This window comes from Hyaena hyaena, unplaced genomic scaffold (assembly GCF_003009895.1).
Source record: "Hyaena hyaena isolate Hyena2069 unplaced genomic scaffold, ASM300989v1 scaffold_1167, whole genome shotgun sequence".
Lineage (NCBI taxonomy): Eukaryota > Metazoa > Chordata > Mammalia > Carnivora > Hyaenidae > Hyaena > Hyaena hyaena.
This window is the reverse complement of record NW_024081799.1, coordinates 444298-515003: the sequence shown is the minus strand read 5'-3', so window position 1 is coordinate 515003 and position 70706 is coordinate 444298. Positions and strand designations below refer to the sequence as shown.

The 70706-nt window shown below is 42.1% G+C and overlaps 4 protein-coding genes across 8 annotated transcripts in view; 3 read left to right on the top strand and 1 right to left on the bottom strand.

Moving 5' to 3' along the window:
• The first annotated feature begins 3008 nt into the window (after positions 1 to 3008).
• On the top strand, positions 3009 to 9449 carry CCL5 (C-C motif chemokine ligand 5). Its single transcript, XM_039222637.1, has 3 exons — positions 3009 to 3133; positions 4334 to 4445; positions 8950 to 9449. Exons 1-3 carry the CDS (start codon positions 3058 to 3060, stop codon positions 9035 to 9037), a joined length of 276 nt encoding a protein of 91 aa, XP_039078568.1. The 5' UTR covers positions 3009 to 3057; the 3' UTR covers positions 9038 to 9449.
• Positions 9450 to 10568: 1119 nt separating this feature from the next.
• Positions 10569 to 23143, top strand: HEATR9 (HEAT repeat containing 9). 3 transcript variants are annotated; one of them, XM_039222633.1, is made up of 15 exons: positions 10569 to 10743; positions 11911 to 11960; positions 13666 to 13847; positions 14098 to 14224; positions 14424 to 14480; positions 14673 to 14729; positions 15360 to 15417; positions 15792 to 15922; positions 19328 to 19510; positions 19914 to 20006; positions 20118 to 20237; positions 21318 to 21391; positions 21850 to 21901; positions 22343 to 22429; positions 22672 to 23143. In XM_039222633.1, the coding sequence occupies exons 1-15, from the start codon at positions 10656 to 10658 to the stop codon at positions 22999 to 23001; spliced, it is 1689 nt and encodes a 562-aa protein (XP_039078564.1). In that variant the 5' UTR covers positions 10569 to 10655; the 3' UTR covers positions 23002 to 23143. The 3 variants fall into 3 exon arrangements, with proteins under 3 accessions (XP_039078564.1, XP_039078562.1, XP_039078565.1); XM_039222631.1 differs by having other exon boundaries at positions 15330 to 15417; XM_039222634.1 differs by lacking the exon at positions 19914 to 20006 and having other exon boundaries at positions 15330 to 15417.
• Positions 23144 to 28219: 5076 nt separating this feature from the next.
• Positions 28220 to 56913, bottom strand: TAF15 (TATA-box binding protein associated factor 15). 2 transcript variants are annotated; one of them, XM_039222620.1, is made up of 16 exons: positions 56810 to 56913; positions 50687 to 50726; positions 49214 to 49265; positions 49042 to 49126; positions 48856 to 48958; positions 46294 to 46487; positions 44766 to 44886; positions 37729 to 37763; positions 37076 to 37108; positions 35763 to 35872; positions 34621 to 34750; positions 31698 to 31790; positions 30504 to 30585; positions 30299 to 30387; positions 29677 to 30190; positions 28220 to 28358 (listed from the first exon to the last, which is right to left on the bottom strand). In XM_039222620.1, exons 1-16 carry the CDS (start codon positions 56814 to 56816, stop codon positions 28319 to 28321), a joined length of 1728 nt encoding a protein of 575 aa, XP_039078551.1. In that variant the 5' UTR covers positions 56817 to 56913; the 3' UTR covers positions 28220 to 28318. The 2 variants fall into 2 exon arrangements, with proteins under 2 accessions (XP_039078551.1, XP_039078552.1); XM_039222621.1 differs by having other exon boundaries at positions 44865 to 44886.
• Positions 56914 to 69211: 12298 nt separating this feature from the next.
• Positions 69212 to 70706, top strand: part of MMP28 (matrix metallopeptidase 28) — a 24691-nt gene continuing 23196 nt past the window's right edge. For both annotated transcript variants that reach the window (XM_039222618.1, XM_039222617.1), the window contains exon 1: positions 69212 to 69547. In XM_039222618.1, coding sequence (XP_039078549.1) covers positions 69437 to 69547 — 111 coding nt within the window. In that variant the 5' untranslated portion in view covers positions 69212 to 69436. The remainder of the gene's footprint in view (positions 69548 to 70706) is intronic.

The window sequence follows — 70706 nt, the reverse complement described above, 5'->3', positions numbered from 1 at the left end:
ACCACCCAGAACAGGTTGGAACCAATCTTTCACTTCACACATGAAGAATCTCAGGCCCAGAGAAGGTAAGCAACCTGCTCAAGATCAGCACTGATCAGCAATAGCACTGCATGTGAATCTAGCCGTTTGACTCTAAAGAGTGCAGGCACTCACTAGAGTACCTTCTAATTCTAGAAGACTAAGCCATCATGAATTTAGCATCTATCACATCCTAAAGTTTGGTGGAAAGCAAGAGGAGAATTTAAAAAATGACTAGAAATGAAAAATCATAAATCTTGTTACTGTGTTCAGGGAGTTAAGAAAAGACCAGTGCAAAGGTGACTTACAATAGAGGAGGATTTTTCTTACTTGCTATTGTCCAGTACACACACACACAGCAGAAAGGATCACCAGGATTTATTTATTTATTTATTTATTTATTTATTTATTTATTTATGTTTTCAATGTTTTATTTATTTCTAGGAGAGAGAGAGAGAGAGACAGCGTGAGCAGGGCAGGGTCAGAGAGAGACGGAGTCACAGACTGAAACAGGCTCCAGGCTCTGAGCTGGCAGTCAGGACACAGCCCGACGCAGGGCTCGAACCCACGAACCGCGAGATCATGACCCAAGCAAAAGTCGGACGCTTAACCGACTAAGCCACCCAGGCGCCCCAGGATCACCAGGATTTAAAGAGGAAGATCATGTTGTTCCATCTCTGATTTCCCCTCACTTATCTCAGCTAGTGTCCCAACTCAGCATATTTGGTATCCAGGAAAATACTCTGCTTTCTTCCTCAAAGAGGGAAACTGACTGAGATCAGAAAAAGGAAACAGAAATGGAGCTCACATGGAAAAGCTGAACCTTAGCAGAAGTTTCAGGATTTCTCTAGAAATAGTGCAGTGTAACAGAAAGTCTATGAACCCAGACAGACTTGGGTTCAATGTTGAGTTCTACTTCAGACCTTAAGCAAGTCACTTAACCTCTCTAAGCCTCCATTGACCCATCTGCTTCAAAACACACTTGCTGTGAGAAAGCTCACTAATTATATTAATTGGAAGTCTGATCTATACTGCTAAAAAGCCTAAAGTATAGAATATCCCAAAGGGACTGCCATTTTCTTACTCTTGATAATAACCTGATAATAATAGCTAATGTTATTAAGTACTTAACATGTGTCAGACATTGTACTAAGAGCATTACAAGCACGAACACATTTATAGGAACTTAATTGTCTTAACAGTTGTGGAAGGGACCATAATTATTATCCCTGGTTTATAGACAAGGAAACTAAAACCAGAGAGATGATATAACTTGCCAAAGACTGTCTTAAAAATGGGAAAAATACCAAAGCCCCAGCTCTTGGCCACCAGGCTACACAGCTCCCCATATGTTTGGTAACTAAGGGGACTATGTGAGGGGAACAATTAAAAGAGGCAGGCCATTTGTGTGTGGATAGATGAATGTTTCCAAAGTACTTGCAATGAGTACTTTAAATGAGATGACCAAGTTTTTCAAAACTGCGTTTCTATTGTAACCTGTTTCATGAGTCATGAGGAAGGAAGGAGAGGCTTCCTATGACAAGCTTAGGAGTAGCATGTGGCACCAAGTCTGGGATGCAGTAACTCTTAGTGGAAAAGGCTGGAGCCTGATAAGAGTCAGTGGAAAAAGCTGGCCCTGGCCATCAGAAGCATCTTAGTTCAGTCCCACTAATCAGCCATGTGACTCTGAGGACCTTAATGACCTCTTCTATACAATGAGAAAAACCACCCTTCCTCAAAGTCACTGTGAGGAAGAAATGAGATGAGGCCTTTCCATTTTGGATGATTCAGTCACCTTCAGATACCAAGTTACATATGTCACAAGAGATAGCTAGAAAACGTTCTTGGTAGAAGATTGCATTTCTTACGCTACACTTTTTAAAAATGTGTTTGCTATTGTTACTGTCAATAGACAGTTTTCTCTTAGATAATTCAGAGGTCAACCTCAGTCCAGTCCAGGTCTGTCACTACTATGAATTATCCAAATCAGGAATTGATGAAGATTTATTGTACCCAGGTCTTCGGAATGGAGTAAGGACTCTGTCTGTAATCAAGACCACTGCATGGGTTCAGTTCAAGGATGCCCCCCAACCATGAAGATATTCACAGTAAGCAGTACTGAGTGGGCAGAGCACTGAAGCAAGAACAACAGCACCCAGGTTCTGATCCCATCGTTCATCGGCTATGTGTTCTTAGCAAATCACTTCTCCCTGGACCTCAATTTCCTCCCCTGCAATTGAAGAACATGGAAGAAATAATCCCTAGGGTCCTCTGCAGCTTTCAAATCTGTAACTTTTGTACCCATGAAGACCTTAGGAATGAGATGGGATCCCATCATTTACAGATGAATGTTTTCATCTGTAAAATGGGGAAAATGAGCATAAGGACAGTAAAGGAGTTGACACCTGTAAAGCCATTAGAATAATGACTGGAACCATAGGATGAGTGTCCTCACCTCCTTTGGGGGCTATATGTCACAGAACCCTCCCTTTCCCAATCAAGCATTTTATGAATAACACTCTTCCATGAATGAGAGGGGAAATACAGATTTGTAATGCATAAGCAATAACTTTGAAAGCAACCAAATAAACACCCAGTTGTTTCAAATCCATCCTAACTGCGTCCTTCTGACCCCAAGGAAGCAGCATCCTGACCTCTGATGAGGATCTCTGCCCTAGAAGAGGAAGCTGAGGATGCCATCAGAGAAAGATTTTTCCACCACAAATGCCTATACTAGCTCTTCTGGAGGGCAAAGGAGGAACTGATGGATGAGCTCACTCTGGATCAGAGGCGGTGAGGAGGAGAGAGAGTGAGTCTAAAATTTCTGGAGCCTATTGTAGTTTTCTTTTTCGTTTTGTGGAACTTCACTTATGATATCAACCGGTGCGTGGCTGCTGTTTTGGAAACTCCCCTTGGGGGGTGGGTGGGAGGCTCCCTCTACTGGCCTGACTATAAAGGGCCAGCCTGAGCTGCAGAGAATCCCTGCAGAGGATTCTGAGACAGCAAGTGGATCTCCCACAGCCTCCACCCACAGGTACCATGAAGGTCTCCGCAGCTCCCTTTGCAGTCCTCCTCGCTGCTGCCGCCTTCTGTGCTCCTGCCTCTGCCTCTCCATGTAAGTCAAGTCCTGAACCCTGCAGCCCCTGGGGCCAGACCCTCAGATTGGCCCAGGCTTTGTCCTCTTTTCAACTGCAGTATTTATGCTGTCTGACCCTATCATTTACATTCCTATATACTGCTTTACTCAGACGTTCAGTCATCCCTGTTGGATCTCTAAGCCACTTCATGACAGGGACCCTCTGCTCAACTTTTCTGTCCTCAGGTCTACATGTAAGCCCTTCAGGTGCTGAGTGTGGACTGACGCCGGAGGTATATATAAGCAGTCATAGGCAGCCTAAACTGACCTTGAAACACAGCTAACTCATGCCTATCACCAGCAGGATTTCTAAGAAACGTGTAAGCATTAGTTAGTAAAACCCTCCTGGGACAGTCATACTGTCCCCATTTCATAGATGGAAAAAGTGGGACTTGGGAGAGGATTGTTAAAAAGCCTGGTATGGATCAAGTATTATGCTGATTGCTCTACATACCACATCATTTAATATTTGCAGCTACTATTTGACTTACAGATGGGGAAACAGAGGCCCAGAGGAGTTAAGTAATTTGCCTGAGGTCACACAGCTAGGAAGTGGGGGGAAACTGGTGTTCAAATTCAGTTCTATCTGGCTCTTATACATTCCTACTCTACTGGGAAATGGCAACTGACACTTTCCAGGGTCATCCTGAATTAAGAGACCAAGAAACAGTCCTCCTCCTCTGTTCAGATCCTTCTTACCATGCCTCAGCCAGAAGCTCCCAGGATGCAATACATATCTTCAGGCCCCTCTTATGGGTTGATGCTGAGCCATGAAGTGTGAGTTTTAGAAGCCTCTCCCCACCCTGCTGTAGCTCTCAAAGAAACCATGCTCTGAATCCATTGAGGATCCCAGGAAGGCAAGAATAAGGGCAATGGGCTCAAGACAAGCCAGGAGGAAACCCAGCATGTCAGTAGGACTGAAGGCAGAGAGAGGGTTATGGTGTTGAGGGAAGGATCCAAGCAAGACTCAAGGATTAGATCAGGGGTTGTAGAGATCCTCTCAGTCCTCTGTCAGAGTCTCCACTCTGCTACTGTGTGTCCATGGACAAGTGACTCTACCTCTCTGAGCCTCAGTTTCAGCCAAAGGAGGATAATAGTCTATCCAAGATGACATACTCATCACAATACCCCATGTGCAATGGCAATAAATACAGGGGTCTCCTTTCTTTCTCCTACCAGATGCCTCGGACACCACCCCCTGCTGCTTTGCCTACCTCTCCCACCCACTTCCCCTCAGGCACCTCCAGGAGTATTTCTACACCAGCAGCAAGTGCTCCATGCCAGCAGTCGTGTGAGTCTCAGCCCTGTGGACCCTCTGGGAAGAGAGGGGGGTGAGGAAGGGACACCTTTTGTCCCAGAGCATCCCCCACAGAAGCCCTCTAAGAAGGTGCCCTATCAATAAAAAAGGGGCACAGAGGAAGACCAAAAAAAAAAAAAAAAAAAAAGGTGCCCTATCTGCTCCCAACCATCCTCCAGCTGTCCAAGAGCCATAGCTCCTCCCTCTGAGGCTTCAGATCTCCCCTGCTCTCACACAGGATTAGACAGGGGTCCCTAGGGGGTCCTCTCCACTCTGATGTCCTGGGTCAGGTCTCTGATCTTTACGGAAGTGACTTTTATTTTACTGTGATCTACAGCACTCCTGTGTGGAGAAAAAACAATGTGGTCATACCTCTTCAATTAAGAACCCCACATTCCCCCATGTCCCACACCCAATCAAATCCACCTACAACCTCAGAGGATCTAGGGAGGACAGGCCCTAGTTAGAGTCAAGTTGTTAAAAAAAACATTATCCATTGGTGAGGAAGTAATAACATGAGATTTTCTTTTAAATATGCAAACTAATACATTTCAAAAAATTAACACTTCCTACTACCTAGAAGTGCCTGCTGTGTATCAAATGTCTTCTGTATGTTATCTCTAAATTTCATGGTAACAACCCTGTTAGGTATGCATAATTTTCTCCATTTTTCAGACAATGAAACTGAGACCCAGAGAGGTCTGGGGACTTGCACAAGGTTGCAAAGTGAGGGATAGAGATTCTCTTTAGAGCCTCCTCTTTCTACTATAGAAAGGTTAATAGTGACAGTTGCTTTAGAAATTTAAGATGAGGGGTGCCTGGGATTTTCTCTCTCTCTCCCCCCACCCCCAACTTGCACTTACTATCTCTCTCTCTCTTTCAAAATAAATACATAAAGTTTAAAAATTTTTTAAAAGGATTTAAGATGATAGAGACTTAAAGAACACAAATGGGCAATCATGAAGTTTCCTATATAATGGTTAAGTTTTTAAATCCAAAAACTCCTGGGACACTTACAAAGCTATAAGTATTCAGCATTGCCTTTAGTTCTGGTGCATCCTTTGAAGTCAGTGGTAATATTTAGCACTACTAATTTTATCTCTGACAGCAAATATTTTTAAAAGAAAACAATCCTTTAAGCACCTGTTATAGGCAGCTAGAGATTAATAAAGCACCCTCCCTACCCTCATGGAACTCAGTCTAATCTGAAGTAAAGACAGATGCAGAATGACTAGAGCAACCCTGAATAAAAACATTACAAAAGGAGAGCAGGAGCATATCTAACCTCAGGGTTGGAAGAAGGGACTCAGGGGAAGTTTGCTGCAGAAGGTGCTGTTTGAGAAAAGCCTGAGGGACTGGGTACACTAGGCAGAGCGAATGTTGCCAGGACTCTCCTTTGGTTGACACAGCATCCCCATGTAGAAGAGCACTTGGGCCTTGAGTGTCAACACAATGATGCTAAAGCATCAGGGTGAGTGTTAAATGAATTGGAAAGTCAGGTCCAGATAAGAGGCTGTTATGCTTATCCACACGAGCGGTATTGAGGCTGAACAGGACACAAAGGGAAGGAGACAATGGCAGAATTGGCCAGCCCTGGCAAGGTGATGTAAGGTCGGGAGAAAAGATGACAGGGGGGTTAAGGATGACACAAAGGTTTTGACCCAGACAGCTGGAGAAGTGTGGAGCCACCTGAAGTCTCAAGGAAGAGTTGTTTAAAGAGGAAAGAGCTAAGGTGCCAGCACGAAAACTCTGTGGCAACGTCCAGCACGGAGTGTGAGAGGAGGGGGTGGTAGCTAGGAAACAGTGGTGGGGCTAAAGATAGGGCTTTTAAAAAAAAGTTTTTAAAAATGTTTATTTATTTTTGAGAGAGACAGAGTGCAAGTGGGGGAGGAGCAGAGAAAGATGAGACACAGAACCCAAAGCAGGCTCCAAGCTCTGAGCTGTCAGCACAGAGCATGATGTGGGACCGAACCCACGAACCTTGAAATCATGACCTGAGCTGAAGTCAGATGCTCAACAGACTGAGCCACCCAGGTGCCCCAGATTTTTCATAGAGGAGGAAAGGGTCCCCTAATATGAGGGTGGAAAACTATAGCACAGTGTTGGTGAGCACTGGCTCCAGAGCTAGTAGCCTTTGTTAGAATCCCAGCTCTGCCCCTAGGCATTTGCAGGAGTGTGGACCATCAGTTAACCTCACTGAGCCTCCATTTCTTCATCTGCAAAGTGGAGTGAAGTAGGAGTTCTTCCCTCGCTGGGTCAAAGTGAGAATAATGAAATGAAAAATGAAATTAGAATGTTTCCTGGTACACAGTTGGTGCCTGATATGTGTTAACTGCTCTTCCTCCTCCAAGTGTATGATTATATACATAGAGGTGACAAGTAAAACTTGATGATTGAATGCATTTCGTTCACTAACTCATTCAATAAACATCCATGAAGTCCTAGGGCCAGAGACTTGGGGGAAAAAAAAAAAGAAACACAGAGGTGTGCCTGGGTGGCTCAGTAGGTTAAGGATCCAACTCTTGACTTCGACTGTGGTCATGATCTTGAGGTTCATGGAGTTCAGGCCCCTCATTGGACTCTGTGCTGATGGTGCAAAGCTTGCTTGGGATTCTCTCTCTCCTTCCCTCTCTGCCCCACCCCTCATGCTTTCTCTCTCTCTCTCTCTCTCTCAAAATAAATAAACATTAAAAAAAAAATACAGGGGCACCTGGGTGGCTCAGTCAGTTAGGTGTCTAATGTCAGCTCAGGTCATGAGCTCACACTTTGTGAGTTTGAGCCCCGCAATGGGCTCTCCAGTGTCAGCACAGAGCCTGCTTCAGATCCTCTGTCTCCCTCTCTGTGTCCTTCCCCCATCTCTCTCAATAATAAATAAAAACATTAAACTCACACACACAAAAAAAAGGGCAGCAATTGTGAGAACCCCTGCTCTCAAGGAGCAGGTGAAGGTGGTTGTTCCCAAGAGAGCAAGCAGTAAGGCAGGAGGGAAGTCAGGCAAGTAGGGGGTCCCCAAAATGGGGGCAGGGAAAGAAGCTTGGCCAGGAGAGGTTATTCTTCAGTCTTGCATTCTTTAGGAGGAAATGGAGGCCTGAGAAACCCTTACTCCAGATACTCATTTCCTGCCCTTTTGATTTCCTGGCCACAGGCTACAGGGGCTGAAGTGAGAGGATAGCAAGTCTACAGGATTTCCTGTCTGACTTCTGGCTGAACAACGGCAGGGTTGTGGTTTGAAGCTCTCTCACCACCCCAAATCAGAAAACAAACACTAGGAGGCACGAGAGCCCACAATATTCTACTCCCTCCCTCTTCTCTGCACACTAGAGTGGAAGAGAGATGGTCAAGTGGCTCTGACTCTCAGAAAAGAAGAGGCAGCTTCCTTGAGCACAAACACTATCCAGGACAGAGCCTAAAAAGAAACCAAGAAATTCTCGTTCTCACTAGACAACCTAAGCCTTCACTTTGAAAACATTTGGGCTCATAATGCTTGGAGAAAGATCCAAGTAGACAGGCTTTGATAACGCATGCCGTCAACACCTGTAGAAATAAGGCCTCTCACTCTCAGAGGCCTCTGCATTCTAGTTGGTTAATTGGTAGAAGTGCTTTGACACTGGCAATATCTCATGGCCTTCATCCTCTCTGAGCAAGACGCCCAGTACGAGGACCTTTGGTGTCATGTTGGTCTGATCTGTCTTAAAGATGAGGTCCCAACATTCCAATATTAATACATGTGTGGTATTCCAAAACACACATGCTTAGTTTCACAACAACAGGGCAAAGTAGGAATTATTTCTATCTATATTTTATTAAGTTTATTTATTTATTGGGGGTGGGACAGAGAGAGAGAATCCCAAGAAGGCTCTGCATTATCAGCATGGAACCCAACTCAGGGTTCAGTCTCATGAACCATGAGATCATGACCTGAGCCAATATCAAGAGTCTGACATTTAACCAGCCATGCCACCCAGGTGCCCCTCTCTCTATATTTTAGAGGTAAACAAATAGAATCAGAGGCCCTAAGTTATTTGCCAAGTTTAGTAAAATCAAGACTCAGGTTTATGTCCTGTCATTCACCAATGCACACGTAGATGTACTCATTTGTTGAGTATCTACCCTGTGCCAGACACTATGTTACCTAAAGCCAAATCACATGGTTACCACTTCTTATGTCTCACTTAATCAACCATCACTCAGTTCCTAGAAGACACCTCTTTTGCTCTGCATCTAGAGCACCCAGCACAGGGTCTGAAACAAAGAAGTTCAGATAAAAGGTTGACCAGCTCAACACTGGAGTCCTCAGTGTTTGTGTGGGGGTTAAATTGCACACAGATCTGCTTCTGGCTCAGAGCATATGACCCAAGAGAATAGGAAACATCCTTTCCTTAAAAGCTACAAATCCAATCTTAATGGAGCTCCAAGAATGCCCCAGCCCAGTGCCATCATCCCCAAACGTGGCTGTGCAGGTGCTGACCAGGTTTCATCCTATTCTCTTCTCCCACAGCTTTGTCACCCGAAGGAAGCGCCAGGTGTGTGCCAACCCACAGAAGAAATGGGTGCGGGACCACATCAACTCTCTGGAGATGAACTAGGATGGAGGGCGCCTCGAACCTGAACTTGTGCAGTTTCCTGCTGCTTCTTCCTCATGTCCTAACCAGCATGGGAGACTCCCCACCAATGCCCTACTCCCACTCCCTCCTGGGAGGGTGAAGATTCTACCACCAATCAGCAGTTATAAAAGCCTCCTCCATCTAAAGCTTCCAAGAGCTCCTAAGGCTCTGCCTTATATACAGAAAGTCTCTTGGCTCTGAGCTTCAGGCCCCTCAGCTTGGCTGCAGCTCTGCCATCAGAAAGGAAGTTAGCACGTCTCTGGAGGTGAAGATGGGAGGAAGACTGGGCTTCCTGTGGCCAAAGCTAGCTCCCCTTTCAGTCCTTCACTGTGAAGGGCTGACTGGCAAATGTGAGAAATCAGCTTTCCATTAAAATTCTCAGTGCAGTTACCAAGCGGGCTCCTGGTTTGATTTTGGATATTTGATATTGAATTTAGCTGTCATATCTTTTAGTGTCTTCTAACAGACTTTTTTGTTTTCAAGTGTTTTTTTTTGTTTTTGTTTTTTTTTTTTTAGGAGTTCAGATAAAATCTTTGTAGAATATTTCATACTTTGGATCTACCTGATTGTTTCTTCGTAATTAGATCCAGGTCAAACATTTTTAGCAGGGATACCATATGGGTGACACCATCTTTCTCAGTGCAGCACATCAGGGTACATGTCAGCCTACTGGTGGTGATGTTGAGTCTGATGGCCTGGTGGCCCATGTTTTCTTGCCACAGCCAGCTCCCTGCTGCGTGCCAGGCACTATGCCAGGCATGGAGGTTGGGGGTGGGGAGGGTTGGAGAGGTGAATGTGCCACAAGCCACAATCTTTACCTTTAGGCAGATTAAACATAGGATATACACCTAAAAGGAAGCAACTGTTCAAAAGGCTGCAGTCACACTGGGGTGGAGGTGGCAGAGGGGAAGGATACCACTGAAGGAAGTGAGGAGGGGTGCCAGGCAGGCAAAAGAGACTTCAGAGATGAGATAACATTTAGATGAAGTTGGAAAGATTGGAGAAACCATTTAGCAGGTAGGAAAGGAAAGGAATTTCATATAGAGGGAACAACATATGCAAAAGTAGGAGGTCTGGAAGGCAGCTCCTCACCACACAGACAAGAGCCCTGTCTATTGCTGCCAAGGAGAGAGGTGTGTATATAAAAGGGGCTTTCCCATTCTGCCATTTTCCTGATGACTAATCCTAAGAACCACCTGCCCCTTACATGGGCTGATGTGAGCTTGACAGTTCACCAAATGCTTTGACTTTCTTTCATATTTATGCCTTACCACAGCCCCTCTGACTCCCAGATGGACATGCCTTTCCAGATTTTCAGATGAGGAAACTGAAGCTCCTAAAGGTAAAGTGACTGGTTCAAGGCAACGGGCCAGTAGATGCCAGGGGTTGGGGGCGGGGCTTGAGAATGGAACCAGAATCTTCCATTTGCCTAGGAGACCTGGTTGCTCAAAACATTCAGAAGCTTCTACCCACAGAAGCCCCAACTCCTTACCAATCCCTCTTGTGCCACAGAGGAGAGGTCTCCCCTAGCTGTGCCCCCACATTTCCCAACAGCCCTGTATTGCCCTCCCTGGGCTTCCTCTGGCCCCACGAGAAGAGAATGGCCTACGAAAAACCAGCTGATATCCTTGACATCTCCAGGTCAATGTTCAAGTACCCATGGCTGGAATACCCAGAGAGGACCAAAGGTGAGATTGGAATAGACAGGAACAGAGTCAAGGTGGGGCTTGAAAAGAAAAGCTCTCTGGCTCTCTGAGACACAGATCTAGTGAGTTCTACAAGTCCACAGGAAGGGTTGGGGCAGGCCACTGGACACTTTGATGGCTCCCCACAGCCTTCAAAGTAAGTCTCCAGGGCCTCAGAATATGGGACATCGAATCCCCCCAGCTTCTGCTCCCATATCTGCACCCTGCTCTCTACCCAACTACCCACCTCTCAGTCTTTGAAAGAATTTGTTCCCTGAGCCTAACACTCTTCTCCCTTATCTATCTGGCTAACCCCTACATGGATTAAAGACTGAGCCTGTCTATGATCACCTCTGGAAAGCCCTCCCTCATCCCCTGAGCCAGGGTAGGGGGTCTCCATCTATACCATCTGTGCCTGTATCTTCACATTTGTCTCCCTTTGTTAATCACTAATAAACAGTTCTGTCTCACCAGGTGGACCAATGGTTCTTAAAGTGTGGTCCCAGGACAAACAGCATCTGTATCTTGTTAGAAAATGCAAATTCCCAGGCCCCACTCCAGATCTACTGAATTTATACTCAGACTAAGTGCCAGAAATCAATTTTAACAAGCTCCCCAGATGATTCTATGGCACACTCAAGTTTGAGAACCACGAGAACCATGAGAAACATGTTTCTCAAGTGTTGAGAAACAAGACCACTGTTTTTCACTGTCATCTGCATGTTAGAATCATCTAGGGAGGGGTGCCTGGGTGGCTCAGTCAGTTAAGTGTCCAACTCTTGGGTTTGGCTCAGTTCATGATCTCATGGTTCATGAGTTTGAGCCCTGCATCAGGCTCTGTACTATTGGGATTCTCTGTCCATCTCTGTCCATCTCTCTCTCTCTCCCTCCCTCCCTGTCTCTCCCCATCCCTCTCTCTATGCCCCTCTCCAACTTGTGCTCTCTCTCTCAAAATAAATAAATAAAAACTTAAGGGGGAAAAAAAAGAATCCTCTGGGGAACTCTCTGAAATATCTAAGCCCTATCCCCAGAGAATTGGATTCAATTAGCCTATCATAGGGCCAAGGCAGGTTAAAAGTTCCCCCCAATAATTCTAATACACAGTGTTCACTAAATGCTGAATAAGTGAATGCCTAAAAGGTGATTCTTAGCCCACCCTTTGTACCACAGAACTCAGAAAAGCCATGGCTCCTGTTCACCTGCCCTTGTCCTGCTACCAGGTAAGACCCTTAACTTTTGCCACCCTGGGAACTTTGTTGAAGTAGGAGGGTCAGCAGATGGTCCCTTTTCATTAAGACCAGTTCACAGAACCCCTACATTCACCCCTGGGGCTTCCACTAACTGTGTGGCCTTGGACAAGTCACTTTCCCTCCCTGAGCCTCAGGAGTTTCCTCTGTCATAGGCTCCCTGTGCTGCTCCATTTGTAGAGTTGCTACGACATATTATCCGTAAAGCCTGGGCTATGCAGGTAGTGTTTAATAATGCATCATTTTTATTCACTACCACAGGGATCCTCATAGTTAGAGTGGCCAGATAAAATACAGGATGCCCAACTAAATTTGAATTTCAGATAAATAATGAATTTTTTAGTATAAATATGTGCCAAATAGGGTATCCAATACCTAAAATCTAAATTTAACTGGACGACCTGTTTTATATTTGCTTGGTTTTTACTAAATCTGACAACACTGCTCATTGTGAGTAAATACCACACTTTCTGAAATCATGGTAATCATTTGACAATCTTTACTATGATCTTCTCAATCACCAAATTGAAAACCACTGGCTGAAGCCCCTCTTCTTTGTTGCTCAGAGAACTGACTCTGAGGAAGACTGGAGAAGAAATAGGAATGAATTCAAGCTGAATCTGCAGAGAAAGCCACTGACTCATCCACAACCCTCCACTACAATCAGAGCTACAGTTTCACAACTGTTTAAGAAATAATTTTTTTTAAGTTTATTTATTTTGTGAGAGAGCATGCACAAGAGCGGGTGAAGGGCAGAGAAAGAGAGAAGAGAGAGAGAGAGAGAGAGAGAGAGAGAGAATAAATCCCAGGCAGGCTCCATGCTGACACAGGGCTCAATCTCCTGAACCTGAGATCATGACCTGAGCCAAAATCAAGAGTCAGGCATTTAACTGAGCCACCCAGGTGCCCCTAAGAGATAAATTATTTAAAGAAATTCTGCTTTTCCAACCAAACTGTTAAATTCCATGACAGCAGGGATAAAAACTGCCTCCCCAGCACCTAGCACAGAGCTTGACACTCAGTGGGTGCTCAGTAACTACCTGCTGCATGCCTGAATGAAGGAGCAGTAGCCTGTCTTTTCCCCTCTTTACTCCATATCTGTCTCACCCCTTGCCTTTCCCATCTCCTTGCCCAGATGGCCTTCTCAAAGTGCTCTGAGATTCTCAAATAACCAAACTGTGTACTAAGATTAACAATGGCTTCACAATCTTTATCCCATTTGTCCTTCACAACAATGGGTACAGAAAGAACAAGGATTATTAGCTCCACTCTGCAGATGAGAAGACTGAGATCTTGGTGGATGAAGTAACTTACCCAAGTCACACAATTGGTAGGACATCCCAGACTTTAGCTCAGATGAGAGACTGAAGGACATCTCTCTTACCTAGTCCCCCATCTCCTTTTTTTAATGTTTATTTATTTTAAGAGAGAGAGAGAGCAGGGGAGGGGCAGAAAGAGAGGGAGAGAATCCCAAGCAGACCCCTAGCTGTAAGCACAGAGCCCTACATGAGACTTGATCCCATGAACCACGAGATCATGACCTGAACCAAAATCAAGAGTCAGGATACTTAACTGACTGAGCCACCCAGACGTCCCACCTAGTCCCTTCTTACCCTGGTCCTTTTCCTGGCGGAGGAAGACCCCCTGCCACTACTGTGCCACTCACACCCCCTCGCAGATGCCAAAGGAGGAGTTTCCCCCTAGCCCAGAGTGTTGGAGGGAGCACCCAAGCAAGCCACATTCAGTGCCTTACTGCTACTTCAAGAAGCCTGAGGTCTACACACACTGGCACACCCTATATGATAAGCGACAAGAAAGGGAGGCCCAGAAGATGCTGCGGAAAATGAGAGACCACTGTAGGTGTGCTTTGCCCCTTCTTATTCGCCACACCTTCCACACCTTCTGGGAAAGAAAGGGAGGAGAAGGTACGAGTGGGAGAGGGGGTAGGGCAAGCCCAGCTTACAGATCTGAGAGGACCCTGGGGTAGAAGGAGGTTCATCCATCTTCCTCTGGTCCCATCTCTAAGCTAGGCTGAGGACCAAGGGCAGAGGACCAAGTAGGAGGGAGGGAACAAGGGGACCAAGACTGGCCTATGCAATTTCTCACACAGGCAAATCAAAGAAGGCACCCCCATCCAAAAATCCCATCTCCCTATGAGCAAGCTGACTATAAAATCTCAGATGGGATCCAAGCCTTCAGACCTTACTGGGGACCCCCTGAAGTGGCAAAGATTAAAGGTCAGGGACCATGGTGGGAGGGAGAATGGAGAGACTCCCTTTCTGTGGGTGCCCTTCTTACCTTCAGCCCTCAGTCCCTGCCTGGAAAATGGAGGGAGGAAAGGAAAAGGGATTGGACTGGATGAGCTCCTTTCTGTTTGAAGTGCTACATCTATATTTACCCCTTTCTTCCTTTCCACTGGCTCCCTTGGATGGGCAGGAACTCACAAAAAGCCTGGAATCTCCCAGAGAGTCTGAGCAATTCTATGCAGCACAGGTGAGAGGTGGCAAGGGTGGTGGAGCATGGTCACAGGAGCTAGCTGGGCTAGGGAGGAGAAAACTACTTGGGGGAAGAAGCAGGGGAGGGAGATGGTATTCAAAGGCAAAACTCCAGCTGTGTCCAGAGGACAGTAACTCTTTGGGGTGGTGCTCAAGGGCTCTTCCCTTTCCTCCACCCCTGTTCCTGCAGGCTCTGGGGTGCCTGGGCATCAGTGAGCAGTTTGTCATGGAGGCACTATGGCAGGTGGTGAGTCTGGGGCCGCATGAAGCTCATGAGAGGAGGAAACGGGGTCTGAGGTGTGTAGAACATGGGCACAGACAAGGCTTGCCAGGGTGCAACGACGCTGGGTCAGATGCAGTGAGGAGAGAGCTGCCAGTGTGTGGGATGCAATCTCATGCCCTTGGCTTCTCTGAAGGACAGCTTGATGGGGATGGGGGAATGTGAAGGTCCCCTTTGTCTAACAGAAAAGACCGTCAACTGAAAAGCCAGGAAAGAAGTGGGACTGAGTTCATTCTCTACCTTAACTGATTTAATGCCCCATGCTAAAATGCCAATTTATAATGGGGAACATGCTTTCTTGCCCATAGTCTCATTTAAATCTTACAAATTAGGAATAGGTAGTAGTATCTGCATTTTTCTAAAAGATAAAATGGAAGCTCCAAGAGGCCAAGCGACTTGCCCAAGGTCACATGGCTACTAGATACCGGTTCCCAAGTGGTGTTTCTTCCATTGCATCACCCTGCCTGTACTGTTTGAGCATAGGTCACTCTCTAGACCTTGGTCTCCTCATTTGTAAATGAAAAGTTGAGATGATTCTTAAAGCTCTGACATTCCATCACCTTATAGCATGTTTCCACCACCTGCCTCTTAAATCAGGCCAAAACTGGTCCAGAGAAAGTGAAGTCTGAGGCCTGTCGAAGCCTGGCCCTCCTGGGTGAGTATGTCTTCTCCCTGGGAGGGGAATAGGGAAAGGTGAGAAAGAAAGCAGTGGAGCTCCTTTCCCCTTTGGGTGAGGACACCCACTTCAGCCTAGCATTTGACAGGATCTAGGAACTAGCCTAGATACTGTGTGCAGAGAGAGAAAAGTGGGGTGAAAAGGGAGAAGAGACTGGAGGGAGGGAGAGGGCCCCTGGAACTGCAGCCATGCTCAGCCAGCCAGCTGCATGAGTGTCCTGAGAAGATGCGTAAAACCTCAGGACCTAGTACTTAGAACCTCTGTCTTGAGGGCACAGTGGAATCAAATGGATTCTGGCAGAGAAGAACAGTCCCTGAGGCTCTGCCCTGACCTGAGGACCCTCCTTGTCCAAGGTTGCCTGAATAAGCACGTGATCCAGGGTCTCATCACACAGTTGAAGGGCCCAAATGAGGAGCAAAGGATGGATTCTCTGACACGGCTACGAATGGCTCTCGACTCCCAGGCTGCTGTCCCCAGAGACAAGGTGACTAGGAGGCATCAGTAACTGGGGCAAGGTAGGACAAGGTAATTGATGGTGTTGACTGGGGTTAGGTCAGAGAGAAGGTAACCCCAGCTCCTAGTCTTGATGGGAGAAGACACTGTCTTTGTGGAGTTCTCTGTGGAGTAGCTTCCCTGCACAGAAGCACTGGCATAGCCACTTTGTGGTCACACAAACTCTAACAAGCCAGCTTTCAGAGCCACAGTTTGTCCATTTCCAAACTCTTGGCAGTAACTACACTCATCATGGTAAGCACTGAGTAATGTACATAATTGCTGAATCACTATATTGTACACCTGAAACCAACATAAAACTTAATGGATTAGGGGCCCCTGGGTGGCTCAGTCAGTTGAGCATCTGGCTCTTCATTTCAGCTCAGGTCATGATCCCAGGGTTGTGGAATCAAGCCCTGAGTTGGGCTCCATGCTGAGTGTGGGGCCTGCTTGGGATTCTCTCTCTCTCCTGCCCCTCTCCCTAGCTTGCACACTCACTCTCTTTCTAAAATTAAAAAACTAACAATGGATTAAAATAATAAATAAAATGGAGATAGTAATTATAGCATTGTTGAAATTATATGCAATAATATAGGTAAAGCACCTAGTTCAATGCCTGTGCTTTTTAAGTGGTAACCATTATCATCCTTAAAAACTTAAAGAAAAAACCTCTCTAAAGAAGGGAAAGGGATCAAAGGAGGCTGCTGGCACTACTCAAATTTTTTCCCTTTTAGGATCCTCTTACTTTGATCCTATCACTGTTCCACGTGAAATAGAATTCATCATTCGCCCATTTACTCAACAAACATATATTAAACAGCTATCACATGCCAGGCACTGTCCTCGGCCCTTGAGATACATCAATGAACTAAACAGGCTAAGATCTCCTGCTCTTGTGAAGCTTACCTTCTAGTTGGGGAGATATTTAATAACCAAAAAACTTAATTATATAGTATGTTAGAGGTAACCAGTGCAGTGGAAAAACTACATAGCAGGGTGAGGATGATCAGGAATGTCAGTAGGGATAGGAATAGGTTGCAGTTTTAAACCCAGAAGGGAGGGAAGTCTCATATAGAAGGGGTCATCTGAGCAAAGACATGAAGAAGGTGAAGGCGTTAGCCTTGCAGATTATCTGAGAAGGCATTCCTGGCAGAAAGAACAACCAATGCAAAGGCCCTCAGGCAGGAGCATGTTTGGACAGCAAGGAGGCCAGTGTGGCTGAAGTGGAGTGGGAATAGAGAAAGCAGTAGGAAATGAAGATACACCAAAGTAGTAGACAGGAGACTCAATTATACTAGATCTAGGTCTACTAGATCTACTAGATTGGATCATACTAGGTCATTGCTTTCTGGATGACTTCAATATTTGGGCTTTTACACAGTGACATGATCTAACTTACATTTCAAAATGTTCACTATGGCTGTCCTGAGAAACAATGGGAGATGGGAGTGGGGTGTCAGGTGGAAGCAGAAAGACCAATTGGGGGCTACTAAAGCAATCCTGGTGAGATATAATGGTGGTTGCGCGGTGGACCATGATGGTTGCAGTGGGGTTAGTAAAAACCCGACAGGTCAAATGTGAGCTATAAAAGACAGTGAGGAAACAAGGACGAAGCCAAGGTTTTGGATCTAGTGGCTGAAGGATAGGAGTTGTTATCAACTCAGATGGAGAAAGCTGTAGGTGAACAGGTTTGAAGGTAGTATCAGAAGTCCTGTTTTGGACAAGTTATGTTTGAGATGTCTGTTGGACCTCCAAGGGAGACAACAGGTAAACAGTTGTATGTACAATCTGGAGTTTAGAAATCTGAGCTACAGAAAGGAATTTATAAATTGCTGGCATATAGAGAGCATTTAATGTCATTCAATTAGATGAAATCAGTAGGAACCAAGAATCAAGTTTAGGGACATCCCAACATTAAGAGCTCAGGGAGAAGAGGAGGAACTGTTAAATAATGATAAGTGGCCAATAGGTAGGAAGACAACTCAAGAGTGTGATATTCTGAAAACCAAGTGAAAAACATATATCAAGGAAACAAATCAACTGTATCAAATTATAGAAGGACTGAGAATCGATATACAGACTAACAATAAGGAATCCTTGATTATCTTAACAAGAACAATTTTCGTGGGATGGTGGGGGTGTAGGTCTAACAGAATGAGTTTTTAAAAGTGAATGGGAGGAAAGAAATTAGAGATGCCAAGAATGGACAATTTTCCAAGTGTTGTTGGAAAGGGATGTAGTTGGTACCAGGGGTGGACTTTAGAAAAAAAGAAAAATAACAGCATGTTTCTATTCTGAGGGATAATGATCCAGTAGTTCAGAAAAATGGTAAATATTGAAGGGAGAAGAAAGTATTGTGCACAAATGTTCTTGATTCAGTGAGAAGAGTTGAGATTTAACACACAAGTAGAGAGATTGACTTTAGATAGATGGTCAGAGTGCCCAGCAATAAGAGGAAGGGAAGAACATATGGGTGCGGGTGAAGGTTGGATAGAAATGGTGGTTAGGTGTCTCTGGAACTTCTTTTCTAGTTAATTTTATTTGCTCAGTAAAGTAAGAAGCAAGGTCATCAGCTGAGAGTAAGAACAGAGGAAGAAGTGTTGGAGATTCCAGAGGACAGGGTGTGAATCAGGAGAGGGGGGGGAAAGACTTGTCCAAGGAAAAACAGTATGAATGCTAGGTAGCACTAAGGGTCTACATGAGGTTTGTGTTCATACATTTAAAGCAAGATCAGTCACTGTGACTGTGTGCTTTTCTCCAGAAAGTACAGGCACAAAGTGGGGAGCTGACTACAATGAAGCAAGAGAGGTAAAGGAGTTGAGTAAGACAAGGAAGTGACTATAGTAGGATCATGAAGTTTAAGCTGGGTAGAGAGCAAAGAAAATGAGGAGTGATAAAAAGGTGGTTGATGAATTGTTAATCCTTGTGGAGTCCAACGATTACTGGCGTCGGGAAGTTAGCTGGAAAGATAAGAGATGATGGTCAGAGAGTAGGATCCATAAAATGGAGATCATGGAGAAGTCATAGTAATGGGTAATGATAAAAACCTCTCTGAGAATTAGGGCCTGACATAGAATGAAGGTCAAGGTTAATGGAGAACAGGAGTAGGATCAGTGGCATGTATATTTTTTAAATGCCAGGAATTAAGACAGCAGAAGTGTTAAAGAGAATGTCATTCATCCACTCACAAGGTAGTCCTAGAGAAATGAGGGGATATGATCCAGGAGCATGTGGATGACAGCAAAAGTAAGGGGAAGTGGGTAAATAAATCTGATGACATGAGATTCATTTTAGGGAGGAAGAAGAATGCTCTGGAAGTAAGAGTGAAATGCCCTCTTAACAATGCCTGGATGAAGACATAGTCCTCCTTGCCTATTTCACTTCTTGTCTCTCTCAGAGAACTCAAGTTGGGGATGAAGAGAAGTTGCTGTCTGTGCTGCAGATGCTGATAAAAACATCACCGAATGAAGTAGCCGTGGAGGCAGCCTTGTGCTTGGGTTTCCTGAGGCCCTGCAGCAACACAGCCCAAGAGTTCTTGCTGCAATGCCTAAGCCGAGGGTCCAAAACCCAGAGGATGAAGGTGTGAGGGGCAGGAGGCTGCACTCCCTGGGGAGCACTGGGGAACCAGAGGCCAGTGCTGACTTTGGTAGTTTGGACCCCATCATACTCAACCAAAGAAGCTTCAACAAGGAGCACTGTGAGGTCCTCTATGTGTCTGTGAATATGTATATGCATGAGTAGGGGGTCATGTAGACATAAGCATACATGCATATGTCTGTATATATTTGATTTGAATGAGTGTTCATTTACAAATGTGCACATATGTGCACACATGAACTCATGCTCTCACTCAAGAGGCCAAGAGGCAGGCGAATGGACCCTAAATGTTCCCCATGAGTTTTAGGCTCAGGCTTCAACTACCTGGCCATCCAGATGCCTCTTGGCCCTGTACACCCAACCACACCCTGCCTGGCCCCCCTCAGGCACTTAGGATGCTGGTCAAGATGATGCATGTTCATTCAGCCACAGTCATCAGGGCCATCCTAGACCAGCTGTGCTCTTCTAGTGTCCTGGAGGTAAGGTCTAAGGCTACCTAGTACCCTTCCTTCTCCAGCACTAGGACAGGGTTGAGGACAGGGTTGAGGGATGATGGTCTATCCTTCATACCTCCCCACCTCTGCCCTCAGCACCGCTTTGAAGCCACCCAGATGCTCAAGACCATTGGACTGGAACAGATCCAGGCACAAGGGCTAGAGGGACTCACATTTGACCTGCTCTGGAGGAAGACTTACAATGAACCTTTCTTTGTGAGACCAAAGCTCCCAAGCCCAGGCAGCCCAAACCCGCCTCTTCCCCCTTCTCTGAAGACCTCCTTGACTTGGCTCCCACCACACTGCCCCAAAAACTATCAAATTCACTCTAATGCACTCCCTGTTCCCCTAATGCAGCCCATGTTTTCAAGTCACCTTGCCTTTGCGAGGGAGGCAGTTCTCTCAGCAAAAATGCCAAGTCATCCCTCCCTCCCTCTGCAAGGCGAAAAACCGCCTCCTGCTATTATTCACTCCTCCCTCCTTCTGCCTGTTATAATACTGTTGCTGCTTCAAGGCCAGTCCAAACACCTCCTATGGAAAGCTTTCCCAAATCACCTCCACCAGAATCTACCCTGCCTTCCTCTGTGTTCCTCTGCTTTTATCTCTACTGTAGCTTGTTACCGAACCAGCCACAGACAGAACTTCCAAAGATATTTTTCTGAAATGTAAATCAGATTGCATCTCACCTTTGCATAAAACTTTTCAGTAGCTCCCCAGTGTCCTCAGAATGGCTTACACTGCCCTTCACCATCCACGACCTGCTCACCTCTCTAGCTTCAGCTCTCCCCACTCCCACTCACAGCCACACACCAGCTATGCTTAAGATCACCCTGTCCTGGTTTATAACTGTTACTTCAGGGTAATTCCTCAGAGTGCCCCACTCTGAAGATTCCTGGTGTGGTCATTTAGCTACACTGAACTATTTTCTGTTTCCTAACCTCTCTGTGCTCTCTTGCCTCTAAGCATTTGTACATGCCCTCCTCTCTGCCCCCACCCCCCACCCCCAGCTCTCTGGTTAACTCCCATCCACCTTTTAGGCTGCAGCTGAGGTATTTCTTCCTCCAGGACATCTTGCTAGTACCCAGACTGAGGAGACCCTATGTTCACCCTATACTTAGCTCATTTGTAACACTTACCACGGTAGTGTACATGTCTACTCATACAGGTGCTTCCCCTACCAGACCACGAGCTCCTCAAGGCAAGGACCATACACAGCACAAGGTAAAGGTTAGTGAGCACTTAAAGACACACTCCTGCATTCCTTGTCTCTATTGTCCCACCTTAATCCTTCTTCAGGCTATGAGGCAGGCTGTGGCTGAAACTGTGGAAGAGCTGAAGATGAAGCCTAAGATGATGAACCTGGTGGAGGCGTGAGTGGCTCAGGCTGGGGGGAAGGGGCATAGGGTCAAAGGGAGCTGAGAATCTGATCCCAGTTCTCAGTTCTCACTTGCCCATGCCCCTGGCCCAGTTACTCTTTGACCCCTGGGATTTTCTTCATCTGCAAAAGGGGGCTGATAATGCCTACCACTCAGGGTTGCTATAAAATATAAAAGCTCGAATTAAGATGAGGACATGAAAGGGACGTGCAAAAGGTAGAGTTCTGGGCAGATGCAACCCTAATTGTCATTTGGTACCTCTTGGCAAATTGTAGTACCTGCCTTTCCCTTCCCAGCCTCTTTCCTGGCCCAAGAAACAAGAGGGAGAAATTGATGAAATCAGCATCACTCTCTGGCCTTATGCCTGACTCACTCTGGACTGTCAGAAGAAACAACCAGACTTCCTCCCTCTACCCTCTAACTGGATAACACATTCACTCCCTTCTTTGCAGGCAACTGTTGAACTTAAATGCCACTATGCGCCAGGAAGCAGTCATCTCTTTGGTAAGGCCAGCCCTGCTTCTCTGACCAGATGTATTGATGGCAGGGGGAGTAGGCAATTGAGGACAATTACTTAGGGGAAGAAAGGACTGTAAAATTTGAGGAGGTTTGCTGGTTTATATCAGAATTCCAGCCCTACCACGAATTCAGGAACAACCTTTTCTTCAGGATTGGAGGTAGGTGGGATAAGGGACAGGAGATGGGTATGAGAGATGTTGCTTAGGTATTGCAGAAATTGTCTTGATTCTTCCTGGTGAACATTATGCAGTGGAACCCAATGCAGTGGCCCCAGAAGGGAAGGAAAGGGATACACCTCAGCTGGGAAGCCATAGCTCCCCCTCTCTCCAGGCCACAGGGTCATCATGAAGACTAGAATGGAAAAGAGCCCAGATGGAGCATCTTCATAGGCTGACTACTTAGGCACTGTCATTCTGCCTCTGCCAGGGTGTCCTGGGGATCCGCAGCCCACAAGTGTTCCACTTGCTGTTGGACATGCTAGATGCGGAAAAGAGCCAGGCTGTGAAGAACAGTGTAAGACATTCCTACCCACCTCTTCCTCTTCTCTACCCCTCCTCCAGGCCTCTCCTACCCATCCTCACCACTTGCTATTTGTCAGGAGGGAGGAAAGGGAATAAGCCCTCACACACTATCCCTTGACTTCATTCCATGGGGCCCTGGTGGCCTGTGGCCACAGCACCCCCTCAAAGAGACAACCCTTCCCACACAGGCTTAGCCTGAAGTAAATCAGCCATAGGATCTTTGTTTCAATGCAGCTACAAGAAACATTAATTCTCTTGGCCTCAGTTGATCCTTGGATCCAAAACAAGCTAAACAACAAGGTTCTCTTTGTATATGAAGCACCTAAGATCAATGAGGAGGCAGAACCTACAAGGTTCCGGAAAGAGCCTGAGAACCCAGAAGAGTTAAATATCCAAGACTTTAAACTAGCACAGCTGAACCCCTTGTTTATTGCAAAGTCCGGAGCCACATCAGATGATCAGAAAAAGCTGAGTGCCCAGAGAGGGTCTGCCTTCCACCTCACTTCTACCTTCCCAACCTGTTTCTCTAAACCAAAACACAAGGCACAGACCATAGGGCCCTGAGTGTCAGGGATCAGGAAGCAGCTCCAGATCCTTGCTAAAACCTCTAAATAGGTCAGTTCTTTGGGCCTAGCCCCCATCCTCTCCCTGAGGTTACTTCTCAGGCTCCCCTGAGAAAACAATCTATACTTACCTTCCATGAATAAATAAGTGTCACTCTACCTACCACTGCTGTTCCCTTTGTCAGAGGCTGCACTGAGGTCTTCACACTCTTGGTTGGGTGTTATTTTTATTTTTTTTTTCAATGTTTATTTATTTTTGAGAGACAGTATGAGCCAGGGAGAGGCAGAAAGAGGAGGAGACACAGAATCCAAAGCAGGCTCCAGGTTCCAAGCTGTCAGCACAGAGCCCAACAAAAGGCTCTAACCCACAAACCATGAGATCATGACATAAGCCAAAGTCAGAGGCTCAACTGACTGAGCTACCCAGACGCCTCGAGTGTTGATTCACTCCATCACATGTCCTTTTCATAAAGGGAAAGAACCAAAGCTCTTCCAATGGCCAGCCTGCCTCCCTAAATCAAGCCCTTGTCTATACCCAGAATTTGATGAGCTTCTGCCCAGAATGGGCTACAAATAGGAAAATAGGAGAAAATCCTGGAAACCTGGACTCTTGGACCATTTCCTCTTACTCCTCTTACTAAAATTGCCCCCCCAACCACTACCAGTTCCCAGTGGTTAGGAGATAATGAGGCTGTAATCAACACCAACCATCTTCTCTGCTGTCTTTTCTCCTACACTTGCTTGCTGTCTTCCTCAGGGCGATTCCAGTGACAGGCCCTCTTTACTCTTGAAAACTGCTTCAGTTCCTCCCTTATTTGTACTAAAGCCTTGTTTCCCTTTACCAATAGGACATGCCACACCAATCCCAACAACCTACATCCTCCATCAAAAAGGAAAAGCCCAGGAGCAACTGGGTGGCTCAGTTGGTTGAGCATCCGATTCCTGATTTTGGCTCACATCATGATCCCAGGGTTATGGGATCTCTCATCACAGAGCCTGCTTGGGATTCTCTTTCTCCCTCTCCCTCAAAATAAGCTTTTTAAAAATGTTAAAAAAAAAAGGAAAATCCAGACTTTGGAGTCTGATCAGTCCAGAGAACTGATACTGGGGATGAGTAGCACTACACTCTTGACGGTCTCTACATTCTCCATTAACTTATGTTTTTATTTCCTACTCAGCATGGACTCCATCAATCACTATCTCCACTCTTCTCATACCTCCAATAGGTATGAGACAAATCTGAAATTTTTATTCAGATTACTAGTATCTGACTAGTAAAATCTCTAACCCTGAATCAAACTGCCTCTGTTCCTATAACCAGGTTGCTGATTAAATATGGAGAAAAATCTGGGGCATCTGAGTCAGTTAAGCACCTGACTTTGGCTCAGGTTTGTGAGTTCGAGCCCGCTGTTGGCTTCAAATCCTGTCTTCCTCTCTCTCTCTCTGCCTGTCCGCTCCTATGCTCTCTCTCTCTCTCCCTCTTTCTCTCTCTCTCCCATCCAAGTACTACGCCCAACCCTGCTTAGCTTCCGAGATCAGATGAGAGCAGGCACATTCAGGGTGGTATGGTTATAGACACGCTCTCTCTCAAAAATAAATAGAAACACCTTAAACTAAATAAAATGAATTTAAAAAATTTTAAAGATGGAGAAAAATCACACATCTATACAGACTGTACCCATAAAACACTTGCCTCCTATGTTACCTGGGCTCTTCTTGTTGTCTGGCAACTTTATGGGTTCCTAGTCACAATACTTACCTATTTCCTACAATGGTTATTTCGTCTTCTCTGCTATCTCTGCTATCCTCACACTTACTACAGTCTCTTCAAACTAAACATCCTCCAATGTAAAGCGCCACCCCCCAAGGCAAAGACTTATCCAACCCAAATGTCAGCAGTACCAAGGTTGAGAAACCCTGTGCTAAGATCATTTAGAACCTCTACATTGTTAAATACGAATGCTTTCCATATGCACTCTGTATGACTTGGCCTGGCTTGAGCACTTGACACCACTAGTTTCTCCTTCCTTAAAATCCATTCTTCCCTTAGGTTCCACGAACACCTCACTGGCCATTTCTAGTCTCTATCTCAGGATGCTCTTCTATTATCTCTTGAAGATTAGTATTTCTCAGGGTCCTGTCCTAGGCTCGTCTCTATATACTGTCTCCCCAAACCATTAAAATCAACTGAGGCTCCTTTTTTTAAAATGGCCAGGCCTAATGGATTTCATTGTTTTGGAGTGGAAACCAGCATCCTTGTGTTTTTAAAAAAATCCTTGCTAGTTCTAACATACAGCTTAGATGGTGAAGAATTATTCCAGACAGTCTTATTATATCCATTCAGCACTTTAATTACCATTTATATATTAGTGGCTCATTAATCTCAAATCTGTACCTATAATAGATTCATTCATTCGGCCAATATTCATTGATGAGTTACCTACTCTGTGCCTGACACTGTTTGTTCTAAGCACTGAGGTAGAAAGTGAACAACAGACAAGGTTCCCTACTTTCCTGGAGCTTACATTCTAAGAGAAACTGACAACCACAAAAAGATCATTTCAAATAATGATAGGTACTATGATGACATTCTAAGAGGTCACAGGAGTCACTGGGCAGAGGCAGTATTTTAGATAGAAGGCCAGGGAGGAGGGTGGAATCTGACCCAACATGGCAATGAAAAGGAGTCAGCCATGAGAATATTTGAGGAAGGTGAATCTGAGACAAAGCATATGCAAAAATACTACAGCAGAAGCATATCAGACCATGAAGAATTACGACCAATGTGGTTAAAGCAAGTTAAGTACGGATAAGTGTTACACCATAAGGCTGGAGATGGAGACAAAGTTCAGTTCATAAGCACTCTGCAAGCCAGGGTAAGGAATTTATAGCCTGCATGTAACAAAAGTGAATGGGGGCGCCTGGCTGGCTCAGTCGTTAGAGCACATGACTCTCAATCTGAGGGTTCTAAGTTTAAGCCCCAAGTTGGGTGTGGAGCTTCTCTAAAATAAAATTAAAAAGTTATTGAAAGGCTTTAAAAAGGCATGACATAGCCTGACTCACATCTTTACAATATCATTTGGTTACTGTGGGAAAAACAGATTTTAAAGGAACAATATTGTATAGGGGGACCTTTTAACAGGCTTTGCAATTGTACAGAAGACAGATCTACAGTTCATCCAGGATTGTAACCAAGAACATAAAGATGGTTTGGGGATAATCTTGGAGACAGAATTAAAAGGACCTGCAGGTACAAGATGAATGAAAGAGAAATCAAGTATAAGCTCTTTAAGTTTTCTATCTGGTTTGGGGGGACAATGGAGACTTTTACAGAGATAAAGAAGCCTAGGAGGAGAGAAACAGATTTGGAAAGGGAGTCAAAAGTTCTGTTTAGTCCTATCAAGTTACGAAAACAGGGAAAAAAAAAAAAAAGAAAGAAAAAGATAAAAGGTTCTGATGAGTACATCTTATTGAAAAGGTCAAGTAGGAAACTGAATATAATCCAGAGTTAAGGGGAGAGGTTAAGGCTGAGACTTAAATTTGGTAGTTCTCAATGTATTAGATGGTATTTAAAACCACAGCCTGAATAGCCTGAATGAGTTTTTCCAGGATGAAAGTGGATGTAAACTGAAAAGGGGAAAGTGATCAGAACAAGCCCTGAGAAACTTCCTACATCTGAAGGTCAAGCAGAGAAGCTAGCAAAGGGAGCATAAGTCAGTACAGAAAAAAAAAAAAAAAATCAGCATGCATAATGTTGAATGTCAACTTTCTAAACTGTAGATTTGCACAACCCAGCCGCCTACTCATTTCACTCTCCTCATCTTGCTCCCAAACCTGTTCCTTTTCCAGTGTTTTCTATTTAAATGAATAGCACATCTACCCAACCACCAGGCTAGAAGCCTGACTTCTCTCCCCATATTTTGACATCCAGCCAAATCCTGTCCAGTGTCCTTCCCTCATTTCTCACATCAATTTAGTTATCTCCTCCTTGTCCAGTCACTATGTGAGCTCAGACCAGTATCACCTCTCACCTGGTTTACCATTCTGTCTCCAGTCCAGCCTCTCCATAAGGGAGCCATCATCTTTCAGTTGATGTCACTCAGGTCAGGCCTCTCCCCTGGTTAAAATCTTTTAATGACTCCTATTTGGAGGCAGGGGAAAAATGAAATGTAAGAAGGATCTTCTCACCAAGCTTGCTTACCTCTCTAGTCTTACCTTTTGCAGGGCCATCCTTGAACTCCTCGCTCTAGTCACAATGCACTATATAGAATTCTCAAATGCAGAGCATGTTCTTCACTCTAGCTCCTGATTTGTTCATCTCATTTTCTGCTGGGAACACCATTTCCTGACACAGCCTTTTCTTACTTAGCCAACTCCAACTCTTCCCTCAAGACTTACCAAGCCTTCTAGACTGTATGTGACTAGATTATATCCTTCCAATCACCCTTCAAAGTACCTCGTACTCATTCTTACTGGAGTACTTGTCAGACTGTGTATTGTCTGTTTGTTTGAGAGGCAACATATCTAGCATCTGGTGCAATGCCTTACCCCTGCTAAGAAGAGAAATAGTTCCTTAATGAATGCCAAGTAACATACCCAGCACATTGGTATCTTCACTTCAGCTTGTCAAATCCTTACTCTTCCTACCTACGCTTATACCCCCACATTCCCAGCATCTAGAATGCTGCCATAAATAAATGGTTCACAACTGTACAGTGCCATTACACTGACTGTATCAAAACCATCTGCTGAGCCCCATATAGACTCCTAGGTCTAGCTCTCCACACTTAAGAAGTTTTGACCAAGTAGACCTAGGTGAAGCCTAAGAATCTGTAATTTTGACAACCTCCTTAGGTAATTCTGACATGTACTCATTCTTGCAAACTACTACTCTAAACAGAGTAGGCACTCAGTATTATTGAAAGTAATGTTTTAAGTTAATGAAACAGAATGCATTTCCTAATTCTTTAGGGTTAGACTCTGCTATAAGTAACTCCTGAGTGTGACAGAACAATGCACTAATGTACAAAAGTCCACAAAACAAGCAGCCTTTATTGCAGTAATACAAAACACTTTCCATTTTGGCAATATTTTACAACGCACTTAGCTTCAAGGGTTGGAAAGGAGAGGTTGGAAACTAAACGGGGAAATTTCAATGGATGTTTCTAAAAGAAAAACTGTCCCAGCCCTCCCACCCAAATAAAAATCCAAATGTCAATTTCACTACCCAAGAAGAGGCCACGAGGAAAGCAGCAGGCAAAACTCTGGCAATTTCACTATGGATCATGTCAGAGACAAAGGAACATTCAAAACAGTCATCAGTATGGTCGGTTGCGCTGATCATTTCTGTAGTCGTTTCTAGGAATGAAAAATAAAGAGCCAGACTAAATTGATTTTCTACCAATGGGGAACATCAGACACTTTCTCAGGGTGCTGGTGACTAGGTCAGCTCGACAATTTCTGTAAGAATGACACCATACCTTATTTATTTCTCTGCGCCTAGAAGGTGCTTAATATCTAATTTATCAGCTTTAAGACCCATGAAGTTCCTGGAAGATTTCTGCTATCACTAACACTTCAAAACTTTCCATCTAGCGTAAGGACTCTAAACCACTGTGGCATTTCGGGAGGTCAGAGAGTGTGCCAATTCCAGCACTCTAAACAGAAGAGTGTCATAATAGAAAAAGAAAAGCACACATTTTCATGTAAGAATTCTGGGTCTGTCACTACTATGTGAAAGTTACACAATTGTTTCTTACTCCATAAAATGGGAGATAAATCTACCTCATGAAGTTGAGAGGAAGACTAGAACTAAAGAACAGAAAGACACTTTCACAGGATTTGCTATACAGTTAAGACATGTTCAATAGATAATTACTAATATCTAACAATTATATAGCACTTACTGCGGGCCAGGAACTATCATTATATAATCTAATACAACTCCATGAAGGAGGTACTATTGGCCCTGTTTTATAGATGGGGATGTTGACGCTCCAAATAAATGGTTACGTAACTTGCCTAACATCACACAGCTAGTAAGTGGTGGAGCCAGAATTCGAACCCAGAGATGTCTGATCTCTGAACTCCATGCTCTTAACCATATGCTATACTAAGTCTCACTACCCTATACTGCATCTGGCATATTGATGCTTAGTATAATAATCGAAGTTATTTTCCATCACTGGTTATTCGACTTTTTCTGCCTCTACACCATTCATGTGCACAACACACTCCCATCAGTACCATCATGAATTTTCATCTGGAAAAGGATTACCAGACTATCGAGAGAAACAACTAGAGGGTGGCATGTGTCACATGTGATCTCAGAAATGCCCCTACGACAACTGTGCTCCCCTTCACTTAGATTAAGAACCTGTGATTTACATACAGTTTCAAATTATCTCTCAATCTCAATTAAGTTTAGCCATGAGAAAGAATAACAGAGTCATATAATCATACAAATATAAAGATTTATGAAACAATTTCCAAAACAAAAGGAGTTTTAGAAATTTCTAAGCAGGAAACTAAATGAATCATCATCTTGATTGACAGTTTCCAATGAAGTTCAAATTCCAAAAAACTGGACATTAAGAAAATGTGACACAAAGGGCTTGAATCCTAAACTCTAGGAGCAGTGAAATAAAAAGATTAACAAGTACATTCCAATACTCACCTTCCTCCCATTTTGCCTCCATAGCCACCTCGGTCTCCTCCATAGCCACCACCACTCCTGTCTCCTCCATAGCCTCCACTTCGGTCTCCACCATAGCCACCGCCGCCACGGTCTCCTCCATAGCCCCCCCCACTTCGATCTCCTCCATAGCCGCCTCGGTCTCCACCATAGCCGCCTCGGTCTCCACCATAGCCGCCTCGGTCTCCACCGTAGCCACCTCCTCGGTCTCCTCCATAGCCTCCGCCTCGGTCTCCCCCATAGCCGCCACCTCGGTCTCCTCCGTAGCCGCCTCCTCGGTCCCCACCATAACCGCCTCCTCGGTCCCCACCATAACCGCCTCCTCGGTCCCCACCATAGCCACCCCCACTTCTATCTCCTCCATAGCCGCCGCCACCACTTCTGTCTCCTCCATAGCCACCTCCACTTCGATCTCCTCCATAGCCGCCTCGGTCTCCACCTCTGCCCCCACGACCTCTATAGCCCCTCTCTCCACCATAGCCTCTTCCTCGGAAATCTGCAAGGTAAAAATGCAAGTCAGTGAGACCAGCAGAATAATGTAAAGCACCCTTAATGCTAGTCAGAAGATAAATGCCATGTAATTGCTGTTAAAAAGCTGACCCACCTCCTCCTGAGGGACGAGAGTCCTCTGGTCTGGGCTCATTACACTGGTTGCAGGAATTCCTTCGAGCAAAGTTCATATTTCCACATGACCTGAGAAAGGAGGAAAATAAAAATGTTCAATAGTTTCCAATTGATTCAGAACCCTCTCTTGCATCCTCTGACCCCAATCTCAACCCTATTACCAACAAAATAAATGGGATGCTTACGGATTAGGGCAAACCCAGTCCCCACTTTTGGGGTCTCCACCTCTCCCCTGAAAGCCTCCACGACCTCTGTATCCTCCACGGCCTGGGGGAAAGGAGGGTAGGGGAGAAAAATCAGCAACAGACATTAACAAAACAGAGGAAAAGCCAGAGTAAGTACCCATCAATAACTGGGCAGCCACCCCCAAAATTAACCCCTTATGGTAGGACTATGATTCTTTTCATTTGAGACTTTACTTAGTAAATTCAAGAAACATATGAAAAGACCTTAAGCACATAATACAGTACAAATAACGCACTAAAAAACTTCAAAGTCCACTTTCTATAATACCTTACCCTCTGAGAATCTCAGTGATAAAGGCAGAGAAAACATATTCCAAATTTAAGGAATTAAACACAATAGAAATGAATTAAGGTGAAGGCAACTGTATCAGGGAACTTAAAAACTGGTCAGATTACCTAATTAGGCATCATTTAAACAACTGTATCCTGATCTCCAGGTCAATAACAATCTGCTACACAGTTTTCCAAACGGATTTCTAGAACCTTCTTTCAACTACTTTTTTAGCTATTATGACACTTTATTTACCCAATCTCCTTTCAGTACCTACTCTCACTTCAAGATATAAGGAAAATAGATGGAGCACCTGAGTGGCTCCATTGGTTGGAGTGTCCAATTCTTGATTTCAGCTCAGGTCATGATCCCAAGGTTGTGGGATCAAGCTCATGCTGAGCATGGAGCCTGTTTGGGATTCTTTCCCTCTCCTTTTCTCCCCTGTGTACCTGCGCCTTCTTTCTCTCTCAAATAAATAAAAATTTCTTTAAAAAAAAAATTAGAAAATAAAGGGCACCTGGATGGCTCATTTGGTTAAGTGTCCAACTTAGGCTCAGGTTAGGCCCATGGGTTCGACCCCCAAGACAGGCTCTGTGCTGGCAGCTTGGAGCCTGGAGCCCGTTTGGGATTCTGTGTGTGCCCCTCCCCTGCCCCTCCCCTGCTTGTGCTCTGTCTCTTTCTCTCAAAAATAAACATTAAAAACAATTATAATTAAAAAATAAAATTTTTAAAAATTAAAAAAAAGATTTAAGTAAAAAGACCTAGAGGGAGAAAGGTAGTAGTTCACACAATAGAGACAGATCATGGACTCAAATTCAAATACTCTGTACAATATCCAGACCTGTGAGAAATAAGTATCTTACCTCGCCGCCCACCTCCACTTCCACTTCCTCTCATGAATTCAGGTCTTCTGGTAGCAAAGGACACTTTAATAATGTTGCCATGGAATTCTTTTCCTAAGAAAAGAGAACATAGTTTTTAAGAAGTGCTACTTCACATCTCTACCTCTCAACAAAAATATAAAACTATCTCAGAAACTTTTAGACTAATAACTGATATATCCTCACAGAAATTTAAACACACTAGCATTCCAAAGAATCAAGGTAACAGTGCTAAAACATATCATCTATTGAATAGAGCAGATCTGTCACTGGGACCTTCTTACTGAGCAAAAAACCCACATCTAATATTTTTATATGGAATGAGTCAAATGCAAAACCATGTGTGTGGTATGCTACCACTTCTACTTTTTTTTTTTTTTTTTAGTCTATTGTCAAGTTGGTTTCCATAGAACACCCAGTGCTCATCCCCACAAGTGCCCTCCTCCATGCTCATCACCTCCCTTCCCCTCCCCCAACCCCATCTGCCCTCAGTTTGTTCTCGGCATTCAAGAGTCTCTCATGGTTTGCCTCCCTCCCTCCCCCCAACTATTTTTCCCCTTCTTCTCCCCCATGGTCCTCTGTTAAGCTCCTCCTAATCCTCCTATACGTGCAAACATATGGTAGCTGTCCTTCTCTGCCTGACTTATTTCGCTCAGCATTAACACCCTCAAGTTCCATCCATGTTGCTACACATGGCCAGATTTCATTCTTTCTCATTGCCATGTAGTATTCCATCATATAGATAAACCACATCTTCTTGATCCATTCATCTGCTGATGGACACTTAGGCTCTTTCCATGTTTTGGCCACTTCTATTTTTTGAAGGGAATTACTGTGTGGGTGTGCACATGTGTGCACATGTACCTTTACAAGTACACATAAGCTATATATATACTGCCTATTATGCTTCACTCTCAGCAGGGGAAAGATCACTGGGGGTCAAAGGTTGGAAAAAAGGCTCATTTTTTGCTATACACTTCTGGTACAGTTTGAAACGTTTTACCATATCCAAGTATTAGTTTTAAAAGTAATACATGCAAAAAAATGCATGCATATGTGATTAATTACATACCTAAACACATACATATATTCTGCAGCCGCAAGGCCTTTGGGACAGGAATTAATTTTTTTACATTATATTAAACAAGAAACTGACAAATAAGGAAAAGTTACCCAAGAATTTTATAAACTGGTCAGAATTCCAGGAGCCTTAGCTCCCTGACCAATGCCCTTATCTTTATGGCTGGCAACTTTTTGCAGTACCAGACAGTTATAACATAAGTCACTCAAGGATCAGTATTTTCAAAGCTGCAGAATGACCTGAACTATGGAGTTAGGTTTAAAAGGCTCATATACCCTGTGGGCAATAGGCACAATAACTTTTTAATGTAGGAGCAAAAGGGATTATTGCTTAATTCACCAAAACTATGGCAAACACGGAAAAGCGAGGAAAAATAGACCCAGCCTTCAAGAGCTAGGTGATAAAGTCCTGACAGATTAATGCAAAAAAGTAAAGAATATGAAGGTGATGACAGATAGAGAATCACAATTTCATTTTTGAAGAAATGCAATTATGTTTTTGAAAGACACAGGTACAATAATCTCAGAAGTGGAAGGCACCGCAAATATCTGTCAATCTAATTAGTATGGGTAAGTCCTTTAGAGACAGTGGAGACAGAATGCCTGAGTTTGAATCCTAACTCTGCCAGTTAATGCTATGATCTTGGAAATTAAACAGCATCTTCATGCTTTAGTTTCAGTATCTATAAAATAATAATAGAGGGTTTGTCTCATAGGGTTACTGTGAGGATTAAACTGAATTAATGCATATAAAGCTTTTAGAACTATGCCTACACTATAAACCACAGTAAACATGCAGTGTTACTTCTTATTAGGGTACAAAACAATGAATTTCTAATAACATGAGGAAATGACTATTAAAATGTTAAGTGAAAAAAGCATGAAACAAAACTACATTTGGGATATAATGATAAACTATTTTTAAAATACATTTTAAGAATGGAAGGAAACGTAAATAAAAAATATTATCAGGGTGCCTGAACATCTGACTTTGGTGCAGGTCATAATCTCATGTTTTATGAGTTCGAGCCCTGAGTCAGGCTCTGTGCTGACAGCTTGGAGCCTAGAGCTTGTTTCTGTGTTTCCCTCTCTGTCCCTCCCCTGCTCACTCTCTGTCTCCCACTCTCTAAAAAATAAACATTAAAAAAAATTTTATTTTAAATACTATCAATGGTTATCTCTGAGTAGAGAGGACTATGGATGCTTTACTGCCTTCTTTTACTCTCCCACATTTTCTTATTTTCAGGGGGAAAAAAGTCTTACTATTTCTTCCAAATATGTATTAACTTTATATTTGAAGGGAAATTAATCTAAATTTACAAAAAACAAATTAAGCAAGCCAACCCTCTAAATCTCCATCAGCGTGACTTCAAGCACATGGCATAATAAGGAAATATTTGAGACAAACAAGGAGAGAGATCATTTATCTCATTTCTAAAGGTATGTAAAAACACAGGCCTGTATTTTTAATAGAAAACCCACAAAAGTAAACATGGAAATAACCAGTCTACCAGAATACAGTTTGGCTTCAAGACGAAACAACATTTATCCAACTGCATATTGAAACTGTATGAATGACAGGCGCCTGGGTGGCTCAGTCGGTTAAGCATCCGACTTCGGCTCAGGTCATGATCTCACGGCTCGTGGGTTCGAGCCCCGCGTCGGGCTTGGTGCTGACAGCTCAGAGCCTGGAGCCTGCTTCAGATTCTGTGTCTCCCTCTCTCTCTCTGATCCTCCCCTGTTCACCCTGTCTCTCTGTCTCTCAGAAATAAATAAAACATTAAAAAAAATTAAAAAAGAAAAACTGTATGAATGAGGTATATACCATCAAACCAGTCAATGGCTGCTTTAGCTGAAGGAGGGTCATCAAATGACACTGTTGCCTCTCCTTTGGGCTTCCCTGTGTCCTTGTCTGTATACAGATTTATCATTGGCTTTCCAGTCTTCTTATTTGTCTGAGGAACAAACATGTTGGTATTAGTGTTCTAAGAAAAAGTGGTCATAAACCAGATAATTAAAGATTTTTTAAAAATCACATATACATACTACAAATACTATGTACCTAATATAAAAATGAAGTTATCTATAGGTTCTGAAAAGGGAAATTCTCTTAAGATACATTAAGTAAACCCAAGCCATGAAAATGATACTGTATACTGTTTTATCTATGTATAATTTCTTTAACTCCACACCAAAAAAAATTTAAATAATGCTTCAGGTAAATATACATATTGTAAAACATTAAAAAAGGTCAGAAAGAATGAACACCAGGCAAATTTAATACACTGCCACTAATCTATACACACTGAAGCTGGCTGGGATGGGAGTGGAAGACAAAGAAGAATGTTTACTCTTCAGAACTGTGTGAATTTTTTACACGTCATGAGTAAAAAATTTCTTAAGAAATTTTAACTCCCCAAGAAAGAAAAAAAAATGAGTATTACACAGAAACCAAAACAAGAATTGGAAACTGATTTCAGGCAAATGCTACAATCTACTAACACTATTCTAACTGCTGCTTTCTAGTTGAAGACATGAAAAATACATGCATGAAACAAATAGTGCACAAGACACAACTAAACAATGAACAGAGTTATGGAATAAAGCATTATATATTGGGCTAATGTATAGCGCAGTTTGCATATACTGGCCATTTCAGAATCCAAAAAATGTTCTCACAATCTCATTTGGTTCTCACAATTTTAGGACCTAGGCAGAGACTATTTTTAGAGCCCAAGATTGAAAGCTAAAGCTGTGGAAGGCTGTAGAAAGACAAACACAAGGAATAAAATTTTCATGTATTTAGCAAATTTAGCAAAAGGCCTACAGACATGGGTGAACATGAATATCAGGGAATTTTAAGAGACAGGCCTTACTGGATATGGGCTTACTATATAATCTATGTATCTTAACAAGAATTTGTTAATAATTATGAGATTTTCAAATTAAGCCCTACTTTCTACTCACCTTGATAATTCCTATTTGCTTAAAGAACTCCCCCACTTGATCTGTAGACACACCCTCCCCAAGTCCTTGTACAAAGATTGTGTTGTTATCTGAATTATCAGATTCTGAATCTAAGGGGAAAAAAATTATGGTTAATTTTACATATTCCTTGGTTTTACTGCATCTTGTTTAGCAATCAAAAGTAATAACTTACTGTCCAATATTCAACTGTTTCCATGACCAAAAGGAAAAAGAACCAATATACAAAAAAATCTTGTATCAATATGCAAAGTGATCACCAGGTTTTTGGCAGCAGGTCAAGTCTTAAAATTCTTACAACTAAACTTCAGTTAAAGTGGATCAAGTCCACACTGTGAAATATAATTAAGCAAGATCTTAGAAATCTTGCTCTTTAGATTCAGATACAGGGCTAAAGTTCATAAAGAGATGAATAGAGTTAGTATAAATCAGCGTTCCTACCTTTGGAGAACTTTAACTCTTTATAGCTAATCAATACTTCTAAGGCTCTCTAGTTAGAAAATTCTCCAAATCTGACACTTTGGACTTCCAAGCAAGGCAAGCACAACAGCTGGTTCCCATCCATTACAAGAAGCTTTGTAGGTACCAGAGGGTTAGGGGCACCTTGACACACACCTTACCTGATGACACGCACACTTTTGGATTAGTACAACAAAGTAAGAAAGATGTACAAAAATTCAGTCCATCAAGGGATAATTCAGAAATTGCCATCCATATAGAATACTTTGGCATCTTAATAAAAACAAAAGTTCTGATTTCAATATATATTAAAATTTTTTGGCTCAAATAGATTTTTAATATCTAAATCATAACTCCCAAAAGGCTGCAGGTAGCCTTGAATTTCATTCAAAAATAAAAGCCACATAAAATAAGTGACCTCTGCCAGGATAAGACAATTATGTCAGGTAGGAACTCTGGTTTCTTAGGCCCACTAGGGCCTAATCCAATCCAATGTAATATTTTCTTGAACATAGTTTTTCTACTAATTCCACAATGATACCAACTCTCTCAAATCTGATGTAGCATTTAAATAAATAATGTTAATTCGAATATTTCTTCACAAAAGAAAAAGCAGAACATGGGAAACCACAAACAGCAATTTTCCCCAGGAAATTTTCCAATCAATTTCCCTAAATTTTTCTTTCTGATGTTTTTAGAAGCGAAGCTCCCCAATTCTGGAAGCACTATCAAATTAAATCTTCCTCCTATCCTAACTCCTCCAACATTTTTTCCTTGAAAAATTGGAAAACTAACAGTCTCTTAGTGGCAAAGTCACAAACTACCATAAACCTTACCAGCATCTGGTCTGGGTCCATAATCCCTGTGACCTGAGGGAAAAGAAAAGAAAAAGAAAAAAAAAGCTATTTAAGGCAACTCGTTAGAAATCATGAAAAAAAGTAATAAAAACCAAGGCATGAAAAGTCAATACTTCCAAAATCCTTGAAAGTCAACCAACACAGATTTACAAAGTAAATATATAAATTAAGTTTTATTAAGTTTAAGAAATCAAGCTGAAAGTCAATATTTCCTTAAACTTGTCCCAGACGGTACCCGCCACTTTGGCATTATACTAGTTATCACTTTTGTTAAGCTCTGGTTGTGAAGGCTGATTGGAAAACCCTAATAATTTAAAAGCACCACGTCAGCTACCTTTTTTAAAAAATGTATTGTCACAATCCACTGAAAGTCTCATTCATTGGTCACCACAGACTCTTTTCATGCAAATTCACTGCGCAGAAACCCACTGGACTGTTTGAGATCAACTTTGGCTTTTTAATGTTTTCTCTGATATATAAAAATGTATATATATTTAATTTTTTTTAAAGCACACAACACACACCAGCCTCAACAGAGTAAGAAAAGGCTCAGACTGCGTCTGCGGGATATTGGTGGCTTTTAGATTTATATAGCATTTCCACTGAAACATTTTGGGATACTCAGCACTTACCACCAAAATTTTTGAAGCCACCGCGGTCACCACCACTGCAGAGGAAAAATTGAAGAAATGATTTCTTCCTTAAGTCTCTAATGTGCTGAGCCCTGGGCTCAATCTACACTTAACTGTCATAAGTAGAGCGCCTAGGGAAACAGTAGCACCTCTAACTTCCAGTAAATTCCATTTCATAGACTCCAAAATGTTTTCACCTAAGTGTTTTCCCAAGGATCTATTTCCACAAGGGTGCCTTTTCAAGCTTACTACAGAATGTATCTAATCTACTCTTATTTTAAAATCTTCCCAACCCCACGCCAAAGGGATTCTATTCATATCATAATTTAAATGCTGGAGGCACGGAATGAAGAATGATAAACTGGAGCAAACATTCTTTCCAAGGGGATATTTTTTAAAATATGAGGACAAAGGAAAAAGACTGGAAGAACAATATAAAGCTAGGTTAAGATTTTGATTCTAGAACAGGTGAGATAAAAACTTTAGTATGTTCTACTGTGAAACCAAATTATGGTTTTATGAGATTGAAAAAAGGTACAAGTATACATAAAAGTGAGCCTGAAAGTAGTCTAAAAAAAAATCTCAAATTATTCAGAAATATGATAAAATAAGCACTAAAATAAAGTATAACTTAAAACTGCCCTCCTATACCCAATATACTTCATATAATCTCTTCACATCAGAGCTACTGACATCCATCCATGCCACCAGATGCTCTGTACACCAATCAGTAAACCATATTAGAGACAGAAAGCAACATACTCCAAAATCACAGGTACCTAACAAGAAAATGACTCTATTTGGCATATTTCCACTGCCAGATAAGTCAATGGTCTTTGTGTGCATAAATTTGTATAAGAAATCTAAGGTCTCTTTCATCAAGGCACTGTCTAAATACTCCTACATTAAAAGTTTTTCTCTTGACTGAAGTAAGTAACCCTCTAGGATTCATGTACTCTTATGGATATAAAAACACCCAATTTTCAGATGGTGACATCTAACATCCTACTACTATTAACCTTCTAATATAATCCAATACACTAATGTCTCTTCACTGTTCAAAAGCCTCTCCTGTAATACCAATATGGCCCCTTCCAGTCTCTAGGTAGATGGCTTTTCTGAGCCATCCCGAGAAAACATCATCCTAACTAAATGAGAAGGCATTCTTCTTTTATAAATCTATTCTGCTACCTTGATGTAAAAAATATCCCCTGGCAACCAGCTTAGTATAGACACATGCATCTTAATTTGCTATTCATTTTACTTGATTTCCAAGAAAATTAAAAGAGAGGCTACTGCAAGGCTATGTAGACAATATACAGCTCAAGTCTTTTATATACATATAGTTTCCTACTGAGTCTCTAAAGACCCCTCTTTTAGAACAGTACCCAAGTTCTGCCTATACTTCTAAATGACCTGTATATCACTGCCTAACTCTTTTAAGAATGGAAAGCCAACAAAGATTAAACTGCTAAAAATCTTATTATTAGAAATTAAAATATCTCTAGTTTCTTCAAAGATGATCAGGAGAACTAAAAAAAAAAAAAAAAGTGAGGAATGAACTAGTGAAAATATCAAGCCCATATTCCTGTCATGAGGTTAAAGTCTCCAAGATAAAGTAGATTATTTAAATAGAAAATTTTCAAGTAAGTGCTAGAAGAGACCCCACTTAATTAATACCAAATTGTTCATCTGGCCACAGTGAAGAGAAAATACGCAACTGCATATATCGGCTAATTCCTGTCATTTCTATTCTGGCCAGCAATATAACTTTGAACAATAAAAAAAGGAATACCATTGCAAAATAGAAGTACTATAAAACAAATGACATTTGAGTGCCTGGGTGGCTCAGTCAGTTAAGCAACTGACTTAAGCTCAGGTCATGATCTCATGGTTCGTGAGTTCAAGCCCCGCATCAGTCTCTCTGCTGTCAGCACAGAACCTGCTTCAGATCTTCTGACCCCCCTCTCTCTAACCCTCCCCTGCTTGCACCTCTCTCTCCCAAAAATAAATAAAAACATTTAAAAAGTTATATTTTAATAGGTTTATTACTTCCTATTTCTCCAGAGAATGACATTTTAACTTGTCACACATATTGAGCATTTCCTTTTAAAACAGAGCAGCTGCTTGAGATTTCAACACAATTGCCATAAATATGAAAACACCATAGTGCATATGAAAAACTACTAGTCTTCAAACTAAGAGACTTGGGATATAGTCTTTACTATCAATGACCAATCTTGAAAATTTAGATAAGTCAGTAATTCTGTCTAGGCTTCAGTTTCCTCCTTCACAAAATAAGGGTTTACATCCTTGCAATACTCAAAAGTGGTCAAGGGAAGAGCAGCATAGGCAGAGCCTGGGAGCATCTTAGAAGAACAGGATCTTGGGCCTCACCCCATACCTACTGAATCAGAATCTGCATTTTAATAATATCCTCCAAGGAATTCCAGTGTAAAGTTTGAGAAGCACCAGTCTAGATGATCTAGGATTCTAGGTGAAGCTTTCTTTCAAGTTCAAATGTTTCAATCAATTTTCTTTTCACTTACTAATTCCATATTAACATGTTATAATTCCTTAAAGAAATTTATTAAATATACTATATAAACCTCAAGGAGTTCTATTAAATATTTAACAGAAAACGGGCCTGGGGTTAAGAATCTTTCAAACCTGCAGTCAAATATCAAGTTCCTTTTCCATATACCAAGTTAAGGTTTCACTAACCAATTAAGACAACCAAATTACATTAACATCTAAGCCAAGATGTTACCACAACAATTTTTCCTCCCAGAAAAAGCTGCAAACTTGTACACATAAAGAATTCCTAAAGGAAGGACATTTTTAAGGTGAAGTGGTAGAGGCATTTAATCTAAGTTTAAACACTCAAATTTATGGCTGAGTGCCCCCTGCATAAGAAAACCAATTGTGTATTCTTGACTCAACTGTAGAAATTATCCCAAGTTCAAAATAACAATAAGCAGCCTACCCTAAGGTAGACTCAGGATTTTTTTCATATTTAGAGAAGATGGTCATTTAATTTCAGATGCTAGTCAAGAAGTTTCTGACAGAATTTCTACTCCAAATCTTTAATTTAAAAAAAAAATCTAGGGGTGCCTGGGTGGCTCAGTCCAACTTTGGCTCAGGTCATGATCTCATAGTCCCTGAGTTTAGGCCCGATGTTAGCCTCTGTGCTGACAGCTCAGAGCCTGGAGCCTGCTTCAGATTCTGTGTTTCCCTCTCTGTCTACCTCTCTCTCTTGCTCTAAAAAATAAACATTAAAAAAAAATAAACTAAACATATCTATCAAAGACTTAAACAGTCAAAAAGTAAAAGGACAATACAAGAATCTCTGTTCCCAGAAAATCCACTCTCTAGAGAGGAAAAAGGGACTTAGCTAAAAACTTTAAAAAGTTAGTTAAAAAAAAAATGCTGTGCTTTTATTTTCATAGTAGTAAATCCAAAATACAATTTTTTAGGTGTGAAGACTAACATTAATTCCAAAATGTAAATGACTCTATGGATTTAAATACCATTCTCAATAGTAGATACATTTATGTTTTATTTCCTCCCATATCTTGTATGAGTGGTAAAAAGGCTCTCTGGATTCAACATTTACTCACATTTCAGGAAGTCAATATACCTATCATTCTAGAGCTACACTGTCCAATACAGTATTCACTAGCCACATGTGGCTATTAATGATTTGAAATGTGGACAATCTAAACTGAGATGTAAATATAAAAAAAAAAAAAATTAGATGTACTCTAAATATAAAATACAAAACGGATTTCAAAGTCTTAGTACGAAAAAAGCAACGTATAACCCTCAATCATTTTTATACTGATTACATGATAAAATATTTCAAGTATATTAGATTAAGTGAAATATATTATTAAAATTAATTACACCTGCTTATGTTCTTTTAATGTGTGTACTACAAAAACTTTAAATTACCTGGGGCACCTGGATGGCTCAGTCAGTTAAGCATCAAACTCCTGATTTCAGCTCAGATTATGATCTCATGATCCATGAGATCAAGTCCCAAGACAGGCTCTGCGCTGACAGTATAGAGCCAGCTTGAGATTTTCTCTCTCAAAATAAATAAAATTATGTATGTGGCTCACATTTGTGACCCATATTACATTTCTATTGGGAAGTACGATTCTAGACTATCACCTGAACATATGCACATTTTAAAGGGAACTAATCAAAAACTTATAAGACACTCAAAATTCAAGATGATTTTTTTTTAGGCTTGAGATATTAAAGCCTAAAGAGCTACTTAATTTGAGGACTCAATCATGAAAAATGGTAATCTATAAAGTTCTGGCAATTTTGCAATACTTTCATCACAATGCTGAAGTTAATAACACAGAGAAAACTTACAGCCTCAAGCTTCTAGTCCACTAAGAGATCAGTGATCAATTTTAGATGACAATTAGATAGTCACTCTTTTTTAGTCACTCTTTTTTGCTCCAACTACTTTTCAAAGAAAAACACTGTTTCCTATAGTCCCTATAATTTTCACACATTTTCTTTCATATTTGGAAAGCTGACAGCTTCTTTTTGGTCTGTATTCTTCCTGTAGCCAAGCAATCATACAACCTGAGTCTAAGAACATCCCATCCTTTACAACATATCCCACCCTCACCCACAAGCCATGCTCCTTCTTCTTTAAATATAAACCTAACTAATGCCAGATATTCTTCAAACATCCCTGAAAGGATTATATTTTCAACCTTGATATAATTTTTAAGATGATTAGAAACACAAATGGGAGTGTTGATGACAACTAACAAAAAAATGTTTGGATATTTTTGGTACTTAAATGTAAAACCAAGTGTGAAAAAAAAATCCTGAAACTGGGCATTTTTACTCTAATTCAAAATACTTTATCCCTATAAATAAGCTAAAAAGCACATCTTGAGCAAGATAACACATGAAAATTACATGAACTTCAAATTTCCATATCCGTAAATGACAGTTTACTGCAATACAACCATGTTTATTTATACATTGTCTATGGCAGCTTTGGTGCTACAAGGGCAGAGGTAAGCAGTTACAACAGAAACCATATGGCTCAAAAAGCCTAAAATACTTACTAAGTGGCCTTTCATATAAAAAATTTACCAACCCAATACAGAGAATCACATCATCCACATGGATTTCTAAAAAAGGCCCTTCATGAATATCCCATTTATTGGCTTGGGGGGCAGGGGGGAGGGTACAGATAGCAACTGTGCAAGACCCCCTCCCCAACCCTACCTTGAACTAGATCAGTATCATATTACCTAATATACAGTGGGCTTCTATATAAGACACTGTGTGAAGAGGTTCTAAGGCTAAATAAAACAATTTGAAAATAAAAAATTTAATTCATAATCAAGTCTGGACCAAAAATTAATCTGAAATATGTTGCCAAAGAAGTCATAAAAGTGATTAAAAGTGTGACTCTCAAGTTGGTTAAGTTATGGAGCTTCCCTCTTCTATCAGGAGGTTCATTCAAGGCCCTTTCAAATCTCTGATTCTAAGATGAGTCCTCTCTCAAAGAAGAAAATGTATTTTTAAAGATTTCCCTATCTGCCTCTTCCTGAAAAGTGGGATTCTACGATTCCCAGACATTGTCATAGTTTAATAATTTATAGCATATAGCTTCCTTATGAACAAAATTAAACCTATGATATCCTGCAAAACATAGCATTCCAAAGAAGCCACTTATCTAAAACATATTAGCTGGAAAATTACATATACCTGTTGGTTATCTTGTTAGGGATTCTGTTTAAGGTGAAAGGGAGGCTATTAGGTAGAAAGTAAGTACCATGTCACTTTACATTGTTCACTTACATCCACAAGATGGCAGGCTACTCACTTTGATAATGAAGAGCACACAGTAATTTGTATACTGTAAACTGACTTTGGTTATCAATCAAAAGACTTAATGTTCACTCTCATAAAAGTTTACCAAATAGGTTTAGGCTTTAGTTTTTCCATCATACCAAAGCACTGTATACTGAACACAGAGAAATACAAAGTGACCAAATTCCTCGCTCACTTGAAGAAATAACAGTGCTGTATGTTTTGTTTCTCAGGTCACCTCTGGGGACAGACAGTCCCTAAGATGCAAAAGAGTAAACTGGTACTGATAATATTATTAAGTGTCAGTTAACAGGTCACTAACAATTTCAATTCCCAAGAAATACAAGTTATCTTTTAAGCCTGTATATTTTACACATGCATTTGCAACCTGAAAACCTCCTCTGAGGACAACAAATGTCAGTTATTTTTTCATTCTTGTTTTTAGGGGCAAAGTGCCAAAATTACAGATATATTTAAATGTAATTTTAAAACCAACTTCATAACATATACCAAAACCTGATTAACACTAGCAATGGGGAAAAGGAAAGCTGGAAAAGAAAAGCTGGATTTAAAAGTCTTCTTTTCCACAGCTTAGTCTGAACAAAATACACAATGGCAAGGGATGCTGCACTAATTATTTCAATAATTATTTACTAAAGGGAAACCAAATAGTTTACGTACAAAAATCTTTCTAATTTACCAACCCCACATTTATATACTCTTATCACCTCCTAATATTTTCTCTTTTCTAGGGGATTCAAGATTAAGGAATAGTCTCTCTGCACTTCAATCTAAAATTAACTTACCTTTTATTTTTTACATATAATATACTTGGATTTCCCAGAGTCATCATTTAAAGGAGTTTAGACTCTATAGCTCTGGCAGGAAAAACATATTAAGTGGTTTAATCACAACCAAAATAGGGGAATTTTCTCCACTGGTGTTTAATATAACACCACATAAGCTAATTGCTAACACAGCCTATTCTCAGGTAATTTATGTGACATCTTAAGACTGAAAATCAATTTTGAATTTCTGCCTTTTTCTCTACAACATAATCTATTTAAGTCTCTTAACTAAATCAGATCCTAGAATCAAACCAGCTAAGTAAAACAACAAAAATTTTTAAAAATTAAAAAGAGAGAGAGAAGAAATGCAGGCACCTATACCTAAATACTTACCTTGATCCTGTCATAGGACCTCTTCCATCCTTGTCATATCCCCCACGCCCTCTACCTCCTCCCTGTGACCCGCCATATCCTCTATTATCTTCTCCATACCTACTCACATCACGACGGTCATCTAAAAAAAATAATAATAATATACACATGAATTAATAACTGTGGGTTGTTTTTGACAAAGGCTTCCCACAACATAATTTTGATCTTTAAGTTACACATTATTTTCTTTGGAATATGGCACATATATATAGAATTCAAATCAAGTCATCAAAAAAATTCTAGAATTAAATGTGTTTGAGAATTATATCTGTGTCAAATTCCATTTTACTATATCGTCAGATAACAAAATGATGATCATCACCATTTGATGTGATGGTAATGAGGAATAACTAAAGTACAACACTAGGTATAGAATCTTAATAAATTAGATGAAAAGCATAACCCGAATCTTAAAAAGTTATTTCTTCACCTCAAAAATACTTCAATGTAAATCAAGCATGGACAGGAAGTAACAATTTTTTAATTTTTATTTATTATTGAGACAGAGAGAAACAGAGCATGAGTGGGGGAGGGGCAGAAAGAGAGGGAGACAACAGAATCCAAAACAGGCTCCAGGCTCTGAGCTGTCAGCACAGAGCCTGAGGCAGGGCTTGAACCCACGAATCGTGAGATCATGACCTGAGCCAAAGCCGGATGCTTAACCGACTGAGCCACCCAGGCGCCCCAAGAAGTAACAATTTTCAAATTGAGACATATTTAGTGAATAAGGCTCCACTTTTACTCACTTATTCAATAACTATTCATTAAGCACTTACTGTGAACCAGGCCCTATACTAGATAATGAAGGTACAAATGAGTAAGACAGGACTTGTGCCCTTGAAGCATGAACAGATTCCTAAATATCAGTGGTATATTCCCTTTTTAATTTTTTGAAAATGTTTATTTTTGAGAGAGACAGAACATGAGAGGGGGAGGGACAGAGAGAGAGAGAGACAGAATCTGAAGCAGGCTCCAGGCTCTTAGCTGTCAGCACAAGAGCCCAACATGGGGCTCGAAATCAGAGACCACAAGATCATGTCCTGAACCTAAGTTGGCCGGCTAACCAAATGAGCCACCTAGGTGCTCTTATCACTGGTATATTCTAAGTGCTATAAGAAAAAAAGTGAAAGAAGGGCTAGTCCTTCTTAGATGAGGTGATAGAAGACTAATATAGGATTCTAATTTCTCTGTATCAGATACACCACCACTACCAAAACAATGGTGGTGGCAACATTGTCAAATGATTAGTTAACTGACATAACAAAGGAAATTCACATAATCAGTCATCAAAGAGTCATATGACCATTTGGGAGTCTCTGAGAATTTCAGAAACAGAAATCTAATAAACTCGTTTTGATGGCCATTAGAAAGAAAAACATATTCAAGGTCACTCTGAATTTTTACAAACAGCTGAAATCCTATGTAGGTCTTTTAATCCAGAATTCAATGTAATTCTGAGGGGGGAAGAAAGAAAAATAATATATCATACCTTGTGTGTGGTGGCTGTAATTCTCCCTTTGTGAATGATAAGACTGCTGGTTTTGACTATAGGAATCATGCTGCTGACCATAATTTGACTGCTCATCATATGAACCTTGATGTTGATCATAGCCTGACTGCTGGTCATACGAATCTTGTTGACCATAGTCTGACTGGTCATATGAAGGTGCTCTTCCACCTTGGCTAAACAGAAATCAAGAATTGGAAATTTATAAAAGGATTATGTTCACTGTAGCAAGTTGACTGAAACTGACAGAAGAGGCCTGACCAGCTAGACTTCAGCCATATTTAATACTACTTTCTGATGCAAATCATTTAGTTCTTTTATCTACAAAATCTCTTTATCACCCACAAATGGAAAGACCTTCAAACAATTCAATTTCACTATCACTGAAGAGATCACACATTATGAGGAAAACCACATGCACCTCTGAAAACATTAGTGGAGGAAAAAAATCACTATGGCTTTTACCATCTCTTTGAACAACAACAACAAAAAAATAAAGGTGCCATAAAGTACAGTAATATGTCTCATTCTTTAACAAATATATCACAAGTGCTGAATTACATTAAAAAGTTCTGTCACTTAATTTTAACAAAGTTATCGCATAATATTTTGGGAACTATTTCTCATAATTACCTTTATATCCTATATTACAATCTCCTAAATATCTTCAAAGATAGCTTTCAGATTTTTAGAGGAAAGAACTTGCTTTATGATGCCATTTTTTTAATCTGAAAATAGTGTACCTAATAATGAGACTACTTTCTTATTATCTCTGACAATTCACAAAGAAATTCTAACTATGTTCCAAGCAACAGGACTATTAATTACCAGGATGGGAATGTTGAAAGGAACATTTAACTGGGTTTGAGTTCTACTGTTTACTTTTACAAAAAGGGAACAAAAAGTCTCATAACTTAATAGATCATATTCTGCATCAGATGATAAAGACTCTAATAAAGATCAGTATGTTCCCCCAACTCTGTACCCAAAGCACATCACATCAACAGTCAGAATCCTAGCACTTCACTTTTTTTCCCCAACGTATTGATTTTGAGAGAGAGAGCGAGTGGGAAGGGCAGAGAGGAGAGAGAGAATCCCAAGCAGGTTCATTCACACAGTCAACTAAGTGCACGACATGGGGCTCGAACCCATGAACCATGAGATCATGAAATGAGCCAAATTCAAGAGTTGGACACTTAAGTAACTGAGCCACCCAGGCGCCTCTAAAATGCTTCCTCTAAAATGGTTGTCAAACCAAACCTAACACTTCTCTTTGGTCTGCATTTACATGTCATGCTTCCAAAAATGCATCCCTATAAAAGGATTCTCCTAAATTTAAAACTAACCAACAGGGCTTGGAGAGTTCTTCCTTCTACTCTATTTTCTACTTCTCGAAACACTCTCAAATCTATAACACTGACAATGCAACCTCACAAATCTTTCCCCATTGCTTTTATTTAACTGAATTTCAATCAGAATAATTTTTTTCACTGCAGAGAGAATACTAGTGACCTCAGATTTTGCCTCAATTTTTAGCTATGTAACTTAACAGGTTACATAATCTTAGTAACTTCTCTTTACCTCTACAAAATGGGGATAATTTTGTAGGATATTTGGGGATACTATCTCATAGTGATTAAGGATCAATTAAATTAGGGAATGCAAAAGCATTTCACAAAATGTAAAGCACAAAAAAAATTAAGTTGCTATTATTAAATAAAATTAGTAATAAGAACAAATTCCTCACATGTGAAATTTAAAAACTTTAAACCGAAAAAAACCTCAATAAAAAAATTTTAAAAATGTATTAAACCTGTAAACTTCTGGTAAATATTTACCTGCCTATATTAACAAATAAAACATTTAAAAAAAAAATTTATTTTTAAATGTTTTATTTATTCCTGAGAGATAGAGACAGTGTGAGCAGGGGAGGGTCAGAGAGAGAAGGAGATACAGAATCTGAAGCAGGCTCCAGGCTCCGAGCTAGTTGTCAGCACAGAGCCCGACGTGGGGCTTGAACCCACCAACCGTGAAATCATGACCTGAGCCGAAGTCAGTCGCTTAACTGACTGAGCCACCCAGACGCCCCCAAATAAAACATATTTAGAGTATCAAAAATATGTGGATAGGTTTTGGCACTTTTTAAATATTTTTGTCCCTGAAGAGGTAATAAAGGTAAAACATTAAAATGGCTAGAATATAAAATGGAAATAAAAGTAAGCACTGAGAAGTGTCCTTTTATAGCTAGGTTTTTATTTAATCTCAAGTATAAAGCAGAGGTCAAAAAAATGTTTTAACAATTATATCATGTGCATTCATATACAGCTAAAACCGTAATTTTACAAATAATCACATCATAAGAATCAAATGACACTGCTGACAATTTCCACATTCACCGTAACAAAAAACTATGAAATTAATACTTCATCAAAACTTTTCTGAAAAAATGTTTAAAGCTAGGAGTTTGATGGTGACGTCTATTTAATACCCAAAGTGTTATTTCCACTGCCCAAGGTAATCTCAGTGCCTTTACTATTTCCTTACCCTCCTGATGATTCCGTGTTTTGCTGTCCCTGGTTATTATAAGACTGCTGGCCATATGAGCTCTGCTTTTGATTCTCATAACCACTGTAGGACTGTGAATAACCTAAAGATTGGATGGATATACCATTTAGTAAATGATCTGATTTTTAAATTTCTAAAATAGCAAATTTAACAAATAAGTCTAACCTGATTGGCTCTGTCCATAGCTGGAATAGCCACCATAGTTCTGTCCATATGAGGAATCAGTAGTTTGTCCATAGCCAGAATAGCTCTGAAATTTAGGTAAATACAAGTTTCATCACCTACTTAAGATAAAAATAATCAATTTATGAAATACATAATTTATATTTTAACCTACTTGTGGTGTTTGTCCATAACCTTGGTTGCCTTGATTTCCATAGGAAGAATAACTGTAAAAGAAAAACATACTACTTGAAAGAAATGTGCTAGAATTTTAAAAACAAAACAATCCTATCTTCATTTTCAACTTTCAACTCCATACAAGCGTCTCTTCTGAGAAATTGTCAATCTGCCTCCTAGAGTCTAAATTGAAAGGTGATGACCAAAGAGTGTTAAGACATAAATGAAGTCACTCCCAGAATTCCTGAATGCCAAACAAGCACCAAAAGTTTCACAATTTCCCACAAATAAAACTTCACTAGAGCTAGAAAATCTCAAGAGCATTATACCTGGGTGTGGGGAGTGACTACATGGAAGCAAGACCCATAATATCTGAAGCAGAAAAATGAGGATTTTTTACATTAGTGCTTTCCTCAAAGTAGCTATGTTTTGACAGATTAATTTCTTTCTACCATTTGCCTTAAATCTGCCTTTAGGTTCCTAGACAAGGCACCATAGGCACTAAAAGCCCAATTTATTTGTCTTTCATGTATATCTTCTGAGTACTATCACTGAATGAAATTATATTGTATCCCCAGTGTCATAGCACAGCCTGGCATATAGTTTGTTGACTGAATAAATGTACCTGCCTCAGAACTGAATATTCTTCAGTTTTATAGCACTGTAAACCCAGCAAGTCAGAAACAAACTTTCTGAATATATGCCCCCCAAAATAAAATATTTTCAAAAATAACCTTATTATTCTAGACCTATCAAGTGCTAACAGAATTTTACTTTGTAAAACACGTTTCACTGAATAAACATTTGCTCGTTGCCTATTATAAGGTTGGCACCATTTTAGGAGTTTAAAAAAGTCAAACTAGTTTTGTTTTCATGGAGCTTCAAACCTGAGGACAGAAGATACCTGAGATGCTATTGTGAGTATCTCACATTGAGCTGCAAAACATTTATAGTGCAAGATGAAGACTGTTCCTGGCAAGTTAGAGAACCCTACTACAGGTATACAGTCACATAAAAACAGACTTTTCTTTCTACTATGAGCATGGTAAGAAGTCTTTTTAAAATGGTAAGCATTTCTATTTTAGTTCTTCAAGAAAAACTATTCTGAAAGAAGATTAGCATATTATATACCACCAAAAACTGAAATGCTTTCTCTAAAATCTTGTGTATTAGCTGAATTGTTTAAATCCTTTTAATAGTTTCTTTTTAAAAATTTCCTAAAGGAAACAATCTTTAAAATACCTATGAGATTTGTTTTAATTTCTTGGGGGTATCTGTATTTACTGATTCAAACAGACTTTTAAATTTTAAAAAAGGAAAAAATTGCTTTAGTACCTATGCACACAGTCTGACTCTTTCCCCTTGACAAGCTAGTATTTACCTTTTAGAAATCCAGATAAAGTCTGACTAAATTCATTTTTTTCTCAGTTCTGTTCTTACATGGTATTATTAAAATATACATATACTTTACCTTTGCTGATCACCCCCAGACTGACCGTAACTTCCAGAATCTAAAACACATAAAAAGAATTTTAAATCTTATTTAAAATTATGCTTCCCTCAAAGGCTGACTTTAGATCTTATAGATGAAATGTGTTAAGAAAATGTCATAAAAAATAACTACAGAATGAAAACGAGTTAAAAATACTGTGCAAAGATTCGTTTACAGTAACTCCATCTGTGAAAACAACTACTCTACAAACATGTCCTAATGGTCACAAGAATCAAGTGAACATAAAACAATCAGCGAAAAACCTATCCTTTTAACAAAAACTCAAAAGTTCAAGCTACCTTTATATACCAAAAAAAAAAAAAAAAAAACTATTAAAACTAACCAAGACCAAATGGGGGTGGAGGGGGAAAGACATACACTTTGATAAGATAAATCCCAAGGACTACACTGACTTGCATATCCTCACCAGAGGAACATATACCGTTCCTCTGTACTGGACTGCTCTGGCTGTCAGCAGCAACAAACCGGTCTCTGACAACTTGGTAAAAGCAGCTAAGTTAGTTTATCCTCACCTTTACCAAGCTTTCAGGGACTTAGCTAATCAGTATACGAACTCGGCAATACCTACTTCCATCTTCCTTTCAAGCAACAAAAATACCAAGGAAGGCATGAATTAAATACGTGAAAAATTTTTTTGGATTATGAGCTTTTTCTCAATACTTCAAAATGTCAATTACATTATAAACTTTTGAAGAAGCTGTTTTAGGTTTCTACTCAGTGTCAAATGAATGCCTAAGTTTATTAGTAATGAATAAGAGTAATATTATATGAAATACTCTTTAAACTACAAAAAATGACCGTCTGAAATTGCTGACCATTAGGCCCAACTTCATCTGATCTGCTTCAGTTATATTCTAAGGCATGGATGTGGGTTCTCCCAATGAGAGTGGAGTCCAAGACCTCTTTATTAGCCTTTGGCTCAGACAAAATTATAGAAGTACACAGAATATAGGTCATGATGTGACTGGCTCAAATCTAAAAGTATGAGTCTCTAATTTTAAGTCAGTCACTTTGTTCATTTAAAATTATAAATCTGACTTCTTTAGCTGGCTGACTTGAAAACTCTGGAAGATATAAACATATTGAGCAATAAACAGCCCTTAGAATAAATACTTGAGAAAAGTACAGATCTCTTATACTCAACAGAGAAGAGTATGTTATTTATGGCATTTCAAACTAGTGCTCATTATGAGTACTTGACACTTGAGCCCTGTGTCTAAATCCATGAATTATTTAGAAATGCTTTCATTTCCAAGTGTATAGGGTTTTGATTCTGTTTTTATCTTCTAACCATATTCCATTGTGGCCAGAAAAGGTATTTTCTGTATTATTCTTGGTACTTATTAGGATTTGCTGGCTTTTTGCTTTTCCCCTTGGTAAATACTTACTTGCATAAATGCTCGTCATGTGCTTGAAAAGAACTGTGTATTAGCTAAATGTTGAATAAATTCGCTGTGTAGATATTTGCTGCTTGTATCATTCAGTCTTCTTAACATATGGTCTGCCTAATCTATTACACAGAAAGGTAGGCTAAAAAAACCTCCATCTGACCAGATTTGCATTTTTTTGCTTTCTCTATTTTGAGGCTAGCTACATGGTTAGCCAAATGAAAGTACAAATTTATTTATTCCTGATAAATCCCCTTTTAACATTGCATGAAGACTATGATTAAAAATGTCCAAACTTTATTTTGACTGGTAACATACCTAAACTGTATCTTGCTTTTGGTGGGTGTTTGCCTGGTTAATCTTTTTCTCTCTACACTTCCAACATTCATGTTTTAGGTATATCATTTTTGAACGACATATTTTTTTCCCAATGTGAAATCTTTCAACTGGTGTTTTCATACTTTTATTCCTACGCACCTGTACTGGATGTTTTACTAGGGTTTTCTTTTTCCTTTTAACTTCTTTCCTACCTCCTACTGGATTTTCTTTATTCCTTTTTCCATTACTTTAAAAATTAAACATTCAATTTGTTCTTTTAATAAGTTACCATTCATAATTTCATGTTCAATTTTTAACATGCATTCTTGACAAAATTCAATTTCCAACCTCTACTAGAATCTTAATACTATAATGGCAATCAGACTTAATTTTTTTGCTTCCATTTTTTAACTTTCAAATGTAGCCATTTTAATCTTTGATGTTCCATACTATCAATATTTGCTTCTTTTATACTGTTTTTTGCATCCTATGTATCCTTTCTGGATTCACTAACCCTTGGATCATTTCATTATTTTCCAGCTTCTTAAAACTAATCTTACTATTTCCCTATTTATTGGTATTTCATAGTCTGCAATTTCACATCTATATATATTGCTATTAATTGGTTTTTATGTCTCATGTTTAGGACTACTGCTTTATGATCCAAAATATTCACCAATCTTGGAAAACTATTAACTGTAAGAGTGATTCCTCGCCATGCTCTTAGCAGACACATTATATGCATATTAGATGATGGGACTTTTCAATCTGTTTCTTAATATTCTGTTTTTCATCTCCTCCTTTTGAATTGTGTGTAATTAGAGATCTTCCACTTCACTATTTCTTCTGTTAGATCTGCAATTCAATTTACCCATTGTTTCTATTTCTAGCAGATATACTTGATTCTTTTTAAATCTGCATGGCCTTTCTTCAGAACATCTTGGTATTAGGGTTGATTCCTTCCTTTAGGTTTTTAATAATTTTAACCATATTTGCTCTCGGGTTACCTACTACCTGTTCTAATTCCTCTTGTCACAAACCATTATTTTGGTGAATTGTTTCAAGTTCTGATTTACTGTAAATTCATCTTTTGCAAAGCTTATTTTTCCTAGAAGATTCCTGTGACCTACACTGTGAAATTTTCTCCAAAAAGCTTTTTCATTTGTTTCTACCAGGACCCCTAAAGTTACTACCATCCCAGAACCAATTTTTTTGTTAATTTCTTTTTTTTTTTTTTTAATGTTTTATTCATTTCTAGCAGAGAGAGAGACAGCGTGAGCAGGGGAGGGTCAGAGAGAGAGGGAGTCACAGACTGAAACAGGCTCCAGGCTCTGAGCTGGCAGTCAGCACAGAGCCCGACGCGGGGCTCGAACCCACAAACCGCGAGATCATGACCTAAGCGAAAGTCGGACGCTCAACCGACTAAGCCACCCAGGCGCCCCATAATTTCTTGACTTAAGTTTTCCTGGACACCCATAACTAAATGTACACCCAAATTGTATGAAGTACAGTTCCCAGGTTACAAATGATCAGGACAGACCTTTTTTCACTCAGGGCCCAAAAACTATTATCCATTATGCTGATATGAAGTTTTTCTCTAGTTAATCCTTTCACTGAAGAGTCTTTCAAACATATAAGTTATACAGGTTTCAGTTCCCATTATTTGGCTCTAGTAGTCTCAAGGCTCCATCTCCTACCCTTAGTCATTTGGGTAATAAAACCCGAGTCTCTAAATGATGAGACCTACACCCTCCTCCTCTTCAGAGCAACCATCAAGTTAGCCATATGCTGGCTTCTACTTCATTTCTGGCAGCTTTTCTTTTTTTTGGTAAATTCTTGCATCTTTTAAGTGTTTGTAAATAGAGGATTTTCAATTTATTTTGGTCTGCCATACTACCAAAATGATAAGTACATCGACATTGTAATTTTTGTATGTATAACTGATATCATTCAATTCTAACTTGAAAATGTCAGATAATTAACATTTGTAAACAATATTTGACTGAGAGTATGATTTACAATATTTACAATTTTGACGTATTTACTGACTATGTAAGCACTTTAATTTGTAAGTCTGCCCTGTCAGGCATCTGGAGTGGTTGAATTTGAAATATTTAAAGGATTTAACTAAACTTAATGCAATTAGCTGGTTAGGGGGAATTTACTGTTAAATTTATTAACTGAAACATTCACCAAAAAACAAGTCAAAAGCATTATTCTCATTTTTATACAAAGTGAAAAGTATTTTTATACATGTTTTACAAAATGTATAAAGAGCATGTAACAACACTAAGCAGAACTTAAAGATTCTAGCTTTAATAAACTTAATTTAAAAACAATTATAAAGTTTTCACATGTGAAAGCCAATCTTGATATTTAAAAAACAAATTACAAAGTGACAAATGTCTAGTGTCTTGGTACTTTGAAGATCAGTACTAATGGATAAACCAGCTCACACACTAATGACAGTTAGATCCTGGATTTTACAGGTGGTAACCTCTAAAATTTAATTCTCCATAAAAGCTACCCAGTCCTATAAAAATGTCATTGTTTTATACCAATAAAAATGTTAAAAATCAAGACACACCATTAGTTTTTAATGTCCACTGAAATGGTAAATTTCCCATGAGGGTAGGAGAATCTTTTTATTATTTTTTTTAATCACACATGGGTTACACACCTCCTCAGGGTATACCTCTACATATTTCTGCAGAGCTTTACCAGATTTCATTCCAAATCCTGCACCTGGTAAAAGATGTACTTACTTTGGAAAAAGAAATTCTTTCCTGTTTGAGCAAGGATTAAACAAATCGAAAGAGGCAAGAACTCCTGTGCAGTTTACAGCCTCTTCCATCAGGTAGGTGCCCCCTCCCACAAAAGCTCAATATTCAGGCTTAACCTTAAGAATAATCTAAGGTGGGGCGCCTGGGTGGCTTAGTCGGTTAAGCATCCGACTTTCGCTTGGGTCGTTATCTCGCGGTTCGTGGGTTCGAGCCCCGCGTCGGGCTCCGTGCTGACTGCCAGCTCAGAGCCTGGAGCCTGTTTCAGTCTGTGACTCCCTCTCTCTCTGACCCTCCCCTGCTCACGCTGTCTCTCTCTCTCTCCTAGAAATTTAAAAAAAAAAATTAAAAAAAAAAAAGAATAATCTAAGAAATGTTTCTTCTCCTGTCCAACCATTCTTGCTAATTTGGTCTCATCTCCACCTACTTGCTCTTTGTCATACGTTTCCATCCTTTTGCAAGACTGTGTTACTGGCGGATTTGGTCTATTTGTTTGAAATACCAACAAGTTCTCCCTTAAGTAAAATGTAAAAGACCATGACAGCAATCACTTTCATCCCAATCAGATGGCTTCCAGGAAATGTTCTGCTCTTCCACGTGAAACGTGAGCTCTCCTGACGGTTTCTAGCAAAGTGGATGGACCGTGACGTGCTCCTAACAGAGGACCTTGTGTGGTTGGCTTAGGGCTGCTACAATCTATAGAACATTCGTGTTCAGACTTTATGTCCAAGCTTGGCAGTATCTCAACGGGCTGTCCTGAAGAGATCAGTGCCTTTTCCTTTCTCTTCCACACAACGAAGGGGAGGGGGGTTGGGGGTGGGTGGGTGCTCTATCAATTTAAATGCTTCGTGGAAGACTGCCTTTCCTCTGGCCTGCATGTGTTAAGGTAAATGCCACATGTACCTACAGGAGTCTATCCGGAATAGAAAAGGCTCACTTTCAGGCTCTTGCAGGAGATAAACAACTGGAAACGGGAGGAGGAAGCTGAATTATACGCAAACACCCCCATTCGAATCGGGTGGTTACGGTAGAGGGAATGACGAGGAGTAGGATTTCGTGCAGGGCAACATCCTTTGAAAGGGCTCCCAGAGCGTCAAGACCCCCACCTGATGAATGGGTGAGTCAGGAAGGCCCAGCTCCACTTCACAGATGGGGAAACTGAGGTACGAGGCGGCGAGACGACTGGCCCGAGGCCTCGCTGAAAGATCTGAGGCGGAGCGGAGAACCAGAAGTACCGATTCTCTCAGGCGGATGCTCTAATCACGGGCTCCCCCCCGCCCCTGTGATGGCGTAGACGGCCTCCGCCCCCCCCCCAACTCACACACCCTCCCCGGGAGCGGCACGTCTCCTCAGCTTCCAAGGACAGGGTCAAAAAAAGGGGGCCCGAAGCGCTCCCGCCGTGATTTGCAGACGGTGAGCGTTGGGAGCGTGCGTCCCTTCAGTCCAACATGGCGGCGGCCGCGGCCGCCCCCCCACCCCGAGCCTCCCTCAGGGCCGGAGGCTCTCCCTTGGGGCCCTCCGGTGGGCGGGAAGACGGCCCAACCCCGCCAGGCCCCTTCTCGCCGCTGCCGCTCCTCGCTGAAGGAGTCACCTACCCGACATGACTAACGGCCGCAGAGCGGAGCCCCCAGAGCCCGCCGAGAACAAGGAATACGATAGCCAGGCGGCGCGGCGGCCGGAGCTGTACTGAGGGCGGCGCGGCGGGCTGAGCCCGACTGCGGGGCCTCGGCAGCCAATCAGAGGACAGTGGGCGGTACCACGGCTCCAGGGCGCGAGGGGTGGTTCTGTACGAGTACCAGCCTCTTAACCCTGAGGACTTAACAACGCCTCTCTGTCCTCCCCTCCCCGAACGGTACCATTATTGAGAGGGAACTGAGAAGAGAAAGTACCAATGCCGCGAATAGGATGGGGGAGGAAGTTGGGCCTACTCTCTCCCTCCCACATATAGTGCTATTTCTCACTTTGATTGCATCCGATAGAATTCGAGGTTAGGAAGTGAAAGAGGGGAGACTTTATAAACACAGACTATTTGGTTAAAGAAAGCCTTTCTTCCTCTAATATTTCGAATGGTTTGCCCTAGTTCGCTCCGCTTTGGTTGCAGACAACTGGAGCCACCTGGGGGCGTTCTGTGTCGCGGAGTTCAGGGACGGAAAGTCGTAAGTGCCCCCCGGTCTAACTACCTTGTCAAGTAAAACATAGACTACAAGGCTGATATTGGAACAAACGTGTGCATAAAACGAAAGCACACACAAACCTCGCCTTGAGAATGTGGCGGGGTGGGAGGTAGAGCTTTAGTATTCGGTGCTGTTATAATTGGCTAACTCTATCAGGCACCTTACATCATCTCACTTAATTCTCACAACACACTGATGAAATATTATCTTGACGTTACAGACATGATTATTCACTTGTCCTAGGTCGCACAACTAGTAAATGGCCAACGTGGAATTCGAATTTTAGTAACCAGACACCAATACCTGTGGGTTTAACCATTACGCTGTACTGTCTAGTAGGGGCTTGAGCTCAAGAGTTTGAAAAAAGGTGAAAGCTCAGAGAGCACACAAGAACATTTTCCCTGAGGGCGACGCAACATCTGAGTCAAGCCATAGATGGTGAGCAGAAGTTGACCAATTGAAGTGGGGTAAAGTGCCTTCCACTAGTTGTAAAACAAGTAATTCCATATGTTTGGAGTTTACCCTCCAGAGATGAATGAAGATGATAGATAAGACCAGAAAAGTAGAGGGCTAAATAGCTGATACCTTGTAAAATGTAGTAGATTAGGGTTTGTGCTTTATCTTGAAGGCACTGGGGAGCCAGAGGGTTTTAAAGGAAGGTCCCATTTGCATTTTCAGGCTGCAGTATGAAGAATGTATGGAGGTGAATGTTTATAGTAGCGCTATCAACAACAGCCAAAGTATGGGAAGAGCCCAAATGTCCTCTGACAGATGAATGGAGAAAGAAGATGTGGTATATATATATATATATATATATATATATATATATATATATACAATGGAGTGTTACTCAACAATCAAAAAAAAGAAAGAAAGAAAGAAAGAAATCTTGCCATTTGCAAATACAAGGATGGAACTGGAGGGTATTACACTAAGTAGAATTAGAGAAAGACAAATATCATATGACCTCACTCATATGAGGAACTTAAGATACTAAACAGATGAACATACGGAAAGGAAGCAAAAATAATATAAGAACAGGGAGGGGGACAAAACATAAGAGACTCTTAAATATAGAGAACAAACAGAGAATTGCACGAGCGGTTGTGGGAGGAGGAATGGGCTAAATGGGTAAGGAGCATTAGGGATCTACTCCTGAAATCGTTGTTGTACTATATGCTAACTAACTTGGATGTAAATTAAACAATAAATTAATTTAAAAAAAAAAGAATGTATGGAGGTGAGAGGTGCCTAAAAGGAGGGAGACCAATTAGGTGGCCAATGCAATAATTCTGGTGAGAAATCACAGTGGCCTAGATTTAGGTTGTAGCTGTGGAGATGGAAGTAAGTTAAGAGATCCCGGAGATACTTACATGATTGACAGGGCAAGATCTAGTGACCAGCTTAGGAGGGAGGAGCTAAGGGAGAGTGAGAAATCTGGGCATGCATCTGAGTTTTCCACTTGGACAAGTGGCCAGATGGTGGTATCATTCACTATGATAGGGAAGAGGAGGAGGAGCAAGTTGGCGGTGGAAGTAGAAGGGTAAGTTCAGAATCAACACCTCAGGCCAGAAAAAAAGACATGAGGTCATCTCTTTTCATTATACTAATATTAATTGTACACTCCACTCTAGATATAGAGGGTCACAGAGCTCTCTAGATTAGTCCAAGCAAGCAGCGTTAAAGGAATAAAAATTCTTTCATGACTAAAAGTGATTCAACTGTTAAGCATATACACTGAGGAAGGCAACTCAGAGGAGGAGATGATGGGCATGTGCAATAGCAGGAGAGAATTGGGTTAGAAATGGGGGAGACTTCTAGATTGTTCTTCCACTTTTTAAAATTTTACAGTTGGGTGTTCTTTTTTTTTAATGGAAATTCAAAAAGTTTTGTTTATCACTGACACTTTAAGTTTGTACCACCATCCATTCATTCATGCATGCATGCATTCTTCGCTTAGCTGCCTCTCCTGAGGTCTACTAGATGTCAGGCTCTGTAGGTTGGGAAATAGGAAGCACAATGGCCACTCCCCTCCAGGAACTGCAATCTCATTAAAAAGGAACAGTGCAAATCTTTAATTCAAATAACTACTGCATGTGCTAGAACTGGACAATGAAGAGGGTCCTCTGAAAACAGAGTAATGGCCCAGCCCATGTAAAGAGTGGATGGGGTATTAAGGAAGACTTCCTGGAGGAGATACCTCCTACACTGAACCTTGAAGCAGGAACAGAATTAGGCAAGTGATGTATATCAGGAACAGCATGCTCTGGGCAGAAAGGGCTGTATTTGCAAAGACTACAAGAGAGCAAAATTCTGGGAATTGCAAGTGATTCTGTCTGTCTGGTCTGTGGAGTTGCACTGGTAGAGAGAGGTGACAAATGATAAATGAGTGAAAGAAGAACACAGAAGCCACATCTTGAAGAGTCTTGTGTGCTTTGCAGAGGAGCTTGGATATTAAATTCAAAACAATGATAGGGGGACACCTGGGTGGCTCAGTCGGTTAAGCATCTGACTCTTGGTTTCAGTTCAGGTTATGATCTCACAGTTTCGTGGGTTCAACCCCAACCTTGGGCTCTGCACTGATGGCATGGAGCCTGCTTGGGATTCTCTTTCCCCTTCTCTCTCTGCCCCTCTCCTACTTGTGTTGTCTCTGTCTCTCTCAAAATAATACATAAACTTCTATAAAAAAATAAAACACTTTAATATAAAATAAAATCATTTAAACAAACAGTAGGAAACTTCTGAGGGATTTAATCAAAGGAGTGACACTTAGTTTTTTATATTCATTGTTTCTTTTAATATTCTGGACAGCCCCATGAAATAGGTATTGGTGTTATCCACATTTTGTAGATGAGAACATTGGAGCTTGGGAAGGTGAAATTCTTTACCAAGTTCACACAGCCAATTAGGGACAGAAGCAGAGCTCATATGCTGCAGGCATTTGGACCAAGCCCAGGGTTCTTTTTACAGTGTCTCTTGTCTCTCAAATGTGAAACCAAGAACTTCCCGCAAGTATGTATTTTTCTGGAACTTTTTTCCAGGAGCCTTTCTCTGCCACAAAGTGACTCACAAATTGAGTCCTGTGTCCTCCTGTCTTCCAGGCTTTTGCTTGGGGATGATTATCTGGAACTGCCTCCGACCTTCACCCAGTTGTTCTTCAAGCTACAAGATCCTGCTCCCTCTGTATTCACTATCCTGGCCTCACTCTGCATAATCATGGAAGACAGCAGGTAAATGGCACACACCAGCTTTAGCAGAATATACCAGAGAAGGTCTTAGTACTGGGCCTGTTTGCCACCGATGCATTCCTCAGGCCCTCACTTGGAGAGCTAACCCCTGTAAGTTCCATTCCAGTTTCAGATAGTCCCTCAGGCAGTGGCTTCCAGCTAGAATCAGCCACTGGGCATCCTGGTGGGAAATCAGATGGTAGAAGAAAGGGAGGTAGAAGAGCCAGGGTTATGTCTACCCCTCCTTCTCTGCCACAGGGTGTCTTGGGTAGCAACTGTCTTCTCCAGAGATTATTTCTTTATTATGATGATGATTTTGATTTTAGAGAAAGAGAGTCAGGGAAAAGGGCAGAGAGAAAGGGAAAGAGAGAATCTTAAGCAGGCTCCACACCCAGTGAGAAAACCGACACAGGGCTCCATCCCACAAGCCTGGGCCAAAATCAAGAGTCGGACATTCAACCAACTGAGCCACCCAGGCACCCCCAGAGATCATTTCTATCCAAGGCCTTGGCTCCTGGGATCCTGTAGCCCCAATCCTCCCTTCATCCTATACTTGGTAAAATCTTCTTGCTTTTGATCAATTTCAGAGTTGTCTCCATGCCCCTTTGGCTTCCCAGCCCTTCCACCACCCGTGTAAGTGCTTGTAAGCCCTTGTAAGCACTGTGAGCCTTCTTAGAGTGAGAAGGGAAGCCAGGAGAGGGAGCCACTTAACAGAGCCACCATAGGATCTGACCTGTTTTACTGTGGTTGCTCTAACTGCTGTTGAGAGTGGGCTATAGGGGGCAAGAGAGGAAGCAGTGAGATTACTGCTCCCACCAGAGAAAAAAAAAACCAATGATCTTTTGTCTCTTCTGAAATCCTATGGAACTCTCAGTTGCACCATATTATCCCAGGCTTGCCTACCTGATTAGAGCCGATTTGTTCTCTAGTTGGGTTGCCTGGCTCCCCTCTGAACTCCGCAGTGCCCCACACAGTGCCTGAAACAGTAGGCACAAAAAAAAAAAAAAATTAAGGGAAGGAAGAAAATCTTGTGTTTAATGACTGAATAAATAAATAAATAGGGGTGGGGGAGTGGCATGACTTGTCTTTCTGACTTATCTGTAAATTCTTCAAGCTCAAAGACCCTCTCTAGAACTTGGGCACAAAGTGTTCATGAGTGTTGTTCAGAGACTGACAGCCTTCTCTGTGCCAAGTATCACAGGCAGTAAGTAGTCCTAGCCATCATCATCACCTTCCCACTGTTACCCCAGGAGGTGTCCCTGGAACCCTGGTCCTCCAGCCTTCCTAGAGAGCAAGCATCCCATGAAGATTACCCAAAGGCTCTGCATAGCAAGGATCGGTTTCTTGTAAATGACTGGCCACCCCATCCTCTGGACAGTGGCAGGCACTTCCTGTTTGGGGTGGAAAGGAACCAGACACTTTCCTGTTAGCAGGTCTTTTAAGCAAAGCAGCAGATGCTGAGCAGGAGAAGGCCAGCCTTTCAGGCCAGATGCCTGGTGGTTAGACAGCCTTTATGTGGAAGGGAAGTGGGGCAAAGTGCCAGATTGGCTAGGCTTTTATTGTGCTCCTTGTAAGTCCCCTGGGTCCTGGTGTGACTAAAAAACAAACCAGAAGATGCTGCCGCCCTGCAAATAGTGATGAGGGTTAGGAGAGAAAGGGCTGCTCTGAGCCAGGGAGCTTTGGCTGGCAAGGAGGTGCTTGTGTGATTGTCCCAGGGCAGACCTGTGTATGTCATCTGGATGTGAGTGTACCCCAGTGAGAACCTGTGTGGAGTATACATGCATGTGTCTGTGCACCGAATATCCAGCACTTGATGGGATTATCAGTTAGTTATTCATTACCTAGCTTGCTCCCTATAGCAAATTGAGATAATAGAAAAGTTAGGAATTATTGTTGTCCCATTTTATTTTTTTTTAACATTTTGTATAGTTTATTTACTTTGGGGGGGGGAGGCAGACAGAGGGAGAGAGAGAATCCCAAGAAGGCTCCACAAAGTCAGCTCAGAGCCCCGATGAGGGGCTTGAACTCACAAGCCATGAGATCATGACCAGAGCCGAAACCTAGAGTTGGATGCTTAACCCAGGTGTCCCATTGTTGTCCCATCTTAAAATGAAACTCAGAGAGGTTATTTGACTTGCAAGGGATAACAGAGTATGAAAAAGTCAAGATTCAAACCCAGTTTTGTCTCACTCCAAATTTCTTGCTTTTTCCAGTCCCTGGAGCATGTGCATGTGTGAGTGTGTACGTACAGGGAGGTAGATAGGCAGATATACTTGTGAGTGTGGCCTAGACTAATGAGAGCACATCCACTTGTGCTAGGGAGAGGAAACTTCTATTCAGGAGGCAGAAGTGCTTGCTAGAATATCAGGGCTTCTAAAATTGAATCACAGCTAAGATTGCACAGAGGTTATGGTCAATAAGGAATCCAAATTATCACAACTAACATCCTCACAACTCTGGGAAATGCCTCTTCTTCGGATCTCCCAAGCTGATCCCATGTCCTCATTCTTCTTATTATTCCTATTGCTGTGATTTGGGGAGTTTGGTTGTCCCACTAGTGTCTTTCTCCAGAACCCAGAATTCCTTTTGATAAAATCTACTTTGTGCTCCGCACACTTCCTGGGAAGGAGGAAGGGGCAGAGACAAAGCTAATTGTTCCTTATATTATGAAGAGAGAAACTGAGGCCCAGAAGGGGCCTTGTCCAGGTCCATACATCCTGCCTGATTCAAGGGGTCCTGGTCAGGAAGACGACTCACTGGCCAGCTGTTGCCTTCTGTCAGAGAAGAAGGAATGGCCCAGGCAGCTGCCGGCTGCTCCCTGGGGCATGCAACAGGCCCAAGCTCTGGAATGAGTTTCAGAGAAGTCCTGTCCACTCTGGGAGAGTCAGGAAGCACTTTGGACCTGAAGTGAGCCCCGGTGCAGAGAGAGGGAGAGGAAGCAGCTTTCTTTGAAGAGGAGGAAAGGAGAGGACTGCCAGCTTAGCTGGGTCAGGAACTTATTCAGTCACGATGGAGAGGGAGGGAAGGAGAAAGATAGGCCTTTGGAAAATCTAGTCCTATCTTCCCCCTTTAACATTGGTATCTAGTATTGGTGATTCAGTAGGCCTGGAGTAGAGTTCAGAAATCTGAATTTTTTAAATAATTTTTTATGAAGCTTATTTACTTTTGAGAGAGACAGAGCATGAGTGGGGAAGGATCAGAAAGAGAGGGAGATACAGAATCTGAAGCAGGCTCCAGGCTCCGAGCTGTCAGCATAGAGCCTGATGCAGAGCTTGAACTCACAAACCGCAAGATCATGACCTGAGCTAAAGTCGGCGCTTAACTAACTGAACCTCCCAGGCACTCCAGGAATCTGAATTTTTACCCAGCTCCTCCAGGTAATTCAATGCAGGTGATCCACTGATCCTTTGACTTGAGATGAGACAGAGTAGTGTTTAAGAGCTCAAGATCTAGGGCTCCACTATCTGGGTTTGAACCCTGACTCCATTACTAGATTCATGAGTTTGGACAAACTATATAACCTTTTTCTGAGAAAGAGAGAGACAGAGAGAGAGAGAGAGAGAGCATGCAAACAGGGAAGGGGCAGAAGGGAGAGAGAGAATCTTAAGCAGGCTCCACACTGAGCCTGACACGGGGCTCGTTCTCACAACCGTTAGATAATGACCTAAGCTTTAATCAGACACTTAACTGACTGAGCCACCCAGGCACCCCTAGTTTCCTCATCTTTAAAATAAGGATGCTTATAGGGGCACCTGAGTGGCTCAGTCCATTAAGTGTCTGACTTCGGCTCAGGTCATAATCTCACAGTTTGTGGATTCCAGCCCCACACCAGGCTCTGTGCTGACAGCTCAGAGCCTAGAGCCTGCTTCAGATTCTGTGTCTCCCTCTTTCTCTGCCTCTCCCCTGCTCACATTCCCTCTGTCTCTGTCTCTCAAAAATAAATAAACATTAAAAATTAAAAAAAAAAGGGGCGCCTGGGTGGCTTAGTCGGTTAAGCGTCCGACTTTCGCTTAGGTCATGATCTCGCGGTTCGTGGGTTCGAACCCCGCACTGGGCTCTGTGCTGACTGCCAGCTCAGAGCCTGGAGCCTGTTTCAGAGTCTGTGACTCCCTCTCTCTCTGACCCTTCCCTGCTCACGCTGTCTCTCTCTCTCTCTCCTAGAAATAAATAAAACATTTTAAAAAAAGAAAAAAAAAGAAAAAAAAAAAGGATACTTATAATAGTAGCTTTCTCCCAAGGAAGCTGCAAAGATTCAATGACATGATTTATGTAAAGCACATAGCACATACATGTTAATGTCTCAAAAAATATTAACCACTATTATTTGTTCCAACTCTTCATTCTCATCCCCACTCCCACTCCCACCAAAAGAGGAAATGAAGGTATTAGATTAACATAGGGACTTGTCATCACAGTATTGTTTTGCATGTGACTGAAGAAAGCTATTCTCCCTCCTCACCCCCATCACTCTTCTGATGCCCTTGCTGTGGACTAAGCTTCTTGCAATAAACTACCCTGGCTTTCACATCCTCCTTTCTTCCTCAGTGCCCCTCTCACATGGCAGGCCACCCTCCTCCACCCCATCAAAGTGATTTGGCTCAGAATGTGTCCTGGAAAGTAAAAACATATAGCAAGTAAGTTATGAATCTGGGTAGGCCCCTAGACTCCTGGAGAAGATCACAGAATTTGGTGCTCTGGGGCTTAGGAGTCAGCTTCAGAGGCAGAAGGTAACGAAATTCCTGCTTGCCCAGGTTCTAACTATGGAAACATGCTGTCTTTCTGGGAAATGGAGACATCCTGTCCCAAGACATGGTTGAAGCCTAGAATGAGTGTATGGGCAAATGAGGCTCTAGTTCTGCATAAATTCTTGCAGGCACTTCCAAGTCGGCATGGCATCTCCAAGTGACCACAAAAAGAGGCAGAGTGGGGACAAGTGAGGATGGGATGAAATAATCTAACCAAGAACACAATGGAAGGCAGAAAAAGTCAACGTTCAAACACAACAGTGGTGCTAGTTTTTGAGGTCCAGGGACGGTGGCTAGCCTGAGATGCAGAGAAAGGCGGGGCCAGCTCCCTGAGTGGCTGAATCCTCCCAGTTACTCAGCCCTCCAGGGAAGTACTGCATCTTGCCTTCCCCTCCCCTCCCAGTGCACCTGAAATGGAGACCCTCTGGGATGTGATGGAGGGAAGGATGGAGAAATTCTGCCTGGAGAAAGAATTGGAAAACCTGGGATCGACTCCACCTTGCTCACAATGTCCTTAGCAACTGGTGCTCCTCAGAGCTCCCTGTCCCCAAACAGAGTAGTATCTGGCCTTTCAAAATCCACCCGTTGGTGTGAAGAAAGGGGAATCCCCATGCACTGTTGATGGGAATGCAAACTGGTGCAGCCACTCAGGCAAACAGTATGGAGGTTCTCAAAATGTTAAAAATAGGGGCGCCTGGGTGGCTTAGTCGGTTAAGCGTCCGACTTTCGCTTAGGTCATGATCTCGCGGTTCATGGGTTCGAGCCCCGCGTCGGGCTCTGTGCTGACTGCCAGCTCAGAGCCTGGAGCCTGTTTCAGAGTCTGTGTCTCCCTCTCTCTCTGACCCTCCCCTGCCCACTCTGTCTCTCTCTCTCTCTCCTAGAAATAAATAAAACATTAAAAAAAAAAAGTTAAAAATAAGGGCAGCTGGCTGGCTCAGTCAGTAGAAAATGAGACTCTTGATCTCGGGACTGTGAGTTCGAGCCCCACATTGGGTGTAGAGATTATTTAAAATCTTTTTGGGGTGTCTGCGTGGTTCAGCCAGTTAAGCAGCCAACTTTCGCTGAGGTATGATCTCGAGGTTCATGAGTTTGAGCCCCACATCAGGCTCTGGGCTGACAGCTCAGAGCCTGGAGACTGCTTCAGATCCTTTGTCTCCCTCCCCTGCTCATTCTCTCTCTCTCTCTTTCTTAAAAATAAACATTTAAATTTTTTTAAATAAAATATTTTTTAAAATAGTTTTAAAAAGTTTAAAAATAGAACTATCCTATGATCCAGCAATCACACTACTAGGTATTTACCCAAAGAATACAAAACTACTAATTCAAAAGGATACACCCATTCCAATGTTTACAGTAGCATTATCCACAATAGCCAAATTATGGAAACAGGCCAAGCATCCGTTAATTGGTGAATAAACTACCTCTTCTTTAGAGGTGGTTATATGCAATGGAATATTACTCGGTCATAAAAAGGAATGAAATTTTGCCATTTGTAACAGTGGATGGAGATAGAGTATTGTACTAAGTGAAATAAGTCAGAGAAAAGACAAATACCATATGATTTCACTGATATGTGGGATTTAAGAAACAAAACGAATATACAAAGGGGAAAAGAGAGAGAGGCAAACCAAGAATTGACTTTTAACTATAGAGAACAAACTGTTGGTTACCAGAGAGGAGGTAGATGGGGGATGGGTGATGACCATTGGCTGTTGTATGTGTTAAACCACTAAATTGTACACCTGAAACTGATATTGCACTGTATGTTAACTGGAATTTAAATAAAAACTGAAAAAAAAATCCACCTATTGGTCAAGGTCACCATATACTGCATCATACCTGCAACCTTCAGACAACACACACACACACACACACTAGGGTTGCCAGATAAAATAGAGGCCACCAAGTTAAACTTGAATTTCAGATTACTGGTGAATGCTTTGGCACATACTTATCCTAAAAAAATTACTTGTCGTTAATCCAATACTAAAATTTAACAGGACATCTGTAATTTTATTTGCTAAATCTAGCAACCCAACCCTGCCCGCTTTCAAAATCTCCCTCCTGCGAGCTCATCACAGGACTCTGCTTAAACCTGTAGCCTGTGTCACAGTTGTTCTGATCCCTCCTTCCAGGCTGCCCAGCTAGACTGAAAACTCTCTAAGGGAAAGGCCCAGGCCTTGTCCACCACCTCTGGGCCTCCGTTACAGGCAAGGATGCTCCTTATGGTTGTACACAACGGCATCATCGAAGAAGAGGCACCGACGGGCGAATAAATACTTTAGAACTCCATGCCTGCAGCGAGGCCCTGGCGGAGGGTTGGCTAAGGCCACCTTTCATTCACTGGTGTAAGTAAAGGTACGCCTGTTTCTAATTGGCTCGGCTGAGAGGACTGCCCTTTTCATTGGTTGGGTGGGGAAGTGGGCGTGGCCTGCTCCAGTTCGCCCCTGGGAACCTCTAAATCAGTTCACTGAAAGAGGGGTCTGTCTCAAATTTTAAAGAGTGGCACCTTTTTTGAAGTAACACAAAAACCTTCTGTGTGCTACTGAGGCTTTAAGCCTTAGGAAAAGAACACTGCATTACATCTGCTTAGCACTTTAGACATTCCAAATTACTTTACACAGATCAACTCCTGGAATCCCCACAACAGTACCCTAAGTGGTGGGTATCACTGGGCCATTTGCATTTCACAGATTAGCAAATTGAGACTAGAAGAGCGATGGCAACTTTCTCGCTGTTACTAAGGCAGATAACAAAGACAGTTTATTTTTGCTCAGTGTGTAAAGTTTAGCGAAGGCTCGCTCTCCCATAAATCGCTTCGCTCCACCTTCACTACAAACTGTGTGGAATATACAGACCAAAGCACTTTACACTCACTTTTTAAAATCTTCATTCGACGCTGGGAACTAAATTATATCACTTGCTCTCATTTTATTAATAAGGAAACTGACGTTCAAAAGTAGTTAAATCGTTTGCCAAAAGTGACAAAGCTGCACTCTGCTATTTATATATTGGGTACTGCACGATGTCAGACTCAGTGCTCAGTTACTTACAGATCTTATTCGCTCATTAAATGCTCCCGACAGGGGCGTCTGGGTGGCTTAGTCGGTTAAGCGTCCGACTTTCGCTTAGGTCATGATCTCGCGGTTCGTGGGTTCGAGCCCTGCGTCGGGCTCTGTGCTGACTGCCAGCTCAGAGCCTGGAGCCTGTTTCAGAGTCTGTGTCTCCCTCTCTCTCTGACCCTCCCCTGTTCACGCTGTCTCTATCCTAGAAATAAAATAAAAATATTTTTTAAAAAATGCTCCCGACAACCACATGCCATTGGTATTCTTATTATCGCCATTTGCTGATGAGAAAACCGTGTTCACGGAGGATTAGTGACTTGCCCACGATCACACAGACAACAAGTTAGTTGAGGCAGGATTTACACGGCTAGCAAAGAAGCGGCTCTGGAAATCAAACACAATTCTTCTGACCTCAGGGCTCCTTCACTCCTGGCCCAGAATCTCTCTCCCTGCCGGCCTGGCCAAAATAATCAGTGACCCTCTGGTAGGCCAGGACCCCCGTCGATCGAAGTCTTAGGTAGCTACAGTCTCCAGAAGACCCTTCTTCCCCCGCCGTCCCCGGAGAGTTCCGGACCAACTGGAGGTGGCTGGAGAGAGAACGGGTGGGCAGGGCTGCGGCGGGCACCGGGCCAGGCTGTGCAGCGGGAGGAAGAGGCTCCGGGACGGCGGCGCTTTCCAGCGGCTGAGCGGAGTGGGTGGGGCCGGAGTGCCCGGCCCCCTCCCCTCCTCCCTCTTTTCCTCCCTTGCCTTCCAGGTCTCCCGCCGGCGACCCGCGAGCAGGCACTGCCTAGTCTGCACCACTTCGGGCCGGCTCCCGGCGAAGCAGCCAGAGGGGCCGCCCGGCGTTCGGAGCCGGAGCACCGGCGCGCCCCCCAGGCCCTTCCCCCTCTGCACCCGGGCGGCGCAAAGCTGGAGCATCCGCGGGGTCCCGGGGACCGCTGACCGCCTCTGGCAGCCGCGCGAGCGGAGGCTCTCCACGCGCCCGCGCCGGGTAGCGAGGACGGCAGCGAGATGGCTGCGCGTGTCGGCCTCCTGCTGAGCGCCCTGCAGCTGCTGCTCCGGGGCGGCCTGGACGCCCAGCTCGCCGAGCGCGGAGGCCAGGAGCTGCGCAGGGAAGCAGAGGTAAACGATGGGTGTAGGGCGGAGAGGGGGCCGCGTGCTAGAGACCCTCCAGAATTTAGCAATCAGGTCACCCAGCCGTCCCATCTGAGCCGGCAATCTGCGTTACCCTCCCGTTGTCCGCCCTCTACACACTTGCACACAAAGAATCTGGGGAGCATTTTCCCCCCGTGCCAGGGCTGGAACCACCCAGGCAAGTTGATCTACATTGATTTTCCCTGACGGGGGAAGGAGGGAGCGACAAGATGGGAGAGGAAGGCAACAGCTGAGAGAGAGGTGGCCCCTGCAACCCAGTTTGACACGGACCTAGTGTCCCTTACCGCCTAGGCTAGGGAGACTTAGCCGTTCATTCATCCGATGCCCGAGCCAGAAGCTGCAGAGCCCCCCAGAGTGGTGAGGAGGAGAGGGTACCGCTGACTGGCCAGGGACACAGGAGACAGCAGTGGAACTAAAGCTTTCTGGGCTGGTGCTGCCACTTAGCAGCTAGTCAGTGCCCAAGCTTGGGACTAGTTTCAGAACCTGTAAAATAGGTAAGAGTATTATATAGGTCTCAAGAATTGCTTCTAAGGACCTTTGGAACAGTGTTTCAGGACTGAACCAAGAAAGGGGGCAGAGAGGTGGAGGTGAACCTTAAACACTTGCCATTTCACTTTCCCCCTTTTGGGACCACCTGCTTGCTGTAGGTTGCACAAGGGGAACTTTTTGATGGCAGGAGTGGGGATCCACTTGGGGCATCTATTTTCCAGATAAAGGTGATTGTAAGAATACACCAGTATCACTTCCTTCTTCCCCCAAAGAAGCATCTCTGTGTTATTATCTATTCTCAAGATTAGGACCGTTAGTCTCCACTATTTTAAGAAGTTCTAAATTTTTTCTTTTTTTTTTTTTTTTGAGAGAGAGAGAGCACACGTACATGCACACAAGGGAGAGAAAGGGAGAGGCGGGGGGGGGGGGGAATCTCCAGCAGGCTCCACTCTGGCTCAATCTCATGACCCCAAGATCATGACCTGAACCAAAACCAAGAGTCCATCGCTTAACCGACTGAGCCACCCCTGTGCCCCAAGGAGAAGTTCTAAGTTCTTGAGCCCAGTGCCTTGCCCTGAGACTCTTGCTCCCTAAGAAATTCATTCCTGTTCTAAAACTGCCAGCCAAGAAGTTCTCA

What these genes read in the sequence shown, in the direction of transcription:
- CCL5 (XM_039222637.1), top strand. Translation starts at nt 3,058, where the DNA reads ATGAAGGTCTCCGCAGCTCCCTTTGCAGTCCTCCTCGCTGCTGCCGCC. An exon ending in TCCTGCCTCTGCCTCTCCAT is followed by an intron (nt 3,134 to 4,333) that starts GTAAGTCAAGTC and finishes TTCTCCTACCAG; the next exon opens with ATGCCTCGGACACCACCCCC. An exon ending in TGCTCCATGCCAGCAGTCGT is followed by an intron (nt 4,446 to 8,949) that starts GTGAGTCTCAGC and finishes CTTCTCCCACAG; the next exon opens with CTTTGTCACCCGAAGGAAGC.
- HEATR9 (XM_039222631.1), top strand. Translation starts at nt 10,656, where the DNA reads ATGGCCTACGAAAAACCAGCTGATATCCTTGACATCTCCAGGTCAATG. An exon ending in AGCAATTCTATGCAGCACAG is followed by an intron (nt 14,481 to 14,672) that starts GTGAGAGGTGGC and finishes CTGTTCCTGCAG; the next exon opens with GCTCTGGGGTGCCTGGGCAT. An exon ending in CCAAAACCCAGAGGATGAAG is followed by an intron (nt 19,511 to 19,913) that starts GTGTGAGGGGCA and finishes GGCCCCCCTCAG; the next exon opens with GCACTTAGGATGCTGGTCAA.
- TAF15 (XM_039222620.1), bottom strand. An exon ending in AGCAAATAGGAATTATCAAG is followed by an intron (nt 34,751 to 35,762) that starts GTGAGTAGAAAG and finishes TTTGTTCCTCAG; the next exon opens with ACAAATAAGAAGACTGGAAA. An exon ending in AGCCATTGACTGGTTTGATG is followed by an intron (nt 31,791 to 34,620) that starts GTATATACCTCA and finishes CTCTTTTCTTAG; the next exon opens with GAAAAGAATTCCATGGCAAC.